The sequence below is a fragment of the Gastrolobium bilobum genome, unplaced genomic scaffold (genome assembly GCF_033153095.1).
Source record: "Gastrolobium bilobum isolate Gb01-03AN ecotype WA unplaced genomic scaffold, APGP_CSIRO_Gbil_v1 utg8540, whole genome shotgun sequence".
NCBI classification, from domain to species: Eukaryota; Viridiplantae; Streptophyta; class Magnoliopsida; order Fabales; family Fabaceae; genus Gastrolobium; species Gastrolobium bilobum.
In genome coordinates, this window is record NW_026898089.1 from 71931 (window position 1) to 132434 (window position 60504).

Sequence of the window (60504 nt, forward strand, 5' to 3'; positions counted from 1 at the left end):
TATTAAAGAAACAAAAGTCAAATGCTAACGGTTCTCTATTATTTTAATGAACAGTCACTGCAAAAAAATTGTAGAGGAGAGTATGTAAATGTTGACACCGAAAATGTGCTCTGTTCAAGAGATATCCAGTCCTTCAATGAGGTCTGCATCCATTAATTTTTGCTGTCCCTTCTATCCTTCTTATCAAATTTTCATGAGTATGATTATCTAGTCTTAAACGGACAATCGCTAAGTCAACCATTCTTCCATTTCCACAGGATACATCAGGACTTAATACGGCTCATATTTTGGATCCGGTATGCGATTGGCTTGAGACTGAAGTTTCTTGGAGGAGATCTCTAGTTCAGAAATATCCTTGGAAGTACCTCAATAGCCATCTCAAACTGCCACCCTTAAGCTGTCGGGTAATCTTCATGCCTTATTGAATCATAGATGATTACTACATATTTATGTGTTAGAGATAATATGTAAAAGCATCAAGATGTTCGCTCACTTAATAACTTAAGTTTTTGGATTAAATTGGTTTTTTATATGATATTAAACCTCTCTCTGACAAGTGGACACGAGTTCAATTCTTATCACCCCATTTTACATCAACACAAGTTAAACAAAAATTCAAGCCCAAGAAAACTCTCTGTGAATGGGTGTGTTAAGAGATAATTTATAAAATTATTAAGGTGGCTTTTATTTAACCGTTTAAGTTTTTGGGTTGAATTACTTCTTTACATTATGCGAATAGATTCTTGCTATACTATGCGTTTGCTGCTCCATTTACCATTTGTAAATTAACTATCCAATCTTCATTTAGTTGTATTTGCAGCATAAACCTTCAAATATTTATGTTAACTTGGTGTTTATCTCCTTTCCACCATTAGAGTTATGTATACTTCCTTTGCGGTTATTGGGCCAATGATGATAATGTTCGCAAGGCACTGCACATACGCAAGGTATATATAGTTGATGCATGTAAAAGTAATTTCTTCACGTAGTGAGCAATACAACTATGACATTAAGCTTGCCTGCACGTGCTGCAGGGAAGTATAGGGAAATGGCATCGTTGTTCCTTCGAGATACCAAACAAGCACGACATTTTAAGCAGCTATGAGTATCATGTAAATCTCAGTAGAAAAGGCTATCGTTCACTGATATACAGGTCAATATTCTTTAATTTCTTTCTCTATGCTCAGATATTGTATAAAATATCACAGATGAATTGTTTGTATCTAAACAGAAAATAAATTTTATATATTGCTAACAGTGGGGATCATGACATGTCGGTTCCTTTCTTGGCGACTCAAGCGTGGGTAAGATCTTTGAACTACTCCATTGTGGATGATTGGAGGCAATGGTATACAAATGGCCAAGTTGCAGGGTATTCCCCTAACTATTAATAGTGTTATATAATAACCATACTGGATTTATGTGAAATGCTAACTAAATTATGTACTTAATATTTGCTTTTGTGCAAGTAGATACACAAGGACTTACTCCAATCGGATGACATTTGCAACTGTGAAGGCAAGCCTCATGTTCCATTATTTGTCAATTGTCATGCCCTGAGATTTTGAGAATGAGATATATGTCAATCATTATTTGTTTGTTTATTCTATTTCAGGGTGGAGGGCACACAGCTCCAGAGTACAAGCCCGAAGAATGCTTTGCCATGTACAGTAGGTGGATATCTAATAGTGCTCTCTAGGTAATAAGGTCATGTCCTAAGTTGGCAAGGGCTATAAACTTGCAGTCATTCCATGTCATTGGGTGAATAATGATAGCTCATAAATGAAATTTGTACCATGAAGTTTTTGGATAATTCGACTTATCAATTCTGTTCATGTTGTACTTGTTGTTTAAAAGATTGTCTCACCCATTTCTGTTATGGAAAGGCTTACAAAAATTCGGTGATATCTCCTATGAAAATTCGGTGCCATCTATATATCAGTACAAACTACCAAACCATCCCAAGGATTATCATTTTCGAAAGTTATATACGCCATCTATGTGAAATTATTCTAGTTTATGAAAAACTCAAGAAAGTAATATATGTTCTTTTCTAGAAATTATATCTACTGTGCAGAAATTTAAGAGTAGCAACTTTTTGAATTGTCACTGGACAGATTTCATTCACTTAATGAAGCTGTGTATCCTTCTCAGGATAACACTTGATGGGTGCATGTTGCAAACATAAGGATAGATCCTATATGAGTTTTTTCTGAATAATCAATTGGACTAATCAATTATGTACATGCTACTTGTGTAAAGGCTTGTAACACCCATTTCTCTTACGCAAAGGCTGACCAAAATTTGATGGAATCTCTTCAGAAAGCTCCACCTATAATGCATCATAAATTATTTTCCAAATCTAAGGATAAAAAAAAAACATATTTTTTTTTAAAAAAAAAAGAACAAAATTTAAGATCAGAAGAAATTCTTATGGGAGTATAAAATATCTTTTTGAAAATTGAGTAAACCTCATTTTCGGTTCCTAACAAAAAAATTATGGTTTCCAATTTTGTCTCTTATAAAAAAAATTAGTCCTGAGGTCCCTAAGAAATTTAAAGTGGGCCCATTTAGTTAGAATCATAGTCTTTCACAAATTCAAAAAAGACCCATATTAATCCCTCAAAAGTAGGGGTGTTCGCGGTCTGGATTGGATCGGTTTTGGAAGCAAAACTCATCTGATCCAATCATTTCGGTTTGATCATGTAATCATCCATTCAGTTTGGATTTTTTTTCAAATCCGATCCGATCCGGTCCAATTTTTTTCGGTTTGGATTGGATCAGTTTTCGATTTTTTGAAAATTCTAAAATTTGTTTCATAATTATTGTGCAAATAACATCTTTTGTATATATTGACTTTGTAAAAAAAATTGAAATACAAAAGCATCAATAAACGATCATATAGTTTTTTTTTTGCAATGAAATATTATAATATCCCTAACCTAATTAAATAACAAATTACATGTAATTAAGTAAATTAGCATGTATTAGTGAGTAGAAATAAGTAAAAGGCCTAATTAAATTAGTTAGGATCACTTTTGAGGTAAAAAGGTACCGTCACTGAAAATTATGGGGTAAAAAATGAGTGCAGACAAAAGTACCCAAAATATAAAAGTAAAAATGGAAATATTCCTAGAAAAATATTCCAGACCTTTGGGTAAAGTTTAAACGAGAACGAAGTTAAATAGATAGATAAATTTTTACCCGATTAAAAGACTCACCCTATGTTAATAGTCAAAACACCAATTTCTCTCTTTATTCTTCTTCTTTTTCATCGACAAAGGCAGAGAGTGAGAGGGAGGAGAACTCATTTCAAGAAAAACCTAGCTCCATCATCTCTTAACCAAACTTAGTGATTCAAAAGCCTAAACCACTCATAATCTTGCTCTCATCCATAATCCTAGCTTGGTTTTGAGTGAGGAGCATTGTGGTGGGAGATTTCTTCCTCCCAAAAATTCGAACCATTGGTGATTGGAGGAGTTTGAAGGTAGTTCATTCCATGGGAGCTTAAGAGGCCAACATCCCTTGGTTATGCAACCATTTGTGGTGAGTTTTTACCCCTTGAACTTTGTTTTTCATGGAGTTTGTATGATGGAGGAAGATGATGAATAGTGTTGTTGGGGTTGTATGAATTCGAGTTTGATTTAAGCTTAAGCCCTTTGTAAAATTTGTTGTAGATGATAAATAAACGGTAGAAATAGATTTAGATTTTCATTTGGTTATTGTTCAATGTATTAGAAAATTCATTCTTGGGGTTTGTGAGTTTTCTAGCATATTGAGCAAATTGTAAATCAGATTGGTTGATTGATTTTACACTCTTGAATAGGGTGTATTGGTGATTGGAAGGAATTGCCAAGTGGACATACCAAGAAAGGTTGGTGTGGATAAGTGAGCTAGAAGAAAGCTTGCAAAAGGAGGGGAAGCATTAAGAGGTAAACCTTTGGATCTTAGAGGTTAATCCCTCTTGTTGTTCCACCATTGCTTTTATGGAAGTGATGGTTTATGAATGGATGATTGAGTGGTAATGTTAGTATTATGGTATGTTTGCATTCATATAGTATTGTTGTGTCATTGGAGAAAGGGTCAATGGACAAGCACTAGGGGCTAGGTTGTATGCTTAGTGGAAAGGACTAAGATGCAACTGAAGCGTGTGTGATGATTTGATTGTTTAATTCTGTGGCCATTGAAATGCATGAGTATGCTGTTGTTAAATCATTACTGTTATTGCCTCTGGATATATGATGTAGTTCATGCCATGTATATACTAACCCTTCATGCAGGAAGTGAACTCTGGGGTTGGAGCAATTCTCCAAGAACCCTGGGTTTATTGAGTTTTATCTCACCCCGTTTGGGGACTGCTATTTCAGGTGCTAGTAGAGATGATACTGGGGGAGGCAAAGGGCACGAGTAGCTTGCATATGATAGATGATAATTGATATATTTTGATGCATTAGTGATAGATGAATGCAAGTAGGACTTAGAAGTTGATCATTAATGTTGTATTGCCCTGGTGGGACTTTGATCACTTCTTATTTCTAAGTCTTTGGTATGTAATCATTTTGATGCACATTGATGTAATTAAGCCTCTTTTGATATCATGTGAGCCTTGAAATGGCAATAATTATGCATTGAAATCGTTATATAATGCTTATTAGGTGAAAGAAAACCTTTGGGATTGAGAATTAATATAAATATAAGGATATTATGGCTTTTTGTCCATTTTTCATATCCTATATGATAGATTTGGACCCTTGTGTCTTAATGGAAGTTATAGATCTTTTCCTTAGCTTTCCAAGGAGACCAAGATTGTGTCAATCGGATAAGTATAGCTCAAGTTATGGTAAAATATCAAAGTATGGTGAAATCTCCAGAACCGTGGCGCTGTCGGCTCCGTAGGTGCGAAAATGGCAGCAAGGTTGACGCTCACAGCGCGGGATTGGCGCTCTCAGCGCGGGATCCCTGTGAAATTCAGCAGTTTTTCTTCAAAAATTCATAACTTGAGCTACGGTGCTCTGATTTGAACGCGGTTTGAACCCACGCGTAGCTAATGAAGAATTATATAACATAATGGAAGATGAAGATCATAACAGTAGTATAGGAATTTCTTAAATAAACATAGAGTGGAGATGTTTAGTGTTTAATAACAATAAAAATGAGTTTATAAGCCTTGTTGGTCTAAGGGGACTACTTGGCACACTAGGGTAGCAACGTATGGTTTAAATAAAATTTCGTTAGGTGTTCTACACATAGTTTAAGTTATGGTTACAACTATTGGAATTGTTTTAATTACGGATTTGATTCTAAATATAAATGTTCACTAACGGAAAAAGGAAAAAGTTCATCTGTACTTTAATTCAGTTGTTGTGATTGTAACTGCGCCTAATGCCATACGTGATGTTAACAAACCAGTTCTAGACTGGGGTGTTACTAATATGAAGCTTTACACAGGTGAAATTTTGTTAATGAGATGTGACTAGATTTTTTCTTGGGTTTAGTTTATGGGTTAATAGGTCTTGGATTTAGAAATTTTTGGGCTATGGTTGGGGAAAGACCCAAGTAGATAGAGGGGAATTAATATATTGGATTGGTTTGGATTGGATCGATTTTTATCAACCCATCCAAAAATCGATCCAATCCAATTAAAATTTGCGGTTTTTTTTCGGTTTTTGATTTTTCGGTTTTGAGTTTATTCAGTTATCGGTTTTCGGTTCGGTCACGGCAGTTTGAATCGGTTGATGAATATCCCTACTCAAAAAGACTAAAATGAATCCACTTTAAATTTTACTTGAAGCAAGGGACTAATTTTTTTTTATAAAAAACTAAGGTGAATACGTATTTTTGAGACAAAAAGAGGCATTACTCTTGAAAATTTATTATCACCGCAAGTGTTAGAAGAAAAATGACCAATCAGTGAAAGCCGTTGATTTTGGCGGGTACGAGTTTGCCTATAAATAAAGCCCTTGGAATATATACTTTCTCTACAACACAACGACCACTTTTTCTTCCCTTCTTTTTTTGTTTTTCATTTTCTCTCTCTCTCTCTCTCTCTCTCTCTCTCTTGGATCCGCCGTCACGGCAATGGCCACTCCCAACGGCTCCGACGACGTAAACCACCGCGCAACCACTCCTTCGGAATCGGCATTGATCTTTCTAGGGACAGGTTGTTCCAGCATGGTTCCCAACGTAATGTGTCTGATCCAGCCCGCGGATCCTCCTTGTCCCGTCTGTGTTCAGTCATTGTCTCTCCCACCCGAGCAGAACCCTAATTACAGGTGATCTTTCATTTTGCCTTATATTATTTCGTAACCGACAACGCATCCAACAGCTTAGCAGAAGAAATGGCTTCAAGATCAGTATTTGAGCGATTCGCAAAAGGGGAAGAAAGAAAAATTGAACGGTCCATAGTTTTGTTGTTACTCTTGATTTTGTGTCATGATGTGTGTAGATATCTTAACACTTTATGGCTTTACAGGTGTAATACTTCACTTCTAATTGATTATTGTGAAAGCAACGGTAATCACAACTATATATTGATTGATGTCGGGAAGACATTCAGGGAGGCAGTACTTAGATGGTTTTTTTCCCATAAGATTCCAAGAATAGATTCTGTGAGTTAATCCTGTCAACTTTTTTTTTTTTTTTAAATTTGCGAATTTTACTATTGATGCCTTGTGGTGTTCAACCCTAATTTAGAGATAGTTCCTTGATATAGAAAAATAAGTGAAATCAATGTCTTCATTGTAGAGTGCAATGTTGAGATGTGACTTAGATATCTTTTAATAGCTTTGAAGTTTGCTCTCATTTTCTCCTTAATCTTTTGATGATTACATAAATTGCAATAAAAAACAAATTCTTTGTCTTTGCTTCTGTTGCATTTCATACCTAGGCATTACTCTTCCAGATGTCTTGGCTGTATTCTTACCCTGCTCTTGCTGCATACTTGCAATAAGTTTAATGTGGGATCTTGGCCTATCTAACAAACAACTGCAGTTCTTTTGCTATTGTTTATCCATTGTATCTTAAAGAGGCTTTTGTCTCATAACTAAAGCAAAGCCAAGGAATGGCTTGCTTCCTCTGGAAAAATGTTCTCCCGAATGCTTTTGTTATTGAAAATATGAAATGATTTATTTCTTAGCTCTGATCTCCTGAGCTATCAGAGATATTTTTGTAATGGAAATTTTTCATTTTTGAATGAGAAAATTTGTTAAATGGTGCACGGTCTCCTTAGATTCCTCAACATCAACAACACCTTTATTCCAAACTAACTTAACTGAAAATTTGGCTTCTGGGCTATCCACAATGTCCTTTCTTGAGCAATGTTGTGGATGTTTTGAACAGTTGTCCCTGTTGGTGTTTCTCTAAAATAACTGATATAAAAATGCCCAACCTAGGGTAACATACTAGTCTGAGTATCAAGAGCTCTCTTTGTACTTTAGCTTCCTTATTTTATAATCTGTCTTCTGTAGCTATTTGTAACAGCGGGAAAGGAGATTTTAAATGATACCCTAGAAATAATATTATTATTACTGCATACTTATGTTTCTCAATATTAGTGGGCGTCTGTCAGATGAGCCCAGCAAGTTAAAAAATGAAGGTTTATTACCATGCAGGATAAAAATCAGGGTCTTATTGTTTCTAGTATGTCTATAAAAATTTAGTTATTATATCAAAAATTTAGTATTTAATATTCATTGGAGAGAGGTGCTTTAAAAGAGTTTGCCTATCTCAGAGCACCTGAATTTTTTAAGGGATATTTCATTTCAGATATATGCTGTTAGAGATATCTAGTGTATGCCATGAAGAGAGAGGGCAGGGCCATGGTGAAAGCATCAAAATATTTCTTAGGCAAGGAAAAGCTCAGTAATGTTTCCATTCCTGTGTAGGTAATATAACTGGTAAGGTGAGCAGTCGAAATAATGAATTTTACCACCACTAATTAATAAAATCAGAATCAAAGTTTAGTTTACTTACTGTGAGAATGTCAGTAACCTGAGCTGAGCCTCTTAAATTCGGTAGTTTTCATTGGCGCATTGTGTAAACTGAACCTATGGTGCCATTCTGTAAAGACACATTAAATTATCCAAAGAAGCAATGCCGAGGGTTCAGATAAAATTATAAATTCTTCCAGGGTAAAAGTCATTTTAGGGAAAACAACGTATAAATGAATCTTAGCCCAGGAGTATGGTAATTGTTATTAACCTAGGAAATTTGAGGACTTGAATTAATTACAACTCTGCTTTTAGATTAGTTTTTCTTCCTTTTTCGTATTATTTCCTTGCAATTTATATTGATATGAAATTCACATTCTGAGAGAAAAAAAATTAAATCTTGCTTGAATTGCAGATTATTTTAACTCATGAACATGCGGATGCAGTCCTTGGATTGGATGATATACGTGCTGTGCAGCCTTTTAGTCCAACAAATGATATTGATCCCACCCTCATATACCTGAGTCAGCATTCAATGGATAGGTACCTCTAGTAACCGTTGCTTGTTATTTAATTTATTTGTTGATAAATTAGCACTACATCCCTGATTTAGCTTAAATTACATGCACCTTCCCTCTATTTTCAAATCCTACTTAAACATCCCTTAGGTTGCATTTGATAGACTTGCCAAAACAGGACATAACATAATATATGGGTTCTATTCTATGCTTGGTGCATTGCAAAAATAGAAAAGAATAGGATATAAGGTTAAAATGTAGTACATTTTGATTCCACTAAAAAGGGTGGAACCAAACAGAATAAAACAAGACTGTTCCATTCCGTTCTGTTCGCACGCTAAACACTACCTTAAGATTCAATAAGTCTGTACACAGTAACCCTAACTATCAAATAGTATCTGAACCATCATTCCTTGCTCAAATGCAAAATTAGTTAGTCAAATATCCGAACACTATCAAGACTTCAAGAATTTGTGCCTTTAGTGAATAAACTGGCTCAGAAAACATCCCAAATTGGAGCATATCTACCGCTATTATTATTTATACTTTGCATTACATGCTTAAAGTAGAAGTTCTGACATTGCACTTGAACTCTAGACAAACTTATAGTTCTTTTAGAAGATATAGATAAACACACAACTTTTTGTTACACATCCTTTTAGACTATTCTCATCGCATGCATGGTTAATTAACACAAAATAGATCTCATTAACTCTAAAAGGCAGCATGATAGTCAGTCAGTTAAAAAGTACTCCACTGTTCAACACGGCTCATTGATATTCAATAAACATGATGCAAATTATGTTATCACAGTGTGATTATATGCAATAACTCAATTAAATAAACGCCTAAAAAATTAGTCTTTCTCAAAATAATCTAATAGCTCAGCATTTGCAGCTTTACGAGTCTTCGAGATGAAACCAGTGCATTGTATGCACTTCCCCACCATTGAATTTGGATGTTTGTATGCTTGGAAAATTGTTTTGATTACAATGTAACTTCTATCTCAGCATTATGCCCCTTTTATTTGATTTTTTGGCTGTAATATTCTGTCCAGTAGTTAAATCCATGTTTTTTAAACCTTTACAACAGCATAGCAGAGAAGTTCCCTTATTTGGTTCAGAAAAAACGCAAGGAAGGGCAAGAAATACGAAGGGTAGCTCAGATTGCCTGGAACATTATTGCCGATGACTGCAATCGACCATTTTTTGCATCAGGATTAAAATTCATTCCTTTACCAGTTAATTGCCCACAATCTTTGTCCTCATAAGAATGCAATACTTCCTTTTGTATTATGGGATCTCACTGTTTTGATTGTGGATGTAGGTTATGCATGGAGAGGATTATATCTGTTTGGGCTTTCTTTTTGGTGAGAAAAGTAGGGTGGCTTATATATCTGATGTTTCACGGATTCCTGCAAGTACAGAATATGGTATGTTTTAAAGCAGTTTCTTCCTGCTTGGACATATGCATTTCTTCATCAGTGCTCTCTCACAAAGTTGTACTATAAGTGTGCTAAGAGATAATTTATCTATCTGTTTTATCATCAATTGTGACTCTCATACTTATCTCCTAACTGAAAAAGGAGGACATATTGGTCATCTTAGGAGGTGTGGTGTACACAGCCATCATTGCTGTACTCTAGACAGGACTCATACCTTTTAAGATTGCAAAAACATCTTCAGTTCTAGATGACAAGTTTTGTGTTTGAAGCATTTATACATAATAAGAAGGAACAGTGACCAAAATGCCACTGTTCCCTAACTTTTTTCCCTAAATGCCACGCCAACAGTGTTAATTTCCAATATGCCACGTGGGCAAGTTCGCTGGACACTGTAGCGAACTCAGTTTGCTGACGTGTCACGTTCCTAATGGACACCAAGTTCACTACTTGGGGTAACGAACTTGGTTGCAATTATTGCACCTGTACGTTTCCACTTGCCACGATGACACGTGGTAGATATGCAACGAAGTTCGCTAGGGGGGGCAGCGAACTTCGTTGCATGTTGCCATGTGGCGTGGCATGCAGGTGCAATAATTGCAATCAAGTTCGCTACCTCAGGTAGCGAATTTGCCCACATGGCATACTGGGAATTAATACTGTTGGCGTGGCATTTAGGTAAAAAAGTTGGGGAACAGTGGCATTTTGGTCACTGTTCCTAATAAGAAAACCCTCAGCTGTATGATTTTTGACATCTAACTTCTAGCAATAAATTTTCATTTTACAGTCATTTCGAAAAGTGGAGCTGGACAGTTGGATCTTCTTATATTGGATTCATTGTATAGGGTCAGTATTCCATTTTCAATTGTTGTGGGTATAAATATGATAAAAATGTTGTATTTTCCAGATATATATGTCAGTTACATTCAGCTACTGAATTTGTATAATGTACATAATATGGCACCAAAGGATCTCTCCATGCACAATGGGCATTAGTGCATGTGCACTCAACAGACAGAAGTATCTCATCTAGAAATTTTTAGTTGATTTCTTGTCACTCAACATGCTTCATTTCTGATATGCTGCATCATTTCTTGTTAGTCAGGTTCTAGATTCTAACATAATGTCACTCTCTCCTGGGGAGAGAATTTGCCTACTTGCAGTGTTATACAGTGTTTTTTACTTAACTGTTGTTTATTACGGCTTGATCTGATCCAATCTTTTGTTAATTTGTTTTGTGGAATATTATTGTCTCTTTGCAGGAGTAATTTTTTTTCATTTATTTTATTTTGTTTATACATGACAGATATCACTTCTTTGTTACAAGTTTAATAACTTCATCAAAGAAGGCCAATAATATGAATACTCGGTGCACATGTACTGCACCTAAATGCTTTAAAAGTCTCAGGAACTTGAGCATATCTTCAACTTTAAAATAATAAAACACTAATGTTTCCTTTCATTCCTGTTTTCTTTTAATTTTAACATAAATATTTACGAATGTAACAATTAAACTTTAGTCTCATTGTATTGTGCTTCAAGTAGCATTGTTGATCATTTGGATTACTGCCTTTTATTATACTTTTTTGGTGATAATGTCGTGATACATGTTCTCAATTCCGTGATTTAGTTTTCTTTTTCTTTTGTTTTTCTTTCTCAGTTATAAATGTTTCCTTTTTCCTTCTTATTATCGCAGACTGGAACACATAATGTTCACCTTTGTTTTCCACAGGTTTGTTTTTCATTTTACAGATGATGTTTACACTTCATATTGCCCTGATTGTGAAATGTTGTTACTAATTGGTAATTCTACAGACTCTTGAAACTGTGAAGAGGTTGTGTCCAAAGCAAACCCTACTGATTGGAATGACTCACGAGTTTGATCACCAAAAGGACAATGAGTTTTTGACAGAGTGGTCCAGAAGGTACATGTCTTATCCATTTTTAAAGAAGTCAAATCTTAACTGATGCAAATACATTTAGTAATAATTGACCTGACAATTCGATAGGAATATAGGGCCGTGTGAATGTAATTCAACTATATATCTTTGTACTATGAGGTATGTTGTGGATTTTTAAAATTGCCAGAGTTGATTCTTCTATTATTGTGCTTAGGGAAGGAATTCCGGTGCAGCTTGCTCGTGATGGTTTGAGAGTCCCCATAAACTTATAGTAAAGAAAGGTAATGCCTTGTGGAACTGAGTCTCCATTTTTTCTCATCAAGAGCGGTACATGGAGAATTAGGATATGAATTTTTCAGTATGATCAGTGGCATGCATTTTGTGTTTGATGTCTCATCCATCTTGGGATGGATTTGCCTGCTAAATGCTCACATTGCTGGAATACTATTACCTTTTTTGTTTTCTTTTTTTTTCCCTATTTTGTAGAATTTTCATTAATAAATTGTGAAGTGAATGACATTCAGGGTGTGTTAATTTATGGATGATGGATGGTGAATCGGTAGAAAATTGGACGGGGAGTGAAAATTGAGTGGGATAAGATAAATTTCACTCATTGTTGCTTGGTCAGTGGAAAACCACTTTGAAATCCCTTTCACACTATAGAAGTAGATAAATCTATGAGGTAGAGGGTAAATGAGTGGCACTCCACTTCCACTTCCCCCCCACCCCACCGTTTTTGTTGTTCCTAACTAGTATGAAGTAACCTTCGTTCTAAGCTTTTTGCCTCCTAAAACAAGCACACCTTTGGAACTGATTATGTATTTAATACTGATAAACATGCACGTAATGGTTCTTCTCCCCTCCTTGGATTCCTATATCAGTAGACATATTGACTCTCAAATATATTACTGCTCTTAAATCTTTAATACGTGCTATCATGTTCTTGCAGGGTAAAGCATGTGACAATATATACCGCATACTGTTGGTCTTAATTAGATTGGAGAACGCCTTTGTATTTTTTAAAGAACATCCTCAGTTTCTACCAGAGTCCAAGGAACTAACATTTTGGTACAGGTGGCATTTCTGGATATAACAAGGATAACTTATTATGATGGAAATCTCGATTTTTCTAACGAAACTCCTGAAAGCTGTATTAGACAATTTGACAATGGACTCCTTGATGCTGGAAAACAAATTGGATGTCAATGAGTTTAAAGAGTATAGAAAACCCACCATATCCTTAATTTCTTTTGCAGTCACAGTGAGTCGCTCTCTACACGCAACTAATCTGCTGGTTGAAGGACGTATTCTTCAAACATATGGTGATAGTTATTAATAAATGGTCAACTTAACATTGAGTTTTGCCCGCACTGGTCTTCTTTCAGAGTAAGCGACTTTAAAAGGAGGATTTTTTCCGCCAATGGAAAAGGGTTTTTCTTTTCGGTTTTACGTTCTTAATGAGTAATATTCAAATTAAATTTTTTAACTACTTGATAACCAAAAAAAAAAAAAAAATTGCTATAAGAAGAGCCTAGTATGCTTTCTTTCAGAAAACAAATTATAGTGTACGCAAATTTGATCAGAATAGTAATTATATACAGGAATCTTTCATTTCATGAAATTGTCCTGCATACCGAATATGATTATATCATGCTCTGAACTATGCGAAATAAATCATAAATTGAACATTGCCGTAGGTTGCACTTCTGGAATCCAGTCACCCAATCTAATTTAGTCGTCGGTAAAGTTTGGTTTGACCCGCTATGCTTTAATTGGTTCTCTTTAGGTAAGCTTATATATAAGCCATAAAGATAAGTATCGAAAGTCGATCATAGACCTTGAATGGGTCAAAATATTATACGACAATCCTTAGTTGAAATTCTTTGGGTGTTTCTAGTTCTGTCTTTTAATTAAAAATAAAAATAAAAATTGCATGTGCATTATTTTTTTATGTCTCGACTGTGAAAAGTTTGAAAAAGAAGTAAGGTGACTACAATAATACACGTTATAGTTTTATTAGAAATAAGAATTTTATGTAAGTTTTTATCTTTCATTTTTTTATCATAAAAATATACATTTACTTCCAAAACGATGTCGTTTTGAGATTGAAAAATTAGAAAATTATAATTATAAAGACTATAATAATCCTGAAATAAATTAAAATTATAAAAATACCATGATTTTCGCCCAAAACGATGTCGTATTGACCTTACTGCAAATAACTTATCTGCATTAACTGCAGAAAAAATGAACATTTTTTTATATAGAAGAGTGAGGCTTAGTTTCTTTTTTTAGAAGAATGAGGTATATAAGTTTTGGATTCGTTTTTTCTAAAATTATTTTAGACAACTTTGTCTAATGTTCACCAAAGTAACATTATTTTGAGGCAGAAATCATGATGTATTTAAAATTTTAATTTATTTCAGGGTTATAATAGTTTTTATCATTCTAATTTTTAAATTTTTCAACTCCAAAATAACGTCATTTTGATGAACATTAAATAAAATTGTCTAAAGTAATATTAGATATTTTTTTCCCATAAGCTTTATCTAATATTATATTTGTTCTACCAGATTAAAAATAATATTAGTTGTTCTAATTCAAAAAAAATGAAAGTTAAGTCAAGTTAAACAAATTCTAACATCTTCACTTCCAAAAATTGTAATTCAAATATATAACAACCATCAAGGAGAAATTTCATAGGTATAAAATATCTTTCTATTTTTTTATTTATTTTTTTGATAAATCACATGTATCTTTTATGGGAGACAATCTTGTTTAAAGCGAATACGCGATAAAGGCTTTAAACCCCTTCCAAATATGATACTGGGAAGGATTCTCTCACTCCCACCTCCCAAATATGATACTGGAAAGAATCAAATACATACTCTCGTGCTCAACTGCGCATGCACCAATTTAACTAGCATCATTTTCTATCGCTTTTTGTTAAAATAGATGTGAACGTGTAGAACCAGTCAATGCACGTGACTGTCTTTCGTCTACATTTCCAAGCCTTATTCATTGTAGAATCTCAGTAGTTTACAAGAAACAACACAAGACCAAGCAGAAGGAAACAACGACTTGAATTCCTCTAGAACCAAAGTCAAGATTGGAACCATTCTTGAAAGCAAACTTAGTATTCATGGAAGCTTCTGGTATGCGTGTCTTGTGGTTTGCTTCTCATATTTGATGACTCTCAAAAACAAAAACATCGTTAGTGAAGAGAAGAGTTGAAAGGAAGAATAGGAACATACAAACTAGAGGATGGCATGTTCTGTGCCTTTTCACAACAAAAATTTGGACGTAAGCTTCTTTGTTTTCAAGCCAACAATTGTAATCGTAGATAATGTTGTTCATGGTCTCAAACAGTTCTCCTTAAACACAGAGAGCCTTGGTTGTATTCAAAGCTCTATATTTAGGAGCATCCATGGAAATATGGTAAGTTTTTTGCTTTCTTTAGTTTTCAATTTTCAATTCATTTTTGCTGATTTCTCTTAACTTAATTATCTCAATTCTGAAGTATATGTTCTTTCTTTTCCTGCTGGATTCAATTTGTTTGAAACTTCGCTGATTATAGTTTATGAAACCTTTTTCTTACTATCTTTCAGTGAATGACAACTTCAGATGCCATTGTTACATGGTAGTCTACCATCTGTAATGGTTGAATCTGTCATCAATTAATAGATATATAGCTTAACATCTGTAATTCTGTTCAATTAATTATTTAATTTATTTTTACCATTTGGCTTCTGGGTAATAATCAATTTCCTAAACTAGAAGCACAAAATTCAAAATTTCTAAAACAACTACACTGATTTTATTGATTTAAGTACGGGAAAGGTTATATTGACAAACTTTTTTTCTTACAAACTTACAAACTACACTAAGTCTGACCAGTCATACACTCTTGATTGAAGTATGACTGGTCAGACTTATTGTAGTTTGTAAATTTATAAGAAAAAAGTTTGTCAATATAACTCCTCCCTTTTAAGTATTCCTTAACTATATTTTTTGATTGTTAAGTTGAGGTGAAACAATGATGTCCATGATTTCAGTAAATGTGTCAGTTTTTTTCATCTGTCCCATAGTTAATGTTATGTTCAGTGTTAGTGCTAATTTCTTGGTATGAACTCCTTTTCACTGGGCATATCATATCATGCAACGATGTTTTCTATCTTTCTTTATAGATTCTTTTGTTCACATTGGGCTGAATATTTGTGCCCTGTAATCAGATCATATGGTATGGAGCATGGCAGAAGCAGTCGAGTAAGGAAAAAGAGCAGCTGAAATCAACCCTTGTAAGTTTGATCCTAACCAGTGGTGTGCTTTCTTTTCTTTCTTGGATCATTAAAATGGATTTTCAGTGCTTCAACAGGATAGCTACACTATATTACTTGGACATCTATAAGAACAAAGAAGACATGAAATTCTGCTAAATACTTTATGAGAACTAAACTTTGTCATATATATACTTATATGTCATATCTTCAGTGTGTGTGTGTGTGTGCATTTTATAAAGGAAGAATGGTTCCTTCTACTAAGCATTTTATATCTTCAATATTAATCAAAATTCTTATTCTTATTCTTATTTCATCTTACACGTTAATCAACAAACCCTGATCAGTTTTTCACCTTTATTCATTTTTTATATTTTTTTGTTTACAGATATCAATGCTATCCAACATATCAAGCATGGCTGTGTTAGTTGAACATAGCTTCCTTGAAGCATACGCTGGAGAATCAAGAGATGGGTCTTCAACTGCAAAATTCTCTAATGGGGACATAATATCACTGAACTCAGCAGTCACCACAAGTAGTGACCAGAATGACCTCTGCTACGCTGTCTTAGCAATTTTTAGGTCTCGTTTTGCCAAAATAGAAGGCATAACTGCGGGACTTTGCTTGAAAGGACAAAGCAAACCCATAGTGGTATGCATTCATGTGTGGAAATCTCTCCATTTTTGTTACTCATGGATTCTCAATTCAGACCATAGAAAATGGATGATGCCATATCTTGAACGTTTCTCTATCGACATGAAGTATGATATTTTCCGAGTAGTCTATGTTACTGGTGACAATGTAGTTAATCTTAACTACAATATTTCTCCTCATCAGATGTTCGAAAATGGGAATGAGAGCAGACAAGGCCAGGTTATGCAGAACTGACACAACACAACTCTAAAAGATTTCCAAGTTTTAAACCATCCTCTTCTGCTAAGTTTTTCATCCCCCATTTTCTTGTAAAGGTTGTATATTACTTTTACAAAATCGATTTATATATTAGAACTCAATGAAAGAATAACTACTAATCTTTCTTTCTTTCTTTTCTTTTTCTTTGGCCTGATAAATTAATTAGACTATTAGCATTTAGAATGATTTTTAATTTTCACAAATTGAAGTTACAGATAAACCATCAAAAGATGTTACATAAAAGGTTAACGGGAGAAATGTACAATTAAATCCACCAGGGGAACACATTTTTTAGGCTTACGAGAACAATGTTATGGTAAATGGTAATAACTCTAATAACAATTACACACAGATTATGCTTTGGTTTGTTGGAGTTTATTTGACTTCACCTCAAATGGAGTCATATATACTAATAGTCTACTGTTGTGAGTGAAATATTAAGCAAGTAGCCATACACTTGATGAGACCTTCAACTACAATTTTGACAAAGAAATGTATATGTGGCTTTGGGCTGGATGGTCTTAAAGGGGGTTGTATTGTATTAGGATTTTAAAAGACTTTTTTAAGATAAAAAATTCTACAGATTTTAAATGACATTTTAGAATTGAAGGGACTTTATAGATTTTTTTAAAAGACTTTTTTTACAATCAAGATTTCATAGGATTGGATTTTAAAGGATTTTAATAGAATTCATAAGATTTGAAAGGACAATATGGATTTATAAGATTTTAAAAAATTATATAAATTTTTAACAAACGTTCAAAATTACAAGAGTCAGTACAAAAGGGAAAGGTTATACTTACAACCTATTTTTGTTTACAATATTTTACAATCATATCTTAACCTTTGATTTCTGTTAATCAACGGTTATCATTCATTGCAAATTAAATATTAATTAATAAGTTTGATTTGGAAAAATAATAACCATTGATTGACGAAAATCAACGGTTATGATATGGTTGTAAAAGTTTGTAGACAAAAATAGGTTGTAAGTATAATCTTTCCCATTAAAAAATTAACAAAGAAATACAATGAAATTAATAAAAAAAGTAAAACCAAATATAATTTTCTCAATCAGTAAAACATAATGGAGAAGGATATACTTACCACAAAAAAAAATTACAACATTTACAACTAACTTAATCACCATTGATTTTCGTCATTCTGACGGTTATAATTTATTGAAAATTATTAGGTCGTATTTATTAATTCCCAATAAATTATAATCGTTAGATTGAAGGAAATCAATGGTTATTAGGTTGATTGTAAAGGTGGTAAATTTTTTTTGGTGGTAAGTATATCATGCCCCAAACAATAATATAATTTTTAACAAACATTTAAAATTACTAAACAACAGCTTTTCACATATTGAACAGGTTGAAAATCATCTTCTTCATTTGGTATCAAAGCTATGCATATATGATTATAATACCCAATTTTTTTTAATTATAAAAATAATTCTAAATTTGCATATAAAACCTAAAGTTCATGATAAAATTTCGTTTAGAATTTTTATGCAATTGATCTTGAAAACCTTGGAGTTTTTGGAATTTTCTAACCATATATTATATGCATATTTTCATTGAATATTAAGAAAATTTTGAATCTGAAATTTTGAGTTTAATTACATGAAAGTTTAGAAAATTTCTTAAAAATTTTTTAATCGGTACATTGAAACCTTAAATTGCTTTGGGGCTTTTGAGAAACAAGCTTTTAGTTATCTATTGACACAAAAATTGTTTGAAATCATTTCCTATAGTGAAAGAATTTCGTTCATGAATGTATTATTACGAAATATAGGGTTCATATTATGAAAGTTTCAATCTTTCTTTAAATTGATATTGTTTCATTGATGTAAACCGAAAATAATACGAAAGTTCTCCTATTATTTTTTCACTGTTTTATGTTGTTTTTAATACAAAAAGCACATTTTTGTGACAAGAAAAATCGCGACCCATAGCTTGAAAAATCACTTTTTAAACTTCCAAAATTTCTCAAAAATGGCTCAAAAATATGTTATTTTGAGATAGATTATATTAAAATCTCGTTGGTTTTTTGTTTCTGGGTTATTTTGTGATGAAAATCGCTAAAAAAATATGCTCTTTTTTTTTTTTTTAGTTTTGACGAAGCTCCCATGGCGGAACCCAAATTCGAGTAGTCAACCTACCAAAGGAAAAAGAAAACACTGCAATAGAAGAATCTCAAGAAATCTTAGGGGTTGGGGTGAGATTGTGAGAGAGGGATCTTATTTATATTTTTCACTAAAAAGTCTCACGAAATCCTCACCAATAGAAAATCCATTAAAATCGTCGGATTTTTGAATACCACGAGATTATGATTCCATTGTTTACAATCCTGATTGAATACCAACGGATTTGGACGGATTCTAAAATAATCCTTTAAAATCCTAATCGAATATCACGTAATTTTTTTTCAATCCATTAAAATCTTAATCGAATACCAACGGATTTTTTTGTCCAAAAACAATCCACTAAAATCCTTTGAAATCTCAATCCAATACACCCCCTTAATCTTCAGTAAAAACATACAGCAAGATAAGTAAAAACAATGATAACAAGAGATTGGGCTGGCTGCTTAAACTCTGTTAGAGGAACAACAATGAACAATCTTATAGTTCATTTGATTGTTGTGATTCATTTGTGATAAGTAAAAACAATTTTCTTGTGATTCATTTGATTGCAATTTGCAACTCACCAAAGAAGTGTGTTGCCTCCTTAATAGGTTGTCTTGTGATCTTATCTGTGTACCAGATAAGCCCCGGTTTAAGTGTTATTCTCCCGCTTTATTTGGTTTTCTAGGCCTAGTCGCCTAGTTTGTCTTACATGACCGAAAAGACAAACTGCAACTCAACCACGAGATACAGTACCACCACAAGGCCCAAAATTAAAATTGGAATAAAGGAATATCATATTTTTTAGCACATACTCCTTTACTAAAAGTAGAAAATGGTGGGGATTTGGGGGGAAAAAATCATAAAAGGTGGGGAAAATGGGAAAGATAAATATATTATTTTTTCCTTATTTAATGAAAGATGCATTGACTCTTCACTTTTCAGTACTCCCATAGTACTGTAGATATTTTCCATATGTTGATCTAAGCAAAGCAATCTTAATTGCCATTCAAAGAAGAAGAAGAAAATAGAGCGACTTCTCAATTAACAATTGAAGCTTAGAACAGCCAATACTAAGAACTACGGCCAAAGCAGAATACATACGCCAAACAGGAAAAATGAACAGTGGCCACTTCCAATTACAAAAAAAGGATCCTCACTAAGATTGCTTCTTTGGTAAATTTCGATCATTCAAAGATGGCATTAATTTTATACATCAGTGAAACCTTGTAATTGTCAAACACCTGTGTGCGAGTTTCTACATAAACCAAATGTTGATCTTCACAAATCACAAGTCACAAGTCACAAGTCACAGAAATGTGTCTTTCTTCAAATTGTTAAAGAAAAAAATGAAATGTTTACTTACCTACCTGAGTTTTTTTTCCAGTTGAGTTGAGCTTTCTATTAACGTAATCTTCATACTGATTTGATGTCTAGGCCCTCAGCACTTGATTATAGATATTACGATCTTTACACGTTTTCAGCGTAATTCATGTGGAACATATGCAGTGCAGATAATGCTCATGGATGAGGAAAGGATATTAATATTTCGTATTTGGTATTACCATTGAGTGCTGGGTATGAAGAACGCCCAAACATTATTTTTTTCTCGCTTTAATACATTTTAATTCCTTACAATTAAAATTGGCTGTCTAAGCATGTACTCCAAGAAAAAAGGCTACTAAAGAATTTGTAGGAATATAAATTTTATCAGCAAACATGAAGTTTTGAACTTTCAGTCCCTGAAAATTTTAGCTTACTTTGAATTCACACGTCCTCCAATGTCATGATGGCAATACACCATTATGAACTTCCCAAATCATGAGCCAGCAACATCCTTGAATCCAATCAAAAATATCTATCTCGCAGTTGTAGAGCAACTCCCAGAGCTCCTCACTTCTTTCCACATTCTCAAGGCCTTTCGAGATGGTAAATCAACTCATGCAGAGTATAGATGTATCACACATATTTGAAGATTGCTGATCGAATGAATATTTCACAACCCCCTAATATGTGCCCAACAAAAGTATAGAGGGATTACTTGGGTATCCAAGTATCATAGATGGTCGAAAATTTTCTTATTGCTATTTGAAATTGAGTAAGGAATTAAAGTAAAAATCTGGCAGATAAATGGCTACATTACCTACAGGAGAGATTCAATCTCTAAATGGGAACGTATTTGTTAATTGCCTCTATTAAATTGATTCATTAAATAAGTCAAATTATTAATTGTTATTATCCAATTCTTCCTCTTCTCCATCCCCAAAGTTTATCACAAAAAAATTGCAGAGCACAGGACCGCATGCTCAATTCTACCGTCACAATCACAAGCATAGTATCTGATATTGTAGCCTTGCTAAAAAGGCAAAGTAAAAAATAAAACAGACAAATGAATTCACGTATATAGTTCCACAACGCTGAAATATTCCATTAGACATAAAATCAAGTTTCATTTTTCAAAACAAATGAGATAACCATCTCCTAGCAATTATCTAAATATAACATCAACTCACAAAAATCCCAGGCTTCAACTACAGAGAAACAAACATCAGAAGAATGAATGAAATGCTTCTCCTTGGACTCTCACCCAGTACGTTTTACAGGTCTTGAACACTCAAACCTGCAAACATCATGAGCATTATAAGTTGTTGGGCACAAAATGACCAAGACTATATAGAACAAACTAAAATAATTGAGTCAAAGCATAAATTATTCCGTTTATTTTTCACAACATTAAAGACATATACAAAAGTACATAACCATTATTAATGTTTAATCAAATTAAAATAGTTCTAAAAACATTTTCTAGTCCAAAATTTGGTCACCTAAAGTTATGTAAACCCCTCAACCAAATACTCTGCAATTTGTTATGGATATATCATCATTGTCATATATACAGTCAACCGAAGGTATGCAACACTACAATAAATGTAAAATTCCAAGAATGCAAAATCCATCACTAACCTGGAGGAAGTGATTGCTTCAATTTATCAGCTTTCTCCGGATCAAACACACAAAGTGTGTAGAGGTACTTGGAGCATCGGACCTTGAACTTAACCACATCTCTGCTCCTCTTGATTTTCACCGACCTCGCATCCTTCCTTCGGGCAGTGAGAAGGAAATCCTTAATCTCGTGGATTTGCTTAGGCTGTACACAAAAAAACACCACACACATATTCAGAGGACAATTGCAAAATTGGCATGAAGATAACAAAGCATAATTGAGTATCAGTGTGAAATTGAAAACACTCTTCTCTTTGAAACCCGAAGTCCTAAATTAGAGAATAACTGAGATATTCGTAAATCTAACTTTAGCGTTTTCCTCTTATACAGAAACAAATCAATTATTCCCTGTGTTACACTTTCGCTACCTTATTTGTAAAATTTAACCTCGATCATCTTCTTTGCATCAAATAATTCAACAGAAAATTGAAACACAAATAAATAGATTCTCCTAAAAGACTACCATTGTTTCAACGAAAATCGAAAGAAAAAAAAACAATTAAATTCGTTTAGATAATTTGTACCGCAGAAGAATAAGTGAATCCTAAAAACAAAGAAGAGAGACGCAATAGAAGACAATGAATCGATAACAGACAAAGAAACAAAGGCAATTGAGAAAAGAAAGGGAATGAGAAATCACCATTGTTCCAAGCGGCACGGCTGTTTGAGTCGCAAGGAAAGGGAATGTAATGAAAATGGTACGACACGTTATAAACCCTAACCCTGATCTCTCACACACACACTCTCTCTCTGGTTCCTCAATTTGACCCAAAAGCCCAACCCAAGTTAGGGCCCATAGCCTTCCTCCCAGGCCCCAGCTTGCTCTAACCCAAACTGACAGTAAAGACTAAGAAAACTTTTACTTAGAAAAAATAAAAGGAAAAATAAAACTTCTTGCTAATATTTGAATGAAAAATGTTATATTTACAATCTATTTTCGTTTATAAATTCTTACAATCATAGCTTAATTGTTGATTTCGACTAATCAACGGTTATTATTTTCACAAATCAAATTCATTAATTAATTATTAATTCGCAATAAATGATAATTGTTGATTGACGAAAATCAACGGATTGTAAACGAAAATAAGTTGTAAGTATAACCTCTTCTATTTCAATAGCAAAAATATTTATTTATCTTGAATTTGTAATTACCAAATATAATTCAGTCAAAGTTTATTATTACTCCAATTTGAAATAGTAAATTCAACCAACATGTGTTGACCTGATTAGTATGAATTTGGGTTAGTTAGACATGTGATCTTGGGTTGGACTCTTATGTAGAGAAAAAAAATATCATTGGATTAGTGAGGGCATTTGATTTATTATTATTATTATATGTATAAAATGGTATTTTTATAATAATAAAATTATTAGTTCAATAATTCTAATAATTATCCCTTCCTTCAAATAAAAAAAATTAAAGAAAAATCTTATCTCCACATCTAATCATATAACTGGGTTGATATTGTATTGTAAGTATTTTTATTTATAATATAATATTTTTTTTTTATTTTCGCACGAATCATAAAAAAGCATATATCCATCAGTGGATGAGGGGCTACCTTTGACTCATGTCCATATCTTGCGAAATTAGTTTCTCACTCACTGGGGGGGGTAAGGGGGTGTGTTCAATAAATTCAATTCCATATTGAAAAGCAAAACGAACAGAGTAAATTACATTCCTATCATCACCATTCACCATCATGACAAATTTAAAATTTAAGGAGGAATTTAAATTTGATTTATTATTAGTGTACTTTTATATTATATCAAGAATTTGAATCCTAGAATTACCACTCTACATAGGACATTACCTAATTGAACTTATTTAATAATTTAACAATATATGAGTGAAAGACACAATAAAAAATATTTATAGCAACAGTGCGCAACTTCTGCTCCAACCAGTTGATGGGCTACTAAACTCACATTATAATGACTAATGTGAAATCCTAAACTATAAGGCAAGTCGATGAGATGACCCAAGTGCACAAATTATGCATCTTTGAAATCTGATGTCCGTGAACTAGACCAAACCCATATGTTACGAATCAGCTTAGTAATAATGGTCAAATTAAACATCTTTGAAGTCTTTCAAAGCCATACACTCTTACGAATACACATTGTCATTATGTCATATACTCAACTAGTGAATATTTATTTTTTCGGTTGATTAATCAAATACAGGCCATCCCTTGAAAGCTTGAAGTTGAAGCCAATAATGCCAAATTTGCTTGGAAACATAAGACCCCTTTCAAAATGAAAAACATGCCCCTCTAATGCCCAAAAGTAATCCTAGACATATAAGTTGCAACTCAGACCACATAATCAAGAGTAGCAAGAACATTGGGTTTCAAAGACTAAACGAGTAAAAGACTTAGATGGTTTTGAGTCCAGTAACCACGTTGGGCTCGAAAAGTGACTATTCTCATTAGTACCATTGGTATATAAGCCTCATTACAGTTATTGACTCCAGGTAGACCAAAAATATAATTTTATTGACCCCAATATTTTTATTTTTTATTTTCTCAGTGATGTATAGCTTCAATCGCTTTCTTCGAATCAAATTAGTTAATTTATTAGTGAAATTGAAATGCCTCAATCTCATAAGATGAACAAGGTGCATTACCAGACATTCCCTAAGTAACATGCTTTAGCCACCTTTTTTAGAGCCATTGCAAACGCCAATCCTTTCTTTGACAAATTATTGTTACTTAAGCAAGCGAATGAATTTTGTGACAAGGACCAGCACTTCTCATACATAAGGCGTGATTAGCTAAATTTGTTATGCTAGCTTTGCAATATTGCATTGCCAACTTCTCGTTGTTTTGTCATTCTTTTCCTAATAACTGAAGAATAATTTACCTACGTAGTCACCCCCGTAAGCAAATTTACATCCCAAAAAAGCCAAACTTTTTAGATAATTAAAACATTAGTTATACATATTTGCAATATTTGCAGGATGCTTAAGGAGGCGCATGCCTAAACTTTTTATGACATACGAGTGCTGATGGAGCACCAATTTCTACGGTGGGAAACAAGAAAGGATAAGGTCCCTGCACGTGCGAAACGAGGTTATTACAACCTTTTTGGTCATGTTGTGGGTGACACACACAAAATTCAGAGACTAGAGTCAGTCCCAAGAAAGATAAAGAAGTAGAATGCAAGTTCAAGAATCAAGAATAACTCCCCACCTAAAAATATAAAAGGGTGGGGTTAGGGTTGTTGGGTTGTCAGCCCTACCCTTTTATTGGTATTATTATTGTAGATAGTGCCCTACCTTGTCACCATTCCACACTCAGAAAAAAGCTCCCAACAAATAAGGCAGCCCCACAACATGCCTCAAAACAAATTGCACAAACCTACACTCAACTACAACTTCTTTGTCCACCTATTTGCTAGTGGGGAGCTAGTTAGTGCCACAAGCCCACAACTAAAAAGGTGACCACAATTAGACCTTTCTTCTATCCTCTTCCTTTCACTCATTTAAATGTGGAACAGTTTTCAAAGGAGAAAAAAAAAACCTAGAAGCGAAAATGATTAAATGAATTATAACACTGCACCTTATGAGAATGTAAGTTCTCACTGTCAAATCTGCCAATACCAATACGTGTAAAGCTTTTGATTTCAACAATTATGTTTCCAATTTCATAGTAAAGAGTGATTTCGATATGCAAGTTTTGGGGAGTTTACGTCTCAATTTTGTTTCTATCAAACGAAAAATTGATTTATACAAGTGATTTGTTTATGTGGTTGGGTAACTTATTCTTTGTTAATTGTTAATTTGTTATTGATTAGTCTTGGTTCATTGTTAATTACCTATTAATTGTCTCACATACTTCAAGTCTGATTCCAGTTTTCAATGGTGAACTCTATGATTACTAGAATTCTCAAATTGAAACTATCTTCCTTTCACAAGATCTATACGGGACATGGTTGAAGTAAGGGTATGAAGAACGCATAGATCAGAAAAGTGCTTCCTGGACCGAAGGAAAATTAAAAAAAAAATGCAAGGATAATGTGGAAAAAAATATTATACAGCTTTGAGGATTTCCCAGTAAGGAGTAAGAAAAACCATTTATATATGCTGGAATATTTGGCGTTGAAAAGGTCAAAGAAACTCTATAGAGTTACAAGGTTTATCAAAAATGATCCCCATGACGAGGGTGTTGAGCAAAGTGGAGGAGAAGATTGTGATAATCCGGAAGTTCATTTTTTTTCTTCCTTAAAGACAAGCTTTTAAGATCCTTCATTAAAATATTGTTGTATAAACCATTCTTTTAAGGCCCCGTTTCTTTAAGCGGAATATAATTCGGGTCAAAGAGATACTTAAGTAAAAGCAAATAAAAGAAAAAGAAACATTAAATACAGATAATTTATCCTTGTTATTTCTTACTTCGGTTATCTCCTCCAACATTCTTTTGTTTTTTAACTTGCATTTCCAATTCTTTGGAGGATATGAAAAAGTTACAATACAAAGGTTTGCATTACGAGAAGAGACCTAAATAAATATAAGTTTCTAAAATTCTTAGGGATTGGGAACTTGTTTTTCTATAATAACATTGCTCATTGTATAATGACTTATCAACAGGATTTGGTTCGTCCAAAACAATAGGTGCACTTTAGGGAGTAGTAAATCAAATATGTAATAGTACACAACTACGTAAAAAAAGTGTCAAAAAATGCATGCTTATTTTATCATTCTTCTCTACCTTGTATCCAAAAAAAATCTTCGGTGCAGCTAATACACTGAAGTTTAATGAGGGAATGATCTACTTACATATCTTAGGATAAATGAACTACTGAACTTCAGTACATCAATTACACTAAAGTTTTGTTCCCGGCTGTCCCCCTCGGACATCTAAGCTGTTACTCTCTAGAATTTGTAGGCATCAAATCTCAACTATTGGGAGAGAACTTATAAATGAGTGCTCCTTGAGTTCAATGCCATTTATTGCAATTAGCATTGTTGCTGTCCTTTTACTTTTAGTTAATCATATCATAAATCTAGTCATTTGTACGCTTGCCATATATATCCATTAAAGAAACAATCATTGTTTCTAAACTTTTTCCTTCCCAACAAACCTCATCTTAGACAAAGCAGGCAAGGAGTTTTGATGCTCTACAGATTCCAAATATTTGGAACATGGAAGCTTCAAGCATGTATGATTAAACAAGATCGAAATGGACAAATGTACAGCTTTCACTTTGCCATTCGTGAAGCAAAAACATTACGGCCAAAGGGAAAGGGTGCATCGGCAAAACCAAAGAAGACGACAAAGCGGGCCACTACAACATTAGTAGAAGGACATAGTGATTTGTTTTCCATCCTTGTATGATCAGAGAGACGCATCACATGGCTTTGATGTCCTTATCATGTTCAAAGAGTCACATACTCCTTTTCCCAATTAATGGTTTATCCATCACACAACAAGGTCAAGAAGTCCAACATCACATGCAGTGTCATCTACGTCCTTCTATTAGCCATGCATGATAGATTTTACCATACAGTTCAACCAGAACTCACTAAAGGTCAACAAGTTCAACATCACGTCCATTCATTATCCAGTTTACTCTCTAGTCAATTCATGCACCACAAAGACTTGGCCAAAACGAGATTAAAAAAGTTCCGCATAAGAAATTTTAAATAGAACTATCTTCACGCATTGATTTCCTAATGGATTAAGTATTGTATATATTGTATAGCTAGCACAAAGACTAGATGCCATATAGTTACAGTATTAGTTTATGAATGATCCTAGCAGGAAAAACAGGAAAACAAAACAAAAGGCTAAAGAGTAGGCTATAAACTACACTTAGTAGGGAAGCACTTCCCACCATTAGCAAAGGGTTTGAGAAGCAAAGATAATACTACAAGAGATAGAAGAAATGCAGACTATTAACAGTCTCAACCTTCAGTAGTCTAAAGACCCCACAGTTGTTATCCCAGAGCTTAAACTTCTTGGGTCCTGACGGCTGACGTAGTCATCACAGAGGCCATTAGAGAGCCTTTGAATCGGAACCGAGTTCAAAAGCTCCAGGCCGGAGTTTCCCATTTGCTGCACTTCCTGAGGCGAAAGTATCTTGATGCACCATACACTATTTACGAATTCCCTGTCATAAAAAAGATCATGCATATGTCATAAGAAATAAGGTACTTAAATCCACAACATATAAATCATGACACTATCATATGGAAAGCCAAAAAGCAATTTAAGTTTAATGCTACTCCATTATTTCTGAAGGAGGTTTAGTTATATAAAACTATCATATCATTGAAAACAGGTCCCTCAGTTTATCTAGTTTTCTATTTTGCATAGAAAAGGAAAGGAAGAACAGCAAAGAGCAAGGCATGGTCAGTGTGGAATACTCACGGCCAGGGGCCATCACCGAGGAGAAGAACATCATTCTCTCGGTCAACAAATACAAGCTGCCAGCCTGATCTCACAGGGTCCTCCAACTCGCCTTCAAGGCCAAACATTCGGGCGAGCTCACTGCGCAGCTCGTGGTAGCTGCTGAATTTAGTAATATCCAATGATCTTCCAAAGGACCCTGATTTATAAACCTGTAATAAAAAAATTTATCAAATAATAACAAAAATGCAAGACATGAATAATGATTAATTAAAGTTTTGATTTGAAAAAATACTACTCCCACTGGGAAAACATACCTTCACAAAGGTCTTGTTCAGTGGGTTTCCATGCCCTGCATTTTCTGGTGCCTGCAGGATGCCGGAATCGCTAATGCTGTGTGTTATTCCATGATTCAATGAAGAATCAGTGCATGTGGTATTCAGGTAATTAGAAGATTGATAGGGCATGGTTGAAGGGCAACTGTTGCTGCTAACCCCCTTGAGGCTTGACATCCCATTATGCACTAGAAGAGATGAGGGCTCTATATTAACACCAAATAAAAGATGGTTTTGTGGATCATTGCTCCCTTCTTGGTCTATTGAGCACTCTCTACCAGGAAATGGTGGCAATGTAACAGCATTTTGAGACATGGTATTTTGTGGCTGCCCTAACTGCTCCACCTGAGACAGAACACATTGAGATGCTCCAGAAGAAAGGAGAGGATCAAGTGCAACACGCTTGGAGGACCATGCACTTGAATTTTGAACAGGAACCCAAGAATTTGTTCTAGGAAGGTTCAGAAGGTGGGATGTTTCATCCTGGGGAAATGAACCCAAGATACTGTGCAGGGGAGAAACATTAGTAGTCACAGGGTTCCCATTTGAATCAGAAAAACTTTGCTGATGGCACAGTGAAGCGATAGCTTGCATAGGTGGTGATTGAGGTTGAGGTGCTGAAACAAATTGAGACATTGTAGAGACTACACTCGTAATCTGCTGTTGATTATCTACCACTTGCTGTTGCAGTTGAGTTTGTTGTTGTTGCTGCTGCTGGTTGTGATAATTATGCTGACTATTGATTGAGTGCTGATGCTGTAGATGCGGCTGAAGATGAGTCTGAGTTTGTGGCTGAGATTGCAATGGATGCTGACTCTCTTGATTATTTTGAAAAACCTGCTGAGGTTGTGACTGCTGCAACATCTGGGCCTGCATTAAAGCAGCACTCCTGTTTGGGAAGTTCTGTGGTTGCTGAAATTGAAGCAAGGAAGCAGGATGCTGTTTCGAAGGATCTACACTCCTCATGTCCTGAAGTGCAGCAGCAGCCATAGCTTGATACATATCTGTTTGCATATTCAGCACGGAAGAATCAAACCTTGGCTGCATCCAAGGACTAACCCCAATCCCCTGAAAATTAAGAGACTGAAGCCCTCTATCAGTGTCTCGGAGCCATAACAGGGGTGAATTTATGCCAAAATCGTCATCCTTCATGCCTGCTAGCATTTCAAGCAAGGAAAATTGTGGAGGGCAATGAGAATGAGTTTCCATTGATGCAGAAATAAATCAGTCTTTGAAATGTAATTAGCTTGCAATTTGAAACTACATTAGGTAGTCAAAGAAATTGCGGATATTTTAAGCCTTAAAGGTGGTAAGAAGCTGACCATGAAATGAAGGCAGTCCTGGAGGCCACGGTCGTTTGAGCCTGAGGGGGAATGGTGATGGATACATAGGAAATGTTGTTAACGGCTCAATTTCCCATAGAGACACTCTAGGCTGTCTCTCTCCTGCCGTGGATTCATCCCAGCCAACCTGCAATCCAAGTCAAAGCCATATTTTAAATTTTAAAATCCTTCCTAAATAGGTAGAAACTGTAGTCGAAGGAACACATTGGAAATTGTACATCCAAGATGCAACGAGCAGGTTGATTTAATTATATAACTTGAATGAAATATCAGAAGTGATTCCTTACAAACCTTGACTGAGCGCCAATGTGAATTTGGCCACCGGACAGGATCCAGGTCACTAATTCCAATTATCGTACCCATGTATCTGCACAAGAAAGATATAGTAGTATTACATAATTACATTACAAACATGTATCACCAACTCTACTACGTGACTGGCCATATTTATCCTGATTCCTGACAATGAGAAGTTTTGTGGACTAAACTTTATATCTGATATGTGAGGGCATTATTAAGAATTAGAAGTTCAAAACAAGAAGCATACATTCAAATCCATGCCAGTTTCATTCATTGCAACAATCATACTTTAGGGTGGCATGTACCCATGTTTGGCCCACCATGAGAAACAAGATACAATTACTGTCTTATTTTTAGACAGTCACATCTTAGACACATTTATCAACAGCTTAGAAACAAAACCGTCTCATTTGTTTAATAAAATGAAGCACAAAACAAGCACAAGTGAAACTCACTAATCAAATATTTGTGATTTAAGTGCATAATGATTTGATCAGTGTTCTTTATGTGATAATGATTCTTAAAAAATTATAGTCCCCAACTGCATCTTGCCTCGGATTTAAAGCACTTCACAAGAGAAAACCATAATCACCTTTCCAAACAAGCCAAAAACTTCTACAAATTTACGCTAAGACTTGTGGCAGAATGGAAAAGACAACCATGTTTGTTTTCTATTGTCATACATTATATTATCCTTAATAAAATATCAAACATCAAAAAGGAAAGCATTTATACAATATTGTCTTCCACAATAAAAGTTTTAAAGCCTACCGCCGCACACTTGATTCCTCTGTTTCAAACAGCATCCTGAAACGCATATCAACTGAGACTCGAGTATGATACACAGCTTTAACATACTTTGCTAAGGGTATGACAAATTCTGATGGGCAAGCACTGAATTTATAAAGAAAAATATGTCAGTCAAAGAAGTATATCACGACTTGAAAGTTTTTAAAATGTGTACTACTTATACCGTGGGTTATAGAAAATAGTGAAACGACTATTTGTTGCAGCTGCATGAGCTGCGGCAGCAAGAAGCCCCAAGTGCATACTGTCACTTGACAACACCGACGAAGGCATCACAGTTTGTGGTCGATTAGCACGGCGGATGCCAAGAAGCAATTGGTTCTTTTCATTCCTATTAAACAAAATGCACTTGCGTTACACCATAGAAAAGATATCACAACGCTCAACATAATATCAAAATCAAGCAAGCAGATACAAGAAATAAGAAGCAACTACACTTGTCAAAGCCTGAACCACATGTTAATAAAAACGTTTAAGTATATTCTTTTGAATTGCCAAATGATATACAAGTCACATGGCCTGGTTCAGGGAGACAAACCTCAAAAATGCCAAAGGGAAAAATTCAGAAACGAAGTATGAGAAAATCTGAGGTGGAGGAGCAGAATAATATTAACGCTGTCCAGAATTTAGCAGCAAATCACTTTGATAAGAAGGAAATAATAAAATACTTGCCAGATAAACAACACAGAATCACCAGCAACAAGTCTTTTAGCACTCACAAAGACACTCCATCCCGTGGTAAGTAGATGCCTTTTGGGTTGGCCTTCAGGGGATAAAAAAAAACCAAGTTCAAACATTGTAAGCAAAATCTGCACTTATTTTCAGCCCCCAGAAAGAAACTCTCAAGCTGGCAGGAAATTTCCCACATTTGCAATTAAAAGTCAAGAAACGCAGTTTATAACTCACCCCGGAAGATATGTCTGAATTTCCATTCATTACCATGCAAATCCCTTGCAACTAACTCTTGAGCAGGAGGCTGTTGGGAGAAATCCTGTAGATCACAGATACAAAGTTAAGACTTAAGAAATTAACAGATTATATGAATAAGTTGAAATTTTTGTAGCATGACTCATTGACAAAGGTTTACCAATGAAGGAAACACTTTTTCAGCTGCCCGTCGAGGCACAGAGAATCCCCCATGAGTGCTAGTGTCACTGGCAGTTAAAGTTTTGCAGAAATAGTTTGTTGGCTGTTTATTTGGAGTGCCCAACTCTGCTGGAAGGTATGCCTCCTTTTGCTCTTGCTGCAAACACAGTCATAGTCAAAAGCTGAAGAATGAATATAGTTATAAAATCTACGAAACCAGTTATCAGTTTAGACAGTATTTCATACAGGATTCAGAGGTTGCAAGGTCATTTGTGCGTACACTTCATCAGTCTCAGTATCAGCCTGAATTGAAATAAACAACAGATAATGAAAGACAAAGAGGGTGCATGAACCAAAGAACGGGAAAATTAAAACGAGGAAACCAAAATAAACCCGCTTTATTACTACAAAAAAAATAAAAAACAAACCATACATGCATAGTCATGTTATGAAGTTGACAAATGAGTTGAGGAGGTAAGCTCGGATAGTTTGGAATATGAGCATCCACTTCCTTGTTGGTTGACACAGCCACCTGAGGAAAAGTGCTGAGTTAGGGAATATACATGCATAGAGCTTGTGCAGAAAAGAACAGAGAGATGCTTTCAAACATAAAAGTTCATGTGCTGGTTTCTGGGAGGTAAATGAAGTTACTTCATTTTTGTGAGTTAATTCATTAGCCTGCAACAAATCAAAACTAAAGAAGTGAGAGTGGAAGCCAGTTAAGCATAAGTGTACACATGGCTTGCAAGAGTGAAGATAAAACCGGTTTTGCTAAACACGAGTGTAACAGTGAACCCATCCTCCAAATTGGTGGCAACAGGAAGACAGAGACAAGAGACAAGATAACATCATCATGCCGAGAAACTGAAGATTCGTATTATTACTTTATTCTTACCATTAGTAAAAGAATGTTAGCACATAGTGTCGACAAGGGATTTTTTATGAGAAGAATACAATAATCTAACATCATATTTTACTCACCTGTTCACTGTGACCTTGTGGAAAGTAAACCACGCGGCTTCCAACCGCAGGCAAAGACACAAGGGGACCAGCACATGCATGCCAAAGTTCTGGATCTAGAACTCGCTTTTCCCCTGCAAATTCCATCCCAGTGTTAATAATATGGAATATAAAAAGTTCATAACTTGTCTCAAAGGACAAATTGATTTTGGCATACTCTTGCCAAATCCAAGATCTTAAAACCATAAAGCAAACCCCAGAAGTGGTGGCTGTTTGGCAAATGAAGCCAAATTATTAATCTGATCTCTGAGCTATTGCATAAACAAGTGAATCCATAACCCAAAAAAGGTTAAATTTCCACATCCCCAACATCAAAAAATTATAAAATATGTAAGGTGCCCATGTTAGACACAGAAAATTAAAAAAAAAAAAAAAAAAAATCAGTGGCGAGATATATTAACACAAAAGGCAATAAGAGATAATAAGCATTCTAATTCCTGAGGATAGAGGTTGCAATAGCCAGTTCCAGAAAAATTGAGAATACAAGTAAGAGATGAAAAAAGTAAGAAGAATCTGCAAGCAAGAATTAACATACCTTCCTGGGGTGGAGGACTAAAACCAGCCGAAGAAAGTCTCATTTGATTAAAAAAAAAAAAAAACTTGAGCAATTTGTAACCTCGAAATTGAGCCCACAATCAAAACACTCTTTTAAGTAGAGCAATTAAGCAACAAAATTCTAGGAAAATGACACCCCCACCACAAAACAAGCCTTTTAGTCTCTTCCTTTGCACTACAGAATATCATCCCTTGTTGTCTTCGTCCACGATACTCTACTTCTCTTCAACAACCAAAACCCATTTAAATCTAAATATACCCACAAGACTCCCAACCTTAAATCTTCAACCAAAACCAGTATCACAACAAAAGACAATTGCTTTACGCCTCATTCGCTTCTAATCTTCCTCAACCCCCAACACCCCAGGTTCCAATCTCCAACTGAAGACTTCATTACACACAATCCAAATGAGCTCGACTATATGTGGCTTCTCACAACCAAATTAAGCAACAATCTGAAGGACGAACAAGACCCGGAAGCTAAATAAAGGAACAAACTTGGAAACCAAACAGATCTCAGCAAAAGAACAATGAACCCCAGAAGAGAGAGGGGATCTCACAAACCCAGAAAAAGAGAACAAATGAAAGCAACACACGAGAAAAGGATTAAGAGTTGAAGACACGGGTAGTTGTAGTTGTATATTTTTTGATGGAAGGGATGCCAAAAGAAAAAAACAGTGTTGAGTAAGGAGTACAAAATCCAGAGTCAGGTCAGGCTTGTGTTAGGCTCATTTCCAGTAATAGAAAAATGGGAAGCAGTGCTTGTGCTTATGCTTTGTGTGATTATGTTATGGTTGTGGTCATTGTGGTACTACTACTACTACTAACTTAGTGAACATACTACTATTGCTTTGCCCCCCTCTCTCTCTCTCTCTCTCTCTCTCTCTCTATCAGCTCCAATCAATCAGAACACAACCGCCATTATTTTTGAGGTGTCCTTTCAAGAGGGAGAAAGAGAGAGTGTACGATTGTCGCATTTTTTCTGGAGAGAGAGAGAGAAGGCTTCACAATTTTGCATTATTTTTATTACTATTACTTTTCGTGCCCACCATTTCACTTTCAGACAACCTAGGAGGGAAATTTACATCCACCTTATAAGATTTACTGTTTTTGCTCAGCTACCTTCATAATGAAGGTTTTTTTTTCTTCCTATAACTAATATTATTTATTTATTTTGAGTTGAATTTAAGTATTTAACGTGGGAACATGCATTTTAAATAAATTAAAATGATAATATATTTTAAATTAAATTAATATTTGATCACGTTAAAAATAAACTTATTTTAAAAAAAAAAAAAATATTGTCCGTTTCTGCCTTGTTAGAATTGCATGTGCCCGTTTAAGAAAAAGTGGCACCAATTGAAAAATCTAACTGTGAGTGCATTGATTTTGACAATGCAATGACCCCACTTGGAGTTGGGTTCTTTAATCCACAGGATGGGGAAGATACAGTGTCAAATGTAGTTAGTCAGTTCACTCTTTTAAATGTGAATCCCAGTAGAGAATGACTTTGGTAGCCAAATTTCTTCTTTGGTCCCCATATATTTATAGATTTTGGAATTTTTGAGTACTGTTGGAATTTATTTTATCAAAATAGTTTTGACAGTCTATCAAGTTTTGAAGATTTAATGCTCAGTAGTCCTACCAACCAGCTCACTAAACGATGACAAGTGTTACAGTTTATGTCGAACAGATTAAAAACTGTTACGATAATCAGATCAAAACCTTAATCCCTTTTGGGAGACACATGACAGAACAAGAAAAAAATTTGAGGTTGTTTGATAATTTATTTATTTTTTTGTACAAAGTTGTTTGATAACTTTAATTACACGCTCATTCATACTTATATTACAAAATTTTAAAGGAAAAAATATTTATTATTTCAAAGAATATATAATTATATCATTTTAAGAGAGAAAATATATAACTTAGTATTTTTTATTTAAAATTTAAATTTAAAAAAATCACTCATTTTCTCTCTTATAATTTTTATTGTTTGTGACTTTTTTTTACTTAAAATGATATAATTACATGTCCTCTAAAAGGATAAATACTAAACCTAATTTTAAAAGATTTAATGTTTTTATATTGTAGATGATAATTTTATCTTTTGTACACATATAAAATTAAAATGTCTTTGATCCATTTCTTTTTCTCTTTCTTCTTTTTCAAATGATCATACGTAAATCTCACATATTTTTTTTATATACAATAGTAGATTAAATTATCTTTTATAACATGATAATTATTAAAGTCAATTTTAGAAGAGAGTTCGCATTTTATATTTTGAGGTTGAATCACTTAGACGACTATACATATATCTTCGGATCCATTTTAACTTTAAAGTATCGATTTGGTGAAAAAAAATGTATTCTCATATATCAATGAAGGATTTTATAATTCTCAACTTACATAAGAATTAAAATTTTATGTTGTAGAGATAAAAAATATATGAGACTCGTATGTTAGAAAAAATTATTTATAGGACTCACATCAGCACGAAAATCAAAGAGTGTGTAGGAAGATTTCAATTCTCATGTTAAATGAGAATTATAAAAACCATCAATGAATCGTTAGTTGTTGTTTTCAAACTCTACCTTTATACTCTAAATAGAAAATGTAAATAATAGTGTAACAGGATAAAGTAGAACAATTAACTACTGAAAATTGAATAAGGACAATTTAGTAAAAGATCATAATCAGAACATTGTTTTATGCTTCCTAATCTTTCGCCTTGTATCAAAATAACAATTAAGATGGATCAGAGAAAAAATTATTTATGGGACAAAATTTTGTTTGAAGTGTCATTGCCTTCCTAAAGGCTAAAACTACATGACTAGTTAAACTCTTGAGAATCAGACAAGTGACTTGGTGAAAAATTGAGCATTCATAACATTTAAAAAACGAATAATGTGAATATGCATAAAACCTAATTTTATAGGTTTCATCTTTTGCCAAATATAAGTTTCAACTATAATACAAATGTATTTTCTCATGGTTTTAACTTAGCCGTAATTGCTCATTATTGGGTGAATTGACCATAGCGGTGAAGAAGCTGATTGACAGCAACAGTTTGAACTTCGGAGGGATTTGAAAGATGAAGTCATACCTAAAAAGAGTAACGTTAGTCCACATTCTTAATTATATTTATGACTTTATCGAAATATTTAAACTCGTTTCATGTTAGAGTCTTAATAAAAATTAATAAAAAGAATTATGTAAAAATAAAATGACTTAAAGCTTAAATCATTATGTAATCAAAATTAAGACTTGAATTGTATGCTAGGTGCGTTTTAAAAAAAAAAAAAAAAAAAAACTATTTTTATCAATATATTATTTAAAATATTTTTTAAAAAATAATGTTTTATCAATTGTTAATTATCGTATTAAAGAAGAAATTTTTATGGAATTAGATAATTTAAAATTATTAATACAAGACATATACATGATGTAAATACGTCTTATATGTGTCCGTGTGCGGAGCTAATTTTCGAAACAACAGGAGTGCATGCTCTCTAGCCAAATACAGAAAAAAATGGGATAAAAAATAAATTAAAAATATAAAAGTGTTACTTATTTAGTGAATAATATACGGAATACTCAGTATAACAGGAATACTTAAAATATTTTTTCTGTGTGCTCATTTGACACTGACCGAGTCATTCATTGGGGCATGAGCATGACTGGGACAAGTCCACATATAAATAATTAACTTCATTAAAATATGGAATCAGGTGAAGTGTAAGTGTAAATTCCTCCAACCCTGCCAGTTAACGCATTACGCGCATTCAAAAGTTTAATCATGTGCAAGTGTAAATGCAAGCTACCAATCAAGGCAAAAGCTTGTAAAATGTAAGCGTTTAACATGATGATCGAATGGACAGAAAATGAATGTTGAATGTGTGGAAGAGTGAAAGGAAGAATCCCATCCATTAGTTGAGGAAAAAATGGGACCCATTTTACAGAAAAGATTTGATGATGGGACTTGACACTGTACAGTACAACGTAGTGCTACAGTACTTCTCTATTGGTCGCTGTCTCTAAGTGGTACGTGTAGCAAAACACGCACGCAACGCCTCACCATGACCCCACCCACGCGTTTTACTTGTCCTACCCTACACACACTTGAACCTTCGCTATTCACAAATATCAGTGTCACTCTTACACATATATAATGCCTATACCTTATCATGGTTTGTCTCGCACATTGTTTTTGGGTTAGAAAGAAAAATAATCATATCTATTTCATGTTTAGTATAGAAAGCAGAAAATAGCATATGCATTGTGTTTCCTTGTCCTGCGAGGAATATTCAGAGCAAAAAGAAATAATTTTGAGTTTTATATTTTATATTTTACTTATTATATAAGCCTTTTAAAGTAGATTAATTTTAAGAAATAAATTAAATTGATATTTATTGTGTATTTTTTATTTTTTGAAAAAATTAAGCTAAGAAAGAAAAGTCTCATTACTTTTTATTAAATGTGTCAATCAATGAAAATAATAATTCCTTCGCTTCTCCTTTTTTTTTTAAAAAAAAAATCCACTTCTTTATTTTACTTTTTTTTTATTGTACTTAATAGAACTTATCTTATCTTAATTTGATATTTTAATTACACTATATTTTTTTCGACATGTCATAACGACTAATAATTGGAATAAGGCTTCATAAACATGATGTTTGAATAAACTGTGAAAATTTTAATTTTTTTAACTAAATTATAGAATTCTAAACAATAAAATTAATAGAAATTTTATAAAAATAAATTATATTAAGACACATTTATTATTATGTTAAATAAACTATATTAATTGAAGTTAAGAATTCATATTATTATTATTCGTGAAAATTATAAATTTTAACATAATACAACAGTAACTAGAATTGAACCAATTGAATGTTTGACTCTCTTAAAGAAATATAAAATTCATTAATGTAATCTTATCTAACAGCTTAAATTTTTGAGTTAAATTAGTTATTTACATGATATCAGAGATATTGTGTCACATGTTCGATCCTCGTCATCTTCCATTTCATTATTAATTAATTAAATCTTGTGAAGTTTCTTAGCATAAATAGATGAGTTTGTGCATTGTCTACCCTTCAAATCCGATAACACTTGTGTGAGGGACCTGTTAGAAAAGTATAAAATCTATTAATAGATACTAGAATGGTATTCTACTTAAAAATTTGTTATTTGCTCGAGTTATGTATTGTCCCCTCATTTGACTGTATAATTAATACCAATTTCTTTCTTAAAAAATGATTGTATAGCTAACACTTATATTGGTTTTTCTTCTTAAGATTAACGGAATAATATTCTGCAGTTATTATAGATAAGTAATCTGCATTTACTCTCAAAACGACGATGTTTTTGGATTGAAAAATTAAATAATTATAATTATAAATATTATAATAACCCTGAGAAAAATTAAAATTATAAAAATATCATCATTTCTGCCCCAAAACGACGTCGTATTAAGCTTACCGCAGATAAATTAATTAGGATTTCTTATTTTGAAATGGTGCGATATTTATGTTTATTTCAAAAGTGCATAATTTTTTAGCTGATAAAAAATTAATAATATTGATCGAAGATGAGTTTATTGAATTGAAATATATGAGCAGGTAATTAAGCTAAAAGAATATCTCTTATACCGTCATAATTTTTTATAAAATCGAAAGTATATTCGAATATATAGGAACGAATTAAGAATATGTTTTCGCTATCAATTATTTCGAGCTAAATTCATTGCAATATGAAATAAATATAATGTGATTAAGCTTAAATTAAAAATATTGGTGGGATACATTGATGCAATATCATAATCTTATTTTGATATTATCCCTAAGGTATGGAAACATTTATAAATTTGAAGCTGGATCCTATACCCCACCCTTTCCAATTTCAAAATTTTATCATCAAATCTCTGTCCCACTAAGTTAGTGACTATCAAATTAGAAAAGTAGTTTTTAAGGGCACAAAATCGAAGTCCCCATACCACATTGATTGCCTATTATTTTTCGCGTCCCCTCCCCCCTCTTAATGCTTGTTGAAAATGGCTTGGATAATTCTTAAATTTTTGAACTTGTAAAACACCAAAGAACTACAAGAAATAGAGATAAAAAAATAGAAGCAAGATATTTTTTTTTTTTTTTTTTTGATAACAAGAAGCAAGATATTATTTATGATATGATATTGAAGCGTACATGTCCCTCTCTTTGAACAATTTGTGCCATCTCATTAGTAGAAACTTCAATGATGTTTACATTCAATAAATTTTTGACACGTTACCTGTCATATACAACATATCTAAAAAGCTATGAACTCCTGATTTTCTCAAATTGAACTCAAATCCTTTGGGACCAATTAGTTATGACTAAATAGATTCAATTTAAGCTTAGCTACTGCGGTTAATAATGTGAAAATTTGAAAAGACTGATCAGAAATGTTACATTTGAGTGATTTTGATTTATAAATCAGGGAAAGAGATGCATACGAGATTCAATAATATTGTTAATTTTTTAGGCACGAAAATTTTTAAAAAGAAAAATGGTATGTGTTACCTATATTATATGTACCAAAAATAAGTAAATAACTATTGACAAGTATAAAGATTATTTCTAAAGAAATATATTTTAATATTGTTATTAATGGTAGTGTAAATTAGGGCCGGCAAAATGGGCTGAGCCCGCCCCGCCTGCCAAATGGGGCGGGCTGGGTTGAGTCTTTCAACCCACCAGCCCGCCAAACCCGCCCCGCCAAACCCGCCAGCCCATATGGGTCAACCCGCCAAGTCTTTTTTTTTTTTTTTTTTTTAGGTTACCCAATTGTTATGTAGCTCCGTATCTTAGATTTCTCTGCTTGCAAGTGGCTTTTTTGAATTGTTGTGGACTGCTCATACAACATTTTGTTACTTGTTTTGTTATTCTATTTTATCCTGATATGATTTTATTTTTTTATTATTATTTTTGGATTGAAAGATGCATATTTATATGCAGATTATTAAACACTGATCTTCTTGGTTTCATAAGCACATTAGGATTTTATACAGATTTTTGTATGCTTTTATGCAGATTTTTTTATGTGATTTTATGCAGAATTTAATTTTTTGTATTTTATTTTTATATTTTTTTTATTTTAGGCGGGCTGGCCCGTAGCCCGCCAGCTCACTCATAAAACGGGCCGGGTTACTCAATTCAACCCATTTTGTCAAAACGGGCCGGGGCGGGCCAGCCCATTTTGGGCGGGCTAGTGGCGGGCCGGGGCGGGCTGGCCCATATTGCCAGCCCTAGTGTAAATATCTGTGTTGTGAGATAACAATGAACAACTAAACACATATAGTACAGAGTGCAATCACAAAAAACTGAATGCAATATGCTGTGCATAAAAATTGCAAAAAATTAAACTCGAGCCCATTATTGAATATTGTGTCCTAAAGACAATTTTTGTCTTCCTAACGGTGCTCAAAGTTTATGGACTAATGTCTCCCACGATAGAATTGGTTACTTTGTTTTGACAATGGTATAATCAGAAAAAACAATACCATGAGATACAAAGAATGCTTAATCAATCACAAATAAAGGAAAAAAATGAGTAATAATTTCGGTAAAAAGTCACGAAAAACAAATGGTTTGAATTTACTAAATACCGGTATATATAAAATATGAACGGTCATCGGAGACACACTAAAGAGACGCGACTATTGAAAAATGAAAAGAAAGAACTCTTCCAATTTCTTATTCATAACGACTTATACAACAAATATAACTCATATAACTTTACGCATAGTAATAATTCATCTGAGTACCTGCTGAATTGCCTTAACAAAAGTCTTGATCACTATTGCATAGTGCTTTCATGTTATGATTTGTAAAATATATATTATCTAAATTTAGATATCAACTATCAACCCTAATTAACAGCAATGCCCGTTTAAAGAATAATTGAATCTCTCATGTTCTTAGAAAGTTGGTTCAGTCATCTTCAGGGTGTATTTGATCAAGCATCACCCCACAAGCTTGGGTTTCTGATAAATTATCTGTACACGTAAAGTTGCCATCAGCAGACCATGTTGGTTACAGAAACTGAATTACGAAGGGCTAGTTTTTGCAGTACAATATGTGTTTAGCAAAATTCCCAACAGCATTTTTTTTGCCACTTATGCACAAGACAAAAGCTATGACTTTTACAATTAGTTTGGCAATCGGTTACTTGCACAGTTGAAAGGAATCACATGCATAAAAAGCATATCTTATCCTACTGTGCGTGTGGAGAAAAAATCCCTTGTGACCTACGGCCAAAATTTCCGACAACAGACGGGAGTGTAAAATGGACATTGATGTTTCAACTAATAATGGTTGTGTTCGCCTATGGGTTTCTAGTGAATGTGGAAGTTTGTACTTGATAATTGATGTCTCTCAAACTGCGCTTCTCGTGGCTACATAATTATGTATATATGATATGATGAGGGTGACTCTACAATATATGATTTTGTTGTAGTACATTGGTTCTCACATCTAATATATACAATAAAATTATAGTAGAAGCATGCTATGAAAAGTATGTGCACAAGCTAGACTTCCTAGAAAAAGTTGTAGTTACTTTGTTGTTTTGTTTTTAGTTTTAGTGGATACTGCGAGAAGATAAATTCTTATGAATTTTCTAATTAGCCGATGTAAAGAGAAGTACTAGAATAGATCACGAGAGGAACATTATTTGTATATAAAAAGGTTGCGATTAAGGCATTAGGTTTCATCTAATGAGAGATTTGGATAGTTTACATTAGGTTATATGTTCAATTTCCACTAATATATCAAAAAATAATTAAATATATCAAAAAATAATTAAAAAGGCTGGGAACTAGGTGGTTTTTGTAGGTGATTGTGAATGAAGGGTCTTTGGATTAAATGAATTTAATTTAAATGTTTACTATATGTTTCACTACATTTTGAGTTTTTTTGTTATTGATTTTTCAAATTAGGGCGTTTATATTTGTGTGTATTTCTTATTTTCCATCACACATTTCTTAAATCTTTGTGTCAATGGACAATATTAAAAGCCTAAAAAAGTAATACATATATAATATTGTAAAAAAGTACCAATTTATGGTTAAACTATATTTTTGGCTCATACACACAGCACTATTTTTTATTTAATTCTTATAAAAAATTATTTACTTTGATTCCTATACGTAGAATTATTTTTAATTTGGTCTTCAATATTTATTTTTGTTGTCATACCGTATATATAATGATCAAATTAAAAATGAGTATTATTTATTAAAAAATAAAAATATAATATTCTTTATTCTTATACTTCTCAATAACTTCATATCAATATTCCGATGTTATAAGAGAACAAAAGGTGAAGACGGATTTGAAAACGATTTCATATACATTGATTAAATGATTTTATTATTACTAATCAGAAATAAATTTGAAAAACAATATATAAAAGAATAAAATCATAATCATAAATATATGAAATACAATATAATAAGGTAATCCAAACATTAACAATGTATCATGTATGTGTAAAATATTATTTATATGTACACCTACCAAGAACGAGAGAGAGAGAGAGAGAGAGAGAGAGAGAGAGAGAGAGAGAGAGAGAGAGAAATCTAAAGAAGGGGAGGAGGAAAGGACACATAAAATTGATATTTGATACAACGAACTGGCTACTGTAAATTACAGGTGGGGTTCGTGTTTCGGCCGGGCCCATAAATCTTTTTAATCCGGAATAAATTAGGACAAGATATTTAGGCCGTTTGAAAAAAAAAATTAAGCAATAATTTTTTATTTAAAATTATATAAAAAAATTTCAGATAATTAGTTATTTTTAAAAAACCAAAAATTAAAAATCAATACTTGTTTATAAGTTAAATATTTTTTAAAATAATATTTAACATAAAATAATATCATAAAAAGCGTTTTAAAAAAAATCCGTATACATCCTTACTATATTTTGGATTGATCGAAAAGAGTTTGTAAGGATGTAATTTAACCCAAAACTTAAGATGTTAGGTAAGATTATATTAAGTTGTTTGGTAAATGGAATTTTTTTGAAATTCTAGAAAAGTGGGTTAGAGAAAATTATTTCCCCATGTTTGATAGGAAGAAGAGTAAAAATAATTATGAAAAAATTATTTTCCATCATTTTATTTTACAAGGCAGATTCTCATTTAAAAATACCATCCAAGATATATATGGTATTTTTTTCCCTTACCCGATGAAAAAATAGGGGATCATTTCTCAGATCAAAATACCCTCCTTAGCACCGTCTTCGTCCTTTCTCTTTACCGTTGTAATCAAAATCTTCTGAAATCTCCATGTGTGCGAAAGCAATACATCGTAGGCTGCTACTTGCCATGCCTTGATTTGTCTTATCAAGTTTACTCCGTTCTTCATCAAGGGATTTCATTGTGACATTACTATAAATATAATTTGAACATCTCTGCAGCTCCTTTAATTTCCAACGCACGTGAACCGTGTTGTTAGTCTCCTTCCTTATTGCAACGCCACTTCGTTTCTTCTGTGAGTCAAATGTTTCAACATGGAGAACTTTGTGTTTCTTCTTCAGTTCATCCATGTCCATACCTAAATCTGACAGTACTCCTCATAAGAGTGTAGCTTTCTTCCTTACGCTACCTGAAATTTCAGGTTCAGATTCTAATGAAGGCTTATAGACAATGCCAGTTGTATTAAGGCCTACTCCTTGGTGGAATAACATTATTTTTTTTGGCTTAATCTGTTTTATTTTTATTTATTATAAATGGTAGTTTATAAAATCAATTCATATTCCCAACAATATTTTACAATCAACCAAACATAGTATCGGAAAAATAATAACATTCTTGGAAAAAATTTGGCCATCCAAATAACTTTTTTATAATATTTTCGAGAAAAAAAATTCTACCATATTCTCGATAATCATAATTCTCCAGATAAAAAAAAAATTCTCCTGTACCAAACTTTTCTTAATTAATTTAGGGGGAAAATTCAAATGTGAATTGACTCCTAAATCGACATTTCTCTTGTGATGATTTTAAAATTTTATTTTATTTAAATTTATAAATTTTATGTTAATAAATGATTTATAATCTTATTATTGTTAAATCCTTATTTAAATTAATGGTTTGTCCAAAATATTATAGGAGGACGTAAACTCTTTTCTTAAAAAATAGAAAAGGGTGACAAATTATGTGACAAACTTCTTTATATTGATAAATTACTTTTGTTTAATGTTTGATCACAATAGACCGGTAGACCGGAAGGGATGACAGAGGACAAGAGAATAAGAAATTGAGAGTCTCGATCTCTTTTAGTGGGACTGAAATCCAAGTTCCTGTAAATCTCAAATATAGTGACATATATAGGTGACTTATATTGAGTCAGAGTGTACTTGTCGATCGTAAGGCAATATTAATATTAGTTATGTTGACTTTAGATTAGATAGTTAGCTGTTGATGCAGTACCTTGTTTATGATAATGAGAGAGACTTTACATAATACTACTTACCACAAACAGAATGTGAGAAATCCTATTTCTCTCGACACACAAACCGACCCAAAACACTTGGAACAACCTCATCTTGCATGACAAATTTTTGTGTCTCTCACGTGCATTGTATTCACCTTGATTCGGTTTTGATGTGGATGAAAATGTCAATGATCGTACAATACAATGTTAGACTTTAGAGTTTAGACTGATCGCTAACATAAATATTAAGAGGTATAAAATTCAAAAGGCTTATAATAGAGGTGCAAGGTAACAATTTTTTTAGAAAGTTTTTTTTTCTATTTTTCTCTGAAAATTATTGAAAAAAATACATTATTCTAAAATAAACTTATCAAAGTATTACATTGTTCAGGTGAAATGTACGCAGCACTATGCTCTCAAGCTCCATCTTGATGAAAGTTTGGTTAGGTTTTAATATTCCAGGAAGCAAGTAGTCAAGAATATTTGCTTTTCTCTTTTAACAAATAAAAAGTATCTTTTTTATGTTGAAAGGTACGGCTCGGTTTAAAAGTATTACTGTTTTCTATCTCTTTGTTCTTAGAGTCAAAAAGCCTCATATTCGACAAGGTATGTGGCTAGCCGAATACCTAACTTAGCTAAGAAGAGACAAACTAAGATGTATACCTTTACATGATACAGAATTTAGGCATTAAATTTGGGGAAAGTGCTATAAGCCAAGGTTATTTATATTTTAATACAAAACATGTTAACGTCAAAAACAGTACGAAGATTTCAGCTCTATTTATACTGAAACCTAAAAGCATGTACAGAACGACATGTATAACGGTTTTAGCTTTTACACATATACACATAATATAGATAAATTAATATTTTTAACGAGAAACAGTGTTTAATTTCCAAGAAAAGATTAATATATTGAGCTTTATATGGCCAATTATTAGCACATATATGAACAACTTTTTAAACAGAAGATTGAAATCATATTCTGACTAATTGGAATTTAACGGGAAGTGGTCATGAGGAAAAAAAAAGTACAGAAACATTTAGGCGTTTCCTTTTCAGGTATTTTATTTTCATTTTCGATGATATAGAAAACACAGTTGAAAATAGTTTTGGCTTACTTTAATGAAAATATTTCCTATAAAAATAATTTTTTTATAACACAGAAATCCTTTTATTATGTTATTAGAAAAAAATTATCTCATGCAAAAAATAAATATATACTACAAGTAATATATAATTATAATATTAAAATTATTTTTTTCTCTCCTTAGACATTATTGACTGACGTGACAGAGAGAGAAAAATAATTTTACCATCATAACTATATACTATCTATACTACAGAGGCTTTTTTTTTTGCATGAGATAATTTTTTTCCAGCAACATGAGAAAAATGGAACCACTTATAATAATGAAGAAACTTCAAAACAACAAAAAGTAGTTTTGGCACCAATGTGTTAAGCTAGACCAATCATACTAAATGGGTCTGACACCATATCACAACCCAAAATATAGACATTGGATACATAGGTCCTCCTACTTATATAGACTTCACTTATCCCATTATCAATCAATGTGAAACTCGTCACACTTGAATATCCCAACAATCTCACCCTCAAGTGTAAAACTCAATATTGGTATGCTCCCTCTCAACTCCAAATATACAGGCTCAAAGTACTAAACTCACCTCTAGCCAATCACCTGATTAGCCCGAGCCCAACCCGACTCTGATACCATTGTTGGGCAGCGGACAACGAGAGGCTAATTAGGGAGACTACCATCTCTGGTCCACGCCTTCAACTCCTTTGACTCCTTCGACTCGTCTTTTTCCGACATTCCGTCATTGATAGTTTTCGTTGGTACCAATGGCTTCTCATCTTCCATCACGTGCCACACGTCCCTGTCAACGAGCAAAGCCTCCACCTTCAATTTTCATAACTCGAACCCCTTTCCTTCGAACTTTTCAACCTCAATCCGTGATTGGCCAGTCGACATCTTTTTCAGATCAATTTCGCAGTTGTCTCTGTAACATCAAGTGTATACCCGGATTGTTATCGTATTACGATATTAAGCGCAGCTCAATTAAATGCGGAAGCTAAATTTTTCTTTTCAATTATGACGTCATCATTATTAACCAAGTTGATTACTAAATCCTTTTACAAAATATTGCTTGTATGTAAATTGCAATTAAAGCTAACTGAATATCTTTATAACATAAATGTGTATCTAGTCACGGAACTACCACACGTAGACCAGAAAATATCCTGATACATTATATAATTCAAATAACTCAAACATAGCTAATCATCATGTGGCATGAACAACCCCCATGCTCACCAAATAAAACAACATAGTCATCCAGTCTCAACCACAATAGCCATAAAACGTAAAATAGGCATAGTCATGTGATATGGGAAGAAACAGTAAACATGCAGCAATGAGCTCAACTCCGGCCTCCTGCTACCAGAAGTCTCAACCTCAGAGGTACGTGTACCTGAAAATGTGCCCCAACACGGGGTGAGATTTCTAACAAGAAATCTCAGTAAGACAAGGGGTCCTCCAGGACTCTTCCGCCCCAAGCTCACTTACAAGTATATATATAAGTTCAAAAACAGTAATTAAAATGCATGTTCATGTTAAGGCATTTAAATCATGACAATATATCTCTTGCTCAACGAGCTAACTAATACAATTCATATTTAAGTGCGGTTCAACTGGCCAGGGAACATGATAGGGTTTATGCACATCTGCGACCTATCTAAACATAAGGGTCGTAGCCTTATGCCTTACACACCAGGGTCGCAGCCTGATCGTGTAAGTAATCAACATCACATTCATACATTACATCAACAGTTAAATCAATAGATCTCAGATATATATCAATGCATATTTTATCTTTCATAAAAGCATACATGCATATAAACCATCCTCCCATGGAGGTCGTTGGAACAAGCAACGGATCAATTCGAGGACACGAATGCTTACCTCTTAAGCAATAAATCCCAAGCCAAGAGTCCACCACAGCCCAAGGTCCAGAAACAGCACAATCACAATCTGTTTAGACCAGAAATCTTATCAACATTCCTACTCTAGCGGTTCATGACATTACGACAACATTTTCTTTTTCGTTTCATGTCATTAGGCTTCTCCCAAAGCCATAGGCCTTAATCTAAGTGATTCTGATTTAGCTCAATTATTACAGAGGTTCACATTAACCACTCATGGGTCCATAAACCAAATATACAATTCTGTATGAACAGAACAATACCCAACTCGAAATTTTCAGAATATCCGGATATTTGTCAGGGGAATATCCGGATATCCATATCCGGAAATCACAAGCCCTATATCCGGATATTTCGCGACAACAGAATGCAATTTCTGCATTTCACGAGATATCCCTTCAAAGGTTGCTCTTTTAACGATTCCAGAAGCTCAACATGCATTTCTAGGTGTGTTAAACCTTACCCACCCTTAAGTTCTTATCTTTTGTTTATTACATGCATCAAGGTTCATCCTTTCTATAGAAAATCAATGGCAAAGGTGATGGTGCTTACCACCAAGGCTTGAAACAGAAACAATGGTTCTCTTGGAGCTCACAATACAGCTCTAACAATCTGACTTTACAAAGCCACAAAAATGAGCAACAAGATTGGCTCTTTCTTCACAAAGCTCACCACTCGAAGCTCCAACACCCAAGGAGATGGTTTCCACTCACTTAACCAAGATATCAGCCCCTTGAATGCACAGAAAACAGACCCTAAAGCTTTCAAGAAGGCACTCTCCACTCCCTCAATGCTAGCTAGAAGTCCACACCATGATAAAGGAAGGTTTTCATGAAGAAAAGGTGGAGTCTTTGATGCAAAAAGGAAGAAAACCCAAGTTTTCTGAAGAGAGGAGAAGGTGGCAGCAGCCAAGGCACATAGAAGACTGATAGAATCAACTTAAGGTTATGTGCCAATTGCTATTTATAGTCCACTTAAGTTTAACCCACTGTATTAGCACTAATAGCTCCTCTTATCTTTTTAATCTCAAATTTTAAATTCTAAACCTAGCCATTCTTCTAGGATTTCTCATATTTTTATTATAATTTTCGCAGCACTTTTTTCGGTATGCGCTTTTACGTAGCCGCTATCAGTCCTGACGCCAATTCTCATTATTTTGACTCCAAACTTGACATACCAGTCCTAAATATTACTAGAAATATTCATGTACTTATTATAATTTTTCGGGATACTTCATCGGTACGCACTTACACCGTGGAGCAGAACCGGTATCTGCATTTTTCGTCAGAAAAGAGACTTTCAACATTATTAATCACTTACTATAATTATTTAAGCCCTCTCATAATTATTCAAGGTCAATTATGGAATTTTTCTCTTAACTCATAATTAAATTAATTAAATTCATAATTTAAAGGTGCGGGTTCTTACAGTCTCTATGCCAAGAAAAAACCCCTAATCGTGAAACCCCAATTTGCCACAGGAACCCCGGTCACAAAATTAAAGCTCTTGTTACCAATTGTTGGAAATTGACAATCACACACAAATCAAAAAAATAGAAGAGAAAGGGAGGAGAGAATTTTGACACGGCGATTTACCCTGGTTCACCCAGTATAGGTTACGTCCAGCTTGTCTGTGATATATTCACCTTACCGCCACTCGTTAAAAGTCAATCGATTTACAAGAAGAATATAAATAGGATTAGAAATCCCTAACAGCAGCTATTTATGGACTCAAGCCCAAATTACTAAAAAAAAGAAAAATTACAATAAATCATAGGCTCGCAACATTACTTAGCTTTTACGGGTATGGGGACGCTGCCTCCTGACTCTCGTCGGAGAGTTATCACAATTGCCTTTCTGCTGATTCTGACAACAAAAACTCTCATCATCATATGAAATATGAGTCATACCCAACAAACATGAGCTTGGGAAGACAATAAACCCAATTTGCACCTGCATTCATCTCCGAATATTCACCCCACTTAAATACATGACTGACATATATATATAGCCCATGGTAAGAAAAAACTATCATCAATAGACTAAACGATAAGCTTATAATAAGTAGACCGGACAACATATCTTAACCTAAAATTTTATGATTGACCTTGTATGGTCCTTGCCGAAACCACTTGTAAGGTAACAGTAAGTAAATATAAGTGAAGGTTTTATGAAAATTAATTTGGATGATTGAATAAGTTTATAACAGATTGACAATTTTATAATACAACTATCTATCTAGTATATCTAACCCAATTACATCATGTGCCTATCGTTAGACCTGAAGTTTCTTTCAATTCGAAAGCATCTTCTCACTGATCAAACAATCACAATATCACATCAGAAGGAAGAAATTATCTGCTGCACTAATATCAAGGAAATTTGAGCCACTCACACGTGCTAATAGAAGAATTTCAATTCTCTTAATTGTTTAAACGAAATAAGATATGGGGCTGTTGTAGGTCCGTCGAGTGAAGTAGACAAACTAATACTTGTATGGGCCAATATTAATTTAGGAAATGAATTAAACAATAGATCTTGCAAGTCGTTTCAAACTCAACAACTAGTGGGTCCTTAATAATCAATGATTGACGAAGTCGGCAAACTAAACTCATGCATCTATTTTTTTTTTCTCTCTATTTTTTTTGTGTCATATTTTTGCTCTCTTCTGTTTTTCCTTCCAAGTGCTGCTAATTGTACATTATTAATACTAAGCAAAATATGCATAATATCTTTAATTCCTTTTTAAAATCACAATCCAACAAGAATTATACGAGTAAAAAGATTAATGAATCAGCAATAAGGTTTGAGAGGAGTATGGGAAAAGAAATATGTGAGTTAAAGTACTTTGTCAATTAAGGAAAGATTTATTATTTAGTGTTGTTTTATAGACTATATCATATATATTTTGACGTCATTTTTGTTCAATGAAAATAATTACAAACAAAAAGTATGTTCATTTATAAATTGTAGATATTTTATAATTAACATATTCTTAAAGAAAAATTGCAAATTCAATTAACATGATCATGCATGGCATATACCTAATAAACAATGCACAATAAGGCAAAATTAAGAAAATGACTAATTTTTTTTAAAAAATTAAAGGAAAAAATTTAAATGCGAGAGAAAAGAGTTTTTATATTAAAACAAAAAAGGAAATATTCCAAACGGTTCATTACTTCGCAACTAATTCGATTCGGGACGGGTCCAGGATTAAGGTTATAAACTCCTCTTAAAAGTGATACTGGGGAGATTAAACACATGCTCTCACCTTCACCTGCTTAGCTTTCATGCGTCAACTGAGCTACCACCATTTAGCCTATTTCTAAAAAAAAAAAAAAAGATGAGTGGGGTGGAGGAGGATAAGGTGAGAAGCATTGTACGTGTAGATGGATGGATGCACTTTGCATGAATCATCAACAGCTAGCTAGCTAGCTCGCTACCCTTTCATTATCGTACATTCTCTCTCATATTTTCTCGGTCACTTTCTTTCTTTTTCTCGGGGAGTGCAAAGAAAGAGAGAGGGGTGTGTGTGGGGAAAGGAAAAGCGAGAAATGTCAAAAAAGCAACAGCTCATGGCATAGATTTGAGGGTCCCACTAAATTCCTCTCTCAGGATTTCGTAGTCTCCCTTTTTGACGCAACGCCTTGGCTTGGAATCTGATGGGACTCCACCGTCACTCACTTCCCCCTCTCACTCCCATCACTCACATTCACTTTCACATTCACAATCACCAGCTCCTAAGCTTTGGACTAATTTAATTTGTCTAATTTCGGTATGATATTTAAATTGAGTCAATTATTGAAATCAGATTATTTATTAATTATTATTGAGATTTGATTATTAAAATACTTAAAAAAAACTAGTAATAATTATTAATTCAAGTGATTAAAAATTTATTTTTCAGTGATATATATCTCGAGTTTTGAAAATTAAAAAAGTAATTACGGAGAGATGTTTCATATATAGGTCATATATCATACAGTACACGAATTACATTAGTCGAATAGTTAATGAAACAGATAAAAAAAATATTTAAAAAACTCAGCTCATTGTAATCACAAGTTCTGAATTTTTTTTTCTATATATAGTTCCATACATTTTCCCTTATATTTAATTACTATAGAAAAATATTCCAATTACACCTACTTTTTATCTCCCTAAAGTAAAGCGAGTATAAGGGAAGATACAAGGATTTAGATGTAGAAATAGCATATTTAAGTTCAAATCATTAGGCTCTATTTGAATTTGATTTTGGTTTTTACTTCTTCAAAATTGTTGTGTAATATAAATTCTAAAAAATAAAAAATTAAAATATTTATTTGAATTTTATTTTAAATTTAATTAGAAAATAATTTACTTATAAAAATGCCATTAATAAATATTCATAATTATAAAATAATCTAAAATTTAAAATACGTTATATTTATTTAAAAAATACAATTAATCAATCTCCATAATTATAAAATTTCCATCGAAAAATAATAAAATCAAAAATTAATTTTCGTAAATATTTTAAGTTGTTCTTCAATTTTAGTTTTAAAACATAAAAAAATAAATATTATTTTGGAAATCATTTTTACAAAACCATAATTTTCTAATAAATTTTTTATTTTTTTCTAAAAATTATAAAACCATTTTTGTAAAATAGAAATCAAACATGCCATTAGCCTTTGTAATTTTAAAAACGTACATGTTTAACTTTACGATATATTCTTCAACTATTATTATTTTTTTCAGTTTCTTTATAAAAAAATATTCATTTTATTTGCCACTGTGAAAAATTAATAAGACATTGATATTTTTTTTATTTTACACTTGGTATTAATAAGTGGAAGAGAATATTAATTATGTAATAACAAAATTTTGAGTTTTTTACTAAAATATAATTCAATCAAATAAAATTTCCATAAAAAAATTTAGTCATACAATTCTTCAACTTATTCATACTTAACCTTTCTGATTCCATTTCTAACTTGGCTGCTTTTAGTCTCTTGTAAGCAACACATTTAAAAAATTCCATTGTGGTTTTGCATGTAACTTCACGAAACCCTCAGAACATAATATGAGTGTTCAACTTGGACCTTAATCGATTAACTGCTTACGCATCCAAATCCATATCCCTCGTGAACTTGGCTCTTAAGACAAAATGAGTCACATCTCTTAGGTTCACTGCCTTCAGCAAACATATATATGATTAACAGGGATTCAATAAATGAAGCAAATAATACGGATGTACAATCAAATGTACAGCCAATTGAAGGAAAAATAATACGAATGAAGATAGCAAGCAAAGAGACAATCCATGTAAAGAAACTACATAGAAAACATCACACTCATGATAATCACCTAATGCCAATAATTTTTTGAAGATATTGATTGTTGTGCAGATGACGAAAAAAGGACATGTTATAATTGAGGGGGCCTTTCTACAAGCAATAATTTCGAGGATCTCGCGGAATTTGTGACTCCAATATGTCCACTCATATAGTATCTTTTCCACTCGTGAGTTCTTGTCACGTAGCAAACACAGATGTCAAAATCAAAATACACTACCACCCAAGTACATGAATTGATATTCCACCTACATCAGTATTTTCAAGTTCGAGTATATGGAATGTTGTTTATATGTTTCTATTTTATTTAAATTAATTTGATTAGCTGAATAATTAATGAACTGATAAATAATATAAAAAAAGTAAAATATATTATAGCCACTTAATAATTTTTTTAGGTAAAAGACCTGTTTACATAATAATAACTTAAACATATGAAAATTTATTTTAATTTTAGTTTGGGTGAAAATTTTGTATTGATAAAATTATGTATTATTAAATTATTAAAGAGATTTAATTATTACAACCACTGTAAGTATAATCTTTTTTATAATGTGACAAAATATTATTAAAGTTGATATAAAGACTTTACAATTACAATAAAAAATATTTAAACTCCTAAAAAATTTAACTCATTATCTATGTGATGACATTAAAATTTGTTTGCATAGTCTTCATAAATGGGAAGAATTGCAAGTAATCACCGACTCACTTGAAAATTTAAACAGTAAAATGTTATTTTTAATTTCAAAACATAAAATTAGTCCTTAAAAAAATATGGACATTAAACTGATTTTCGACTAATATTTATTGCTATATATCATTCATTTGATTTCAATAAATAATGAATTTAAATTATTTTTGCTAAAAAATGTCATCACAAAATCAAATTGATTTAATATTTTATTATGATCAAAATAATATTTATTCATTTTTTTAAATAATTCTGGGAGTTCACTAAAAATCATGATATGTGCTAGTTGTTTGTACCGTGTCTAATTCTATCATATCATTTTCAACATCAGTGAGTAGTTTTATGAACACGTGTAACTTGACTAATGGAACATCTTTAGGATTAGCATCGTACGGAGCACCGGATATGATAGTAGTTCAAAAAAATTACAAATTATGTATTTTGAAAAATATATAATTATAATATTAAATTTTTTTTTTCTCTTTTCAAAAAATATATCAGCTGATGTGTTATGTTGCTATTGATGAGATGTACATATGACGATAATATCGAAGATTTTTTCATCCAATAGATATCATATTTGGTACTAGTGTTGCATTGAGTACTATGTACGACTTCAATTCAAAATAAAATTATAAATTATGTATTTCTCGAAATATACAATAATAATATTAAAGTTATTTTTTTTCACTCGTCAAAAAATGTATCAATTGATATATTATATTTCTATTAATAAAATATAGATACTACGATAGTATATTAAATTTTTCCCATCTAGCATTGTCACCCTAAGGTTGTGTTTGGTTCGAGACTTCTCACTATCCCAGCAAAGTGCATGTGGGTATCTCATTTCTCCACGTTTGATTGAAGGATATCCTGAAATTTCTCCATCAAACCTGCTTCCCCAGCTATCGACATATATGTGTAAAAAATGAGTTTTTCACTGTTTCATAAGCCCTCTCAGATGATGGTATTATTGTGAATACCGGACAAATTGAAAAAGGGATGAAAAATGAGACAAATTTACCCCTCCTTTTATCTTAAAGTGAGGAAGAAAATCTCAGCCACATACCAGAAACGAGTAGCTGTGTGACTTCAAGCTGCTTCAATCAATACCAGCGCCCGATTTTATTAGGTACAATGAAGGGATCCTCTTATTTTGGCCAGTCTTCGTCCGATCAATACCAGTATGCTACTTCAAGCTGTTCATATCCCAGAAGAAACTCAAGCTGTAAAAACGAGAGGGCAGAAGATGGGATTGAAGGTTCTAATGGGTTTGAGCCGAAACCTCAATACGTAGCACGAAAAGTTGCTGCTGCTCAAGGTGGAGCTGGTGGTAATTGGTATTGATTCTGGATATTTTGAAACTGTGGCCAACAACTTGTTGGTGCCAGGCCATTGCTATGTGGGGTTCTTGTCCCACATCGAACCCATATGAATTTAAAAAAATACAAGGTTATTTCAATCGGGGGTTATTTTGTATTTTGATTAAATTTTTTCATCCATATTTTATCTTCAACCAAATACATATTTAGTAATTTAACTCAATTTTTCTGGTAAAATTTTACCCAACCAAACAATATTTTTTAAACTTTCCTATATAACTAATTTTTTCTGCAGATCCCTAGTAATTACATTTTTCTAGTAAAATTTAAACAATATTTTTTAAACTTTTTTATATAACTAACTTTTCCTGTAGATCCCTAGTAATTACATTTTACTAAGTAAAATTTTTTTTTTCGTGAATTAAACAATACCTAAAGATTCTTATAGGCTTCAAAGCAAAATATACGGTTGATGAGACATTGTACTTCAAAAGATAAAACATCCAATAGCACAAAAAAAATTATTGTACTACGGGCACAAGTGCATTAAATTAATAGGAGTGCATCATGAGCTTTATATTATACCCAAAAAAATAATAATTTTTATACTTTATATTATATCTTATCAATAAAAGATAGTGTGATGCACTGAAAATTCAAAATACTCTCCCAATAGCACCTAATGTGCTGAAGGAATTTTACTCTATGTCTAGAAATCAATACTTTCAGCGCTTTAATTATCCCATTGTGTATAGAAAAACAACATGATCCAAACAATTAGCTAACTTTTCTTTTCAAATTTTTGTAACAACAAAACCACTCGTATAAAATTGTATATTAATGGAAGAAAATGAATATTTGTCATTAAGAAAGTTATAAGCGAAAAATAAGAGAGTTGTCTATGCATAAATATAACTTAACTGGTTATGTAACTTTTGTTCGAGTTGGATGGAGAGATTTTCTGACATAAGATTTATTTGTTTTTTAATTATTGACTTAATTTTTCTCTTTATAATTTCAAAATTCAATAAGGAGGCAGATCTAAATATTATAGTTTACCAAAAAAAATATGAATATTATATATATATATATATATATATATATATATATATATATATATATATATCATATTACTCGAGTTAAATATGGTATTCATATGTCCTTAAAAAATATTCTGTCTAATTATTTACTTTTTTGATGAATTCTTAGTTTTTTATATTAGTATATCTTGAAATATCGAGATAATTTTATGTCATGCATTCACATAAAAGTGGGTGGAGTTTTGTAGAGAAAGAGAAAAAGTGAGTTATATTCATTTTTATGTGAGTGTAGAATGTAAAGTTATTTCTTTCTGATAAGAGAAATATTTTTTTTTAATGCAAAATTTTGCACTTTTTTTTAATTGAGTGAATAGAAAAGGAAAAAAACTTCAATGTACCGGGATCATTAAACTCAGTGTTCCCTTCTACTAAAATGAGAACTTTTTTTTTACTTAAAAAAAAAAAATGAGTAAAAAAAGATATTTTTTTTAATAAAAGAAAACATCGAATTTGGTAATCCCCATGCAATCGTGCATTAAAGCTTTTATCATAGAAAAGAGGTAAGTGAAGAAGGAGAGAACTCTCCTTTGATTGAAAACATTTTTAGTAGAGGCATCCAAAAAGATACAAAATGAGGTCAGAAAGATTAATTAGGATAGTTTGAAAGAAATTATAAGGATTAAACTTTTGTAACTGTTCCAAAATCCAAAGAACCTTCGTCCTATGTTTCTCGAATGCCACGTCATATGAAAAAAATTAGTACTTAATTATAAGACATTAATTAATAGGTTTGGCACAGAGAGTTTTATGGTAAACCCAGTCCTGTTTTTACAAGAATGTTTCATCCTACACCAGAGTATTTTAAAATAATTTATATAATAGTCAATTATAATATTAAAATTAATTCATCATGTCACAACATATAAATTAAAATATAGTTAATCAATTTTTAAAAATGTGTTTAGGCTAAATTGATATGAGTTTTATAAATTTAAAAATTAACTTGTGCATAAAAAGAAATTTAGAAATTAAAGTGTGAGTGCAAAGTATTATAAAAAATTAAGAAGCGTATTTACTCGAATGAAATGTTGAAATGGATTAAAAAAATATTCACACCTGTCCCGTTTATAATTGGAAAAAATATTTTTGTTATTATTGTCGAAATTTTTTCTATCACACTCATATAAAAATATGTCAGTCTCATTGTCAAAAAAGAGAAAAAAAATTGGTGAAATCTACTCATTTTTATGTGAGTGTAACTGAAATTTTTTTTTTGCAGCAAAATATGCTTTTACCGCAAAAATATTTTCTATGCCATATCCATATAAAAGTGATGTTTATGCTTTTGTTGTAGATTTTTTTTTTTCTGTTACACATATAAAAGTAAGTATATCCTATTATTAAGAGAAGAGAGAGAAAATATTCAGGGAACTGGCTTACTTTTATATGAGTATTGTAGATAAATTTTTTTAGCAGTGAAAACAAAAAGATTTTTCCTTTTTCAATTTGGCAAATACTTTTTTATTATACATTTTGGAAATATGTGACACATTCATATCTATCTTCATACTTAACTTTTTTTAGATAAGTTTTTGAAGTAAACAAAATGAAATCTCAAAAGACAGAAAGTATATAAATTATCCATTGGAAAATAAACAAGCATCTCGAGTAAGCCGTGTAGAGGGTAACAATAGTAAAAGGTCATGTTGTGGACAAATTGGCGGGTTTTGAAGGGTTATGTAACTGATTAATTGTGCTCATTGGTAATATATATTTTGAACTTGAAGATGAGGAGGAGTTAACACAAGCGCATAATTAATTTTAATTTGTTTTAAAATGAAGTTGAATATGAGTGTATATGTTAAAAAGTTAGAATAATGTTTACCAAAAAAAAATTTAGAATTATAACATATGTTACACCGACACCGATAAGGCAGTTTAGCCGGTGCCAAAAAATTTAGCCGATACCAAGATGACTATGGTTATATAGCTACATTCAAAATGTGGTTAATTTTCAAAAAATTTGAAACGTGATTTGCTACGTTTATTTAGCTATGCTTGAAACGTGGCTAAATTAGCCAGTGCCAAGGTACCTGCAGGCACCAATGTGGCCCCATCGCTGCGAGACACGACACTTCAACAAGTTAATTCTAAAAAATATAACATTTTGACACATTTGAATATTAAATAATTTTTTTAATTTATATAGTATATATTATATTTAATATTCAATAATTTAACAAAAAAATAAACTAAATTTATAATACCCATCTATTTTGCAAAGAACCATAAGATATCCTAAATATTTATATTAAACTCAATAAAATGGTAATTATAATCCAACGAATCTAATAATTATAATTAAAAAAGTAACACAACACAACCTTTAAATTTTTTTTTGAATCTCTGTAATACATGTTAAAGTGATGGAGAGTATCAAAAAGTATCAAACACGACACGTCAAGATTTTTGAAATCTACATTATAGATTATAACAATTAAACAACATGTTAAGTTGTTAGCACACCATGAAAGTGGAAGAAAGACAAACTTAAGAACAATACATCACTAAAGAGGGGAGGCAAACCGAACAGAATAATAATGTGGAGCCCATCTCTTAATCATTTTGGCATGTAGGATGAATGTGACTAATTAATGACAAAGTAAGGTTGAAAGCGTCACTAATCATAATTATTATTATTATAATGAAAAGGGTTTAACCATAAGCGTCCCCTATTAAATATAAACCCACCAAAGATGGGCATAAACATTGCTAGAGAGAGAAGAACATAGAATGAAACATGTTGACCAAATGTTTCTGTTTCCCCCCTTTCTTTGTTTGCCATTTTTCAAAGCAAGAAAGCAAGCCAGCCAGCAGCAGCAGCCCTTTGGATTTTTTCTTGGCCATGTTTTGGGTGACAAAGGGTCTCCAATATATCAAACATAATAAACCCATTAACAGTTTTGTTTTAATTATAATACATGTTTGTTGATCACCATACTTCCTAATCATTTCTATATCATCTTAGTTAGTGAAAATGGACCTACAACCCCTACAATAAACACTATGTCTTTCAAGTCAAATCTCAGATTCCTTGTCATTTATAGACAAATATTTTCATTCTGTTAATATCTAATATATTTCTGATCTCCTTTTTGTTTCTCTTATACAGATCCACACGTGACAAAGTTGATTGAATCAATAGTCTGAGGAGATGTCAATAATGTGTCCCCTTGAACAGTGAATTTTGTAGCAGGGGAAATTTTGAAGCACCTATACTGAGGATATTTTAGCTTGGGGCTGCAAATAAAATAAGGATACCCTGACAAGAAAATTATACACCACTACTTAGAGATGGGATGGTCAACATTTTTTCACTTTGAATATAGCTTTGAGGATATTGGAATTCTACAAGGAGCTGAATTTAAAACTATTGGATGGAGTATCCCTTAAGATACATAAGAAAACTTTTTGTTTTAAAGTTGTGTCAAAGATACATATGATGAATGTGAATCCATGCATTATTAATGGGACCACGTTCCAAGCAGGGCAAGTGGGTTGAACATATTTCTTGGTTTAGAAAATGTTAAGACATCAATGATGCTATCAATTCTGTATAATAAAAACATGGCTATCGAAGTTTATTATAATATTGCTAATGTTTATTTTAATAGAATACTAATTGCTGGGATTTTTGATATTA

The 60504-nt window shown here is 32.7% G+C and overlaps 5 protein-coding genes and 1 long non-coding RNA gene across 9 annotated transcripts in view; 3 read left to right on the top strand and 3 right to left on the bottom strand.

Annotated features, from left to right (window-relative positions):
- LOC133312771 (putative serine carboxypeptidase-like 52) overlaps window positions 1-1905 on the top strand; it is an 11530-nt gene extending 9625 nt beyond the window's left edge. The window contains exons 8-14 of one of the 2 annotated variants that reach the window (XM_061514032.1): window positions 55-141; window positions 258-404; window positions 876-947; window positions 1035-1153; window positions 1259-1372; window positions 1473-1518; window positions 1616-1905. In XM_061514032.1, the coding sequence (XP_061370016.1) occupies window positions 55-141; window positions 258-404; window positions 876-947; window positions 1035-1153; window positions 1259-1372; window positions 1473-1518; window positions 1616-1699 (669 nt within the window). In that variant the 3' untranslated portion in view covers window positions 1700-1905. The remainder of the gene's footprint in view (window positions 1-54; window positions 142-257; window positions 405-875; window positions 948-1034; window positions 1154-1258; window positions 1373-1472; window positions 1519-1615) is intronic. The other variant, XM_061514033.1, reaches the window with a different exon arrangement.
- Window positions 1906-6001: 4096 nt separating this feature from the next.
- On the top strand, window positions 6002-12968 carry LOC133312790 (putative hydrolase C777.06c). Its single transcript, XM_061514060.1, has 10 exons — window positions 6002-6272; window positions 6473-6608; window positions 8344-8471; window positions 9539-9686; window positions 9773-9878; window positions 10675-10733; window positions 11584-11619; window positions 11703-11812; window positions 12003-12069; window positions 12738-12968. The coding sequence occupies exons 1-9, from the start codon at window positions 6079-6081 to the stop codon at window positions 12058-12060; spliced, it is 975 nt and encodes a 324-aa protein (XP_061370044.1). The 5' UTR covers window positions 6002-6078; the 3' UTR covers window positions 12061-12069; window positions 12738-12968.
- Window positions 12969-14851: 1883 nt separating this feature from the next.
- Window positions 14852-17101, top strand: LOC133312787 (uncharacterized). Of its 3 annotated transcripts, none has more exons than XM_061514056.1 (4): window positions 14852-15226; window positions 16021-16086; window positions 16454-16717; window positions 16904-17101. In XM_061514056.1, exons 1-4 carry the CDS (start codon window positions 15053-15055, stop codon window positions 16952-16954), a joined length of 555 nt encoding a protein of 184 aa, XP_061370040.1. In that variant the 5' UTR covers window positions 14852-15052; the 3' UTR covers window positions 16955-17101. The 3 variants fall into 3 exon arrangements, with proteins under 3 accessions (XP_061370040.1, XP_061370039.1, XP_061370038.1); XM_061514055.1 differs by having other exon boundaries at window positions 16454-16827; window positions 16904-17039; XM_061514054.1 differs by having other exon boundaries at window positions 16454-17098.
- A 4341-nt stretch (window positions 17102-21442) lies between these two features.
- Window positions 21443-22835, bottom strand: LOC133312797 (large ribosomal subunit protein eL38z/eL38y-like). Its single transcript, XM_061514067.1, has 3 exons — window positions 22753-22835; window positions 22074-22257; window positions 21443-21729 (listed from the first exon to the last, which is right to left on the bottom strand). The coding sequence occupies exons 1-3, from the start codon at window positions 22753-22755 to the stop codon at window positions 21707-21709; spliced, it is 210 nt and encodes a 69-aa protein (XP_061370051.1). The 5' UTR covers window positions 22756-22835; the 3' UTR covers window positions 21443-21706.
- Window positions 22836-27782: 4947 nt separating this feature from the next.
- LOC133312804 (auxin response factor 6-like) lies at window positions 27783-34691 on the bottom strand. Its single transcript, XM_061514073.1, has 14 exons — window positions 33895-34691; window positions 33321-33433; window positions 32773-32871; window positions 32586-32642; window positions 32341-32496; window positions 32160-32244; window positions 31926-32016; window positions 31420-31584; window positions 31218-31340; window positions 30438-30513; window positions 30126-30273; window positions 28786-29957; window positions 28490-28680; window positions 27783-28229 (listed from the first exon to the last, which is right to left on the bottom strand). Exons 1-14 carry the CDS (start codon window positions 33935-33937, stop codon window positions 28031-28033), a joined length of 2718 nt encoding a protein of 905 aa, XP_061370057.1. The 5' UTR covers window positions 33938-34691; the 3' UTR covers window positions 27783-28030.
- A 12272-nt stretch (window positions 34692-46963) lies between these two features.
- On the bottom strand, window positions 46964-49293 carry LOC133312803 (uncharacterized). The gene is made up of 3 exons (XR_009751734.1): window positions 48957-49293; window positions 48385-48453; window positions 46964-47422 (listed from the first exon to the last, which is right to left on the bottom strand). It is a non-coding gene; the product is annotated as an uncharacterized LOC133312803 (long non-coding RNA).
- Between the last annotated feature and the right edge of the window lie 11211 nt (window positions 49294-60504).

Coding starts and splice junctions, on each gene's coding strand:
- LOC133312787 (XM_061514054.1), top strand. CDS start 15,053: ATGGCATGTTCTGTGCCTTTTCACAACAAAAATTTGGACGTAAGCTTC. Junction 15,227..16,020: donor GGAGCATCCATGGAAATATG/GTAAGTTTTTTG, acceptor CCCTGTAATCAG/ATCATATGGTATGGAGCATG. Junction 16,087..16,453: donor AGCAGCTGAAATCAACCCTT/GTAAGTTTGATC, acceptor TTTTGTTTACAG/ATATCAATGCTATCCAACAT.
- LOC133312804 (XM_061514073.1), bottom strand. CDS start 33,937: ATGAGACTTTCTTCGGCTGGTTTTAGTCCTCCACCCCAGGAAG. Junction 30,514..31,217: donor GAGGAATCAAGTGTGCGGCG/GTAGGCTTTAAA, acceptor TTTCTTGTGCAG/ATACATGGGTACGATAATTG. Junction 30,274..30,437: donor CACATTGGCGCTCAGTCAAG/GTTTGTAAGGAA, acceptor CTTGGATTGCAG/GTTGGCTGGGATGAATCCAC.
- LOC133312790 (XM_061514060.1), top strand. CDS start 6,079: ATGGCCACTCCCAACGGCTCCGACGACGTAAACCACCGCGCAACCACT. Junction 6,273..6,472: donor GAGCAGAACCCTAATTACAG/GTGATCTTTCAT, acceptor ATGGCTTTACAG/GTGTAATACTTCACTTCTAA. Junction 9,879..10,674: donor TCCTGCAAGTACAGAATATG/GTATGTTTTAAA, acceptor TTCATTTTACAG/TCATTTCGAAAAGTGGAGCT.
- LOC133312797 (XM_061514067.1), bottom strand. Junction 21,730..22,073: donor GAAGCAATCACTTCCTCCAG/GTTAGTGATGGA, acceptor TGATGTTTGCAG/GTTTGAGTGTTCAAGACCTG.